The 66329-nt window shown below is 52.3% G+C and overlaps 6 protein-coding genes across 13 annotated transcripts; 4 read left to right on the forward strand and 2 right to left on the reverse strand.

Moving 5' to 3' along the window:
* Positions 1–1678: 1678 nt before the first annotated feature.
* Positions 1679–8038, reverse strand: FLAD1 (flavin adenine dinucleotide synthetase 1). Of its 3 annotated transcripts, none has more exons than XM_012658695.1 (8): positions 7932–8038; positions 7218–7442; positions 4651–5395; positions 3840–3987; positions 3268–3366; positions 2998–3187; positions 2005–2078; positions 1679–1887 (listed from the first exon to the last, which is right to left on the reverse strand). In XM_012658695.1, the coding sequence occupies exons 2-8, from the start codon at positions 7296–7298 to the stop codon at positions 1752–1754; spliced, it is 1473 nt and encodes a 490-aa protein (XP_012514149.1). In that variant the 5' UTR covers positions 7299–7442; positions 7932–8038; the 3' UTR covers positions 1679–1751. The 3 variants fall into 3 exon arrangements, with proteins under 3 accessions (XP_012514149.1, XP_012514150.1, XP_012514152.1); XM_012658696.1 differs by lacking the exon at positions 7932–8038 and adding an exon at positions 7660–7900; XM_012658698.1 differs by lacking the exon at positions 7932–8038 and having other exon boundaries at positions 4651–5264; positions 7218–7299.
* On the forward strand, positions 7279–24744 carry SHC1 (SHC (Src homology 2 domain containing) transforming protein 1). Of its 6 annotated transcripts, none has more exons than XM_012658691.1 (13): positions 13617–13844; positions 17542–17709; positions 18272–18342; positions 18881–18944; positions 19076–19195; positions 19462–19515; positions 19702–19753; positions 19949–20075; positions 21282–21480; positions 21565–21634; positions 21715–21843; positions 21993–22231; positions 23110–24744. In XM_012658691.1, the coding sequence occupies exons 2-13, from the start codon at positions 17545–17547 to the stop codon at positions 23236–23238; spliced, it is 1419 nt and encodes a 472-aa protein (XP_012514145.1). In that variant the 5' UTR covers positions 13617–13844; positions 17542–17544; the 3' UTR covers positions 23239–24744. The 6 variants fall into 6 exon arrangements, with proteins under 6 accessions (XP_012514147.1, XP_012514148.1, XP_012514145.1 ...); XM_012658692.1 differs by having other exon boundaries at positions 21718–21843; XM_012658693.1 differs by lacking the exons at positions 13617–13844; positions 17542–17709 and adding an exon at positions 7279–7363 and having other exon boundaries at positions 23110–24235.
* On the reverse strand, positions 10025–13450 carry CKS1B (CDC28 protein kinase regulatory subunit 1B). Its single transcript, XM_012658699.1, has 3 exons — positions 13289–13450; positions 11148–11275; positions 10025–10536 (listed from the first exon to the last, which is right to left on the reverse strand). The coding sequence occupies exons 1-3, from the start codon at positions 13345–13347 to the stop codon at positions 10484–10486; spliced, it is 240 nt and encodes a 79-aa protein (XP_012514153.1). The 5' UTR covers positions 13348–13450; the 3' UTR covers positions 10025–10483.
* Positions 24745–25191: 447 nt separating the features above from the next.
* PYGO2 (pygopus family PHD finger 2) lies at positions 25192–29411 on the forward strand. The gene is made up of 3 exons (XM_012658700.1): positions 25192–25498; positions 25902–25951; positions 26594–29411. Exons 1-3 carry the CDS (start codon positions 25396–25398, stop codon positions 27659–27661), a joined length of 1221 nt encoding a protein of 406 aa, XP_012514154.1. The 5' UTR covers positions 25192–25395; the 3' UTR covers positions 27662–29411.
* An 873-nt stretch (positions 29412–30284) lies between these two features.
* Positions 30285–41725, forward strand: PBXIP1 (pre-B-cell leukemia homeobox interacting protein 1). Its single transcript, XM_012658701.1, has 11 exons — positions 30285–30370; positions 33323–33409; positions 35194–35320; positions 35568–35632; positions 35709–35874; positions 37505–37738; positions 37844–37867; positions 38131–38213; positions 38314–38445; positions 39056–40275; positions 40768–41725. Exons 2-11 carry the CDS (start codon positions 33359–33361, stop codon positions 40835–40837), a joined length of 2172 nt encoding a protein of 723 aa, XP_012514155.1. The 5' UTR covers positions 30285–30370; positions 33323–33358; the 3' UTR covers positions 40838–41725.
* Positions 41726–51677: 9952 nt separating this feature from the next.
* Positions 51678–59504, forward strand: PMVK (phosphomevalonate kinase). Its single transcript, XM_012658924.1, has 5 exons — positions 51678–52054; positions 53791–53854; positions 56190–56342; positions 57729–57858; positions 58978–59504. Exons 1-5 carry the CDS (start codon positions 51960–51962, stop codon positions 59112–59114), a joined length of 579 nt encoding a protein of 192 aa, XP_012514378.1. The 5' UTR covers positions 51678–51959; the 3' UTR covers positions 59115–59504.
* Positions 59505–66329: the final 6825 nt, after the last annotated feature.

The following is a 66329-nucleotide window of genomic DNA, read 5'->3' on the forward strand; positions in this document are numbered from 1 at the left end:
AGGAATCAGTTCTGCTCAGTCGGGATGGTTAGGTCCTGATAGGCCTGTGCTGTGATAAGCCTGAGGGACAAGGTGCCTTTCTCTTTTAACTTTGTATGTGAGCTGAGAGCTCTTGTAGCTCATGGTGCTCTACTTCCTCCATGAGCTGGGGACCAGTATCAGCTTCGTGCTTTCCCCAAGATCCTCAGAGGCAGGGAGCTGCCTAGACCTGATCTTCTATTTGGGAAAGGGCTGGGTCATTTGGGTTCCATCCTAACACCCCGGGCCTCACATTGGAAGACCTCACCCAAGCTGGACCTCTCCCTACCCACAGGTTAGGAGGAACCTGGACTTTTTGCCCTCCACCCTCCCCACCCAGTCACCAGTGTCAGAAAACCCAGTTTTCAATCCCAATTCTATCCAGGACAAGCTCCTTCCCTCCTTGGTCTGCACCCTGGTTCCAAGACCCTTCCAGTGCTTTTTCTAATTCCCTTATAAACATTGAGAAATTTTGGCCTCAAGGCCTATTTATTGCATGTAAATTCAGCGATTCTCAAACAGATATCTTAGGGAGTGTACCATTTCTGGTACTAAGAGAGTATGGTAAGATCAACCATCTGGACTGGTGGGCTCACTGTGCCAGGCTTGGAGGAAGACCAGGTCCTGCTGCCATCTTATTGGGGTCCTGGCCAGCAGGCCAAGCTCCTGCCCACCAGAGGTCCGCCTGAGGTGGGGGCTGGGAACAGAGGCTCAGAGATGAGGCAGATCTGACAGATGGCACAACTCAAAGCAGGATCCACACTTCACTCTTCACTCTTGTGGCCCATCCTTGGTCAAGTACAGCTGGCCCCAGGAGTCTTGATGGGGGTTGACTGGGTGCTAAAGAAGAGAATGGGAAGTTGAGAGCCAAGTTCTGCTGCAGAAGCTGCATCCATGCCTCCTATCTGTTTGCCCTACCCTGCCCACCTGAGTGATGCCAGCCATGGTGCCAGTGGGTAGAGGAGGCAGTTCCTGTTGCCATTAATCCAGCAGTTCCTTGATACACCAGCAGCAGAGGAGGATGTAGGCGACTTCCTTCAGGGTCTGCTGCAAGCCCTCCCACCCTGTGCCCATCTTAAAGACAGGCAGCCGGAGCCCAGTGTCTCGCAGGGCCCCTCCAAGGGAGAAGGGTAGGGCTTGGGCTAGGGGCTGTGTCCGGGGCTGCATGTGGGCAGCAGTTCTGAGGGAGGGTGTGGGAGCTGCCTTTGGTGCCTTTTATCAACACTGTCCCCACCCCCCTCAGGCCTCATGACTACAAAGACAAAGGCCCCAGGGTCTAGCAAAGGGAAGGTTCTAGGCCTGGGAACGGGCTGAGTCAGCCCCTATAGACAGGGATGAGGGCTCGGGTTAGTAGGGGGAGGGCTTGGCCACTCCATCTTTCATCCTCCACAGCCAGGCCAACTCAGCTTCCCCTCCTCCAGCTGGGGGGCCGGGGGAAGGGGGGGGTGCCCTGCCTGGCTGCCCCTTTCCCAGTGGTTGGCACAACTCCCGCTTCTGCCCTCTAGTGGGCTCCTGCTGAGGCTGACACTGAGAATCATCAATGAGCGCTCCTTTCTAGCCTGTTCTGCCCTACCCAGGCCTCTCCAAGTGAGCACAGCTAGCTCAGAGCTGGCAGCGTATGGCCCACTTCTGAGCCGGAAGACAGAGCCAGAGCAAAAGGCACAGTGAGAGGCACAGTTTATTGACAGTTACACCTTAGGACAGTCTCCTTCCCTCCCTACTGGGGTGGGAGGTCACGTGCGGGAGTTCCGCTCCTCATCTTCATTCTCCAGTAGGTAGGCTGGCTGGTAGGTGAGCCGTCCTCCTGGGCTCAGGCGCTTCAGGGCTGGGTTCCGCACTGTGTTCTCCTGACTCCCCAGTGATGTGTACCTAGAGTAGGGACAATGGTGGGCAAGTGTGTGGTGGGATGGGCTCTCGTGGTGGCTCTCCCTATCCCAGCACCCTCTTGTCCTCCCCATACCCGTTCTCTTCCTCTAACACGCTTACCCTCGGTCATACAGGATACAGTATGGGACAAAGAGCTGACGCAGAAAGTCCCAGATGTCTCTGTAGGTCCAGTCCTAGGAGGTCAGAGTCATAGAATAGTCACGAATGCTCCCCTCTCCCACACCTACCCCCTGCCATCCTGGGAAGGGGCCTATCCAAGGCTCTTCTGCTCCCTTAACCTCTGAGGGAGGGCTTGCTATTGGACTCTCTGGTGTATCGTGCTCCCTGTAGGCTAAGCAATGAGGAAGAGAAGGCCTTCATCCTCTCCCCTCTCCATTCCCCACCTCCACTGGAGTGAAAGCTCAAGGAGGACAGGGAGGGCCCCGTGTCTGTCTAAGCCAGTGCTGTCCAGTGAACTTTCTGTGATGATGGAAATGTTCTACGTCTGTGCTAATATGGTGGTCACATGAAATGTTGCTAGCACCACTGAAGAACTGAAATTTTTTTTAAATGCCTAGATAATGGGAGATGAATTTTTAATTGTATTTAATTTTTAAAATCGAGCCAAGTATGGTGGCATGCACCTGTAGTCCCAGCTACTCAGGAGGCTGAGGTGGGAAGGTTGTTTGAGCCCAGGAGTTTGAGACCAGCCTGGGTAACATAGTGAAACCCCATCTCAATATTTAAAAAAAAAACAACAAAAAACCGAGATAATTCACATGCCATATATAAAACTCATCCTTTTAAAGTACATAATTCAGTGGTTTTTAGTAATTTGTATTTCATTTAATTAGTTAAAGTATAAATACATGGTTTGTGGCTATCATATTGGACAGCATACAGTAGAAAGCACAATGCCTGCCACTGAATTAGGGCTCAATAAATATTGGTCAAAAGGATGAATCAACAAATAGCACTGCCTCCCTTGGATGACGGGGCCCCTCATCCAAGCACAGGCTCTAACATTCCCCCTACCCCCACCCCTGGGGGAGCCAGGGTGCAATGATTGACAGGCACGTGGGACTGAAGGCAAGAAATCCTCTTCCCCATTACCAGCAGCGGGTTGATGCGCATGAATGAAGGCCAGCCTGGGTCGGTGGGACTGAAAGGGCAGAGGCTACAGGAGTAGGGGTCTGTCCGGCGGGTGCCCATCAGCACAGCCTCCAGCTGGGGGTGCTGTGCCTGCAGCTCACCCAGAGCCTGCTTCATGTTGCCCTCCGCCTCCAACACTTGCAGATTATATCTTAGGAAGGAACAGAAGTGGGGGTCAGGCATGGGCCCTGCCAAGCCCCTTTTGGAGCCCAAACCTCCAGGCCCCAGTACCTCTTGATGGTGTCCTGTAGAAACTGCTCCAGCTCAGGGAAAGGGGAGATGCTGCGGATATACAGGATCTGGAGGGGTTTTGGAACATCAGGGAATTTCCTGGGGAGGGGGGGGAAGAATCCACAGGCTTGCCAGCATGGACAAGGAACTGGCTCTCCAGAAAGCTCACTATTCTCTTCGGCCCCAGGGACAGATACTCCCCTTTTCCCCTTTCCTTGCCCTTTCCATCCATCAGACCCACTCCTCTAGGAAGCCCGCTCTGAACTCTCACCTCCCAAATCTAAGCACTCATCTCTGTTTCAGGTATGTAAATCTCACCTCCCCAACAGGACTGTGACCTCCCTGTGGTCAGGGATGGTGGCCTGCACATCCATGCTCAGGGCCAGGCACGTGTCAGATGCTCAATAAATATGCTGGGGGAATGGAACTGAGAGGTCACCATGGCTCCCTTCGTTAAACTCCACCCACATACTCCCTTTCTCCCTCCTCTGGGGTGGGGAACTGGAGAATGGGCCAGCTCAGGTACCTCTGGGGTCTTGCCTCACTCCCTTCATCGCTCCGTGCAGGCTCACCTCTGCACAGCTGCGTGGAAAAGGTGCAGGAGGGCGGTGCAGTCCTTGCCCCCGTTGAAGCCCACACAAAGCTGGGTGAGGCTGTATCGAGCCAGGGCAGTCTCAATGGTCTGTAGGGCACTTGCCACCTTTTTCCCCAGAGAAGACCCTGCCATGCAGGCAGGGAAGAGGGCATCAGATAGATACATGTGGTCATCAAAGGGGAGTAGGGGCCATGTTGCCCTTGCTTAAAACCCTTCCATATATTCCCAGTGTTCCCAAGATAAAGTCCAAACTCCTTCATGCTGCCTGCTAGGCTCTGCAGGGCCTGCCACACCTCACCGACTTTGGCCTCGGTGTCTTTCCTCTGGAGCAGGGGATGTGGGGAGATGTGGGGGGTGGGGGGTCCTGGTCCTCTTTCATACTGTTTGCTCTTGCCCACCTCCTGGTCTGAACAAATCCTCCTTATCACTCAGCTTATACATCACTTGGCCAGAGAAGCCTTCTCTCACCCCAGATCAAGGCTGGGCTCCCTGCTATGGGGGCTCACTCTCTTCATCACTCCATGTAGGAGCACCTGTTTAATGTCTGCCTCTCTTGTTAAACCACTGGTCCATAAAAGCAGGACATATGTTCTCCTATTAAGCCATATTCTCAACACCTAGCACAGTGATGGTAAAGTAGGTACTCAATCAGTATTTATTGGAATAATGAACCAATCAATAATAGCTATCTTCTACCCACTTCTGGACCTGTGGGATGCCCCCGCAGCCCCTGCAGGACTGAGACCAATGGCCTGGTGCATGCTGCCCCTCTCCCAGTGGGCACCTACCTGATTCAGCAAGTTTGTATACAGCCTCACTGGCCTGCTCCACGGCGTCGGGCATGTAGGGGACCAGTGATCCCTGGGGCAGATGGGCAGTCAGGTAGGCCAGGCATTCCTCCAGAGGCCCTTCTTCCTCCGAGTCTAGAGTCAGCTTCACCTGATAGTAGTTGCTGCCCCAGTCAGGGTAGGAACCCAGGCTAAGCCTACGCCCAAAGTAGGTCTGGGCCTCAGCCAGGATGGGGGCGATAGAGGCCTCATCGGCAGCCACATACAGCTCCCTGGAGTGGAACTGAACAGCTGTGTTTTGGAACAGTCCCTTCAGCCCCTCCAGCACTCTCTGCAGCAGCTCCGGAATGCCCGGGAAGAGGTAGACGTTTCGGACAGAGACCAGTGGGAATCTGAAGGGGCGGCCAGTGCGAGGATCTGTGCCATAATGCAGGCGGGCAGAGGAGGGCACCAGCGACAGCTTCTCCAAGCCCTCCCCTCCTAGGGCTTTCGTGGCTGCTTCCAGCTCAGGGTGTGGCTTCAGCTCATCCCCAAAGGCCTTTGCCACTGCCTCAAAGGTCACATCATCGTGCGTGGGGCCGATGCCCCCTGCTGTGAGGACATGGGTGAAGCGGCTGGAGAAAGAGGTGACCTCAGCTGCAATGGTGGCTACCTCATCAGGTACGACAGAAACTCGGCAAACCTGGACCCCTAGGGAGCGCAGTGTCCGGCACAAAAAGTAGGTGTTGGTGTCCTGAGTGTGTCCCTGGGGGTTGGGGGTAGGGGGTAGGATGAGACTGTCAATGCTGCGGGAATGAAGGGCAGAGGGGGAGCAAATGACAGTCACATCTGCCTGATGATGGGGTGCTCTGCTCTTTGGAGGACACGACCTTGGGCTGCCAAGGAGCCTGCACTGGGCGCAGGAGTGGGAAACTTCATTTGAATGGAGTCAGGGATATGGTGACCCACCTTGGGCCTCCTTCTCTGCACTTTGACCCTCACCTCACTTACATTTATGGATTCAATTATCAATTCTATGTTGACAACTTGTCCACTTCCTTATTAACTCTGGTGGTTTCAGTCCCTTGACTCCAAGTGCTTGTTGGGCAGTCTTACTGTATCCCTGGCTGTTGTCACTTTGGTCAATGGCATCCTCAGGCACTATTCACAGCCAGTCAGGCCCTTCATCCTGTCAACTCTACTTCTGAAATGTCACCCCATCTGCTCTCTTCTCTCTGTCCCACTGCCACCAAGCAGGTCCTTGGCACTTTTCACCTGGGCAATGGCGACAGCCTCCTGGCCAGAATCCCAGCCTCCAGCCACAGTGTTCTGCTCTGTCTCCTGAGTAGCCTTCCTAATGTGTCACAATGATTGCATCACTTTTGGGCTCAGAAGCCATTTGTTGTTCCCAGCTGTATACAGAATAAAGTTCAAATTGCTTTGTAGGGTATTTGAGGCTGTCTGTGGTGTATACCCAATCTTCTTTTCCAACCCCATTTCCTTCTACTTCTCTACAGAAGGTTTAGTGGTTAAGAGTCCATGTTCTGGAGTAAGGGAGAATCAGGCTGGAATCTCATCTCTACCATTTCCTAGGTATGTGACCTTGGGCAGGTTTCTCAACCTCTCTGACCCTCAGTTTCATAATTAATTAAGACTTTTAATAAAAGTACTAACCCATGGAGTTGTTGTGAGGATTAGTAAAATTACATATGTGATGTAATAAGCACACTGCCAGGCCTTAATAAGCACTCAAAAAATAGGAGTCTGGCCAGGCTTGGTGGCTCACTCACACCTGTAATCCTAGCACTCTGGGAGGCTGAGGCGAGAGGATCACTTGAGCTCAGGAGTTCAAGACCAGCCTGAGCAAGAGCAAGAGCAAGCCCCTGTCTCTACTAAAAATAGAAAAATTAGCTGGGCATCGTGGCAGGCGCCTGTAGTCCCAGCTACTTGGAGGCTGAGACACAAGGATTGTTGGAGCCCAGGAGTTTGAGGTTGCAGTGAGCTATGATGATGCCACTCTACCTGAGGCAACAGAGCGAGACTCCATCTCAAAAAAAAAAAAAAAAAAAATATATATATATATATGTGTGTATATATATATATATATATATATATATATATATATATAGAAGTCAATATTACTATTACAAACCCGATGCCTTCAATGTCCTCTAGTAAGACTTTCTTGACAATTCGGAAGGGATTTCTCCCTTCTAGCACATTCCTTCTAGCTAACTTGTTCACTCTGCTGAGGGCCTTGAATCATTTCCAAATAGGCTGGACATAACACTTAAAAATACAATATATGCACCTGTACCTCCTCTACTTGCTGGGCTTCGTGTCATTGTTCAGTAGCCCCTCTGCCTCTACTATACTGCTTGGCAAATTGTAGGGACTTTGCTACCAGTTTTTCGACAGAATAATTGAAAGAAAGAGGGCCACTTTCCCTCCAATATGTTGGACTCACTCCAAGACCCTCCTGCGGCAATGGGGCTCCCACCCTGTTTCACCTCCCTCCACAGGATGCGGAGTAGGCCCTGAAGGACAGGATAACGCCTCGCCCTCCCCGTCTTCTGTCCCAGACACACCTTGAGGATCTCATCTCCAACAATGATGATGCCAGCCGTCACGCTGCGCCCCGGGGGAAGTTCAGAGGCCCTAGATGCCATGCTCCTGCCTTCTCTGCCCTTCCGCAAGGCCCTCCAGTAGCCACCCAGACCCCCAATTAGGGGACGTAAGCACCGGGGTCCCGCCAGGTCTACAGGGCACTGGGGGCCATAGCCTGGGAACAGGGGATCCGGGGTCGAGGGAACCTGGAGGAGCCAGAAAGGACAACAGGGGAAAGCAGGAGTGCACGTTCCTCCTTAGAGGAAGACCCTTAGTCTTCTCTAACCAGATCCTTGACGAGCGACTCCTTTATTCCGGCCTTTTGAATAAACGTATTCTTAAACCCCAATCCATGCCCCCTTAAATGTCTTCTAAGTTTGGCCCTAGCCTCCTTAAAAATGTCCTGCTCTCCCGAGAACATACCACTTTAAATGTCTTCTGTCTGCCGAGCCGGTGTCTTCAAGAATCTGCTCTATCTTGGGCATCTGCACCTTTAAATGTCTCTTTTGTGCGGGGCATCTGCCCCTTTAAATGTCTACCTTATACAGGGCCTTGACTCCTTTAAATGCGTTCTCTCTTTCCACCCACGACCAGAACCCCGTCTCCTTATCCTGCAGGTTTCTGCACCCTTTCTAGCCCAGAAACCCCTCTCTTCCCGACAAGCTTCAGATTATTGAGCACTTCCAGGTTCTCACCTGCCTGTTTTGTCCCTTCACCGGGTCTGTCCCTGGTTCCTTTCCTCATGTCCTGGGGCAGCTTCCGTACCGAAAGTCCCGCCTTACTCACACCTACCTCATATTGATTGGTCATTTTGGCTGTCGCTTAGACTCCCCAAGGATCTTACTGGCGTAATTGACTATCGCTCTCAGGCTTTAGCCACAGGGCGGGAGCAGTGCTGGGTTGTTACAGGCAACAACCACGTGGTCGCCCCTCACCCGGAAATGTGGGGGCCGGGCCTTAGCTCAGGGCGCGGGCAGGGATTAGGGGCTTTAGGGTGCGAAAGGAGCTGTGATTGGAGATGCTGTAAGGACTTGGGGTGCTCCCTTCTAGTGCTTGGAGGTAAAGGGAGGCTTGACCCTAACCTCCGTTCTGTATTCAAACACTTGTATGCATATGCTGTTTTCATTAACCATGACTAATTGTAGACTAAGGACTGGTACTGGAGTCAGAAAGGATTTTATTTTCTAGTAGAAGGAAGTTGGAAGAACACCAAGAATGATTATCAACATTGCCTGTTGACAAAATCCAAAAGCCTCTCTTGCCCCACCTTGCTCCAGATGGTGGTTTGGTCAAACATCACTTCTACCAATTATTGGTCTTGTTAGGTACAAATGAGGCAGTAAGTAGGGAGTGCCTTGTGTGTCCACTTTGGGTTCTCACATCATCCTGGCTTACTCCCATTTCAGTTGCCTTTGGTCTAAAAGTGCTTTGTAAACTTTAATTTTTATACTTATCATCTAGGGATCATCTGTAATATGCAGATTCTGATTCAGTAGCTTTGGCTGGCCTGAGATCTGCATTTAACCAGCTCCCATGTGATGCTGCTGGCGCTGGTCTGTGGTATTAAGGGTCTAAAATTCATGGTTTAAGGACTACTGAACCTGGCCTAATTTTACTTTAAAAAACCCTGATAGATAACACGCCCATTTTACAGATGGGGAACAGGCTCAGAAAGGTGAAAGGGTGCCACAAAACCACAAAACACTGCAGTGCATAGTAGAGTCAGGCTTCTAGTAGAGTCATTCTAGTAGAGTCATTCTTTAAGTGATAAGCCCTGTTTCTACCAATTAAAAATATCAGCTCTTGCCGGGCATGGTGGCTCACACCTGTAATTCCAGCACTTTGGGAGTCTTAGGTGGTAGGATCACTTGATGTCAGGAGTTCAACCAGACTAGGTAACATAGGGAGAAGACTCCATTTCGACAAGATAAATAAATTACCCAGGCATGGTGGCACGTGCCTGTAGTCCCAGCTGCTCGAGAGGCTGAGGCAGGAGAATCGCTTGAGCCTGGGAGTTCAGGGCTGCAGTGAGATATGATGGCACCACTGCACTCCAGCCGAGGACGACAGAGCAAAACCCTGTCTCAAACAAAAGGCAAAAACCCCACTTTTGTAATGATAAAAATCTCCCCTACTTAGTATTACTATTTTTTTAAAAGTAGAGGTTAAGCTATTATTTGGTGAAATGTTTTCTAAAACAGCTACAGTTTATACCTGTTTTTTCAAAATTTAGTGCTGTAACTACCTGCATAAATAAGAATGCTTAAAATCGCTACAGCCAGTCCACAGCCCAAACCAATTAAGCCATAATCTTTAGGACTGACTCAGGCAGGCATCGGTACTTGTAAAGCTCCCCAGGTGATTCCAGTGTTCAACAAAAGTTGAGAAACACTGATAACAGCCCCCAACCAATGGGCACACTGAATACGTCACAGGTATGCCCAAGCCATAGGAATTGGGGCACACAAGCAGGCCCTGGCTGATAGCCTCCTCCCTTTACCCTTCAAATATTGGGACTATAGGAAACAGTTCATTGTTTTGATGAGATGAAGCTGTCCCTGTATAACCTCTATCTCAGGCTAGTAGTTAGAGTGAAATATATTTCAGTAGATGTTTGACATTAGTCTGCTTAAAGTAGATTAAGAATCAGTTATCTAAGTGTTCAAATAAACCTCATCAGCAAAGAGCTGAGCTTCAGTATCAAACTGAAGGGCATGTAATTAGAACCATGGTATTTAATGTGATGTAGGGGGGGAATGAAGGGGAGAAAACCCTTACAATTACAGAATTAGATTATAAAAACTTCCTCTTTAATCAAGGCTTTTAACATGGAACAGATTTCTTGAATAAAATGGAAAGTTTCCAATCTATTGAAACAAATCCATAAGACAGCACACATATAACACCCAGCAGGAAAAAACAAAACAGCATGTTTATACAATCCCTGTAACAGCCATGGTCTTATTCTCAGATGGTCCCTCCATCTGCAAAGTGTATTCTGGATACAGAGCACACTGTGGCTTCTGGGGTGACACTCGGCTGAGGCTGTGGCCCTCATCTGGCTGGGCTGTGGTGGTTGGCTCTACTCAGGAAGTAAAGCAGTTACCAGCACATTCAAGCAGTGTATTGAACATCCTTTAAATATCAAAGTGAGAAACAAGAAGGCAACATAATAATGTTATCAGAAAGATGTTAGAAAGTAAGGACAGCTGTGTAAAGCCTGAGGCTGAAAAGTGGCTCGCCAGCTTCATTTCTTTGGCTTCTTGGGTAGTGGGCGCCGGAACAGCAAGATGTGAGGTTCTGAAAGAGGGAGTGAAATCTAAGAGACAAGCTCACACCATTCTATGCACAACCTACGGTGTATTCCACCACCACCTCCCAGCTATCACCCACTCAGATCTTTATAACTAAATAAAGATTTAAGCATATGGCCTTAGAAGCAGACCCAGAAGTCTGGACTGTCTGCCAAATACAGAATTGTTAATATCAGTTCTTTTGCCATGTTTGTACAGCCCTGGGGTGTCCTTTATTAGTTTTGCCTGGCAGCTGGGTGTCTGGTGTCTTATCGGGAAATGTACTTTCTTTTGCTTATTTGGAACACATCCAAGAATTTGTTTTCTGATGGAGAATGAAGCAGGGGCCATAACCAGGGTATATGTGGCCTTAGAAAGAGTACCCTCTGATTGAAGTAAAGATTAAAGGAGGTTTTTCAGTGACAGGTTGCCTCTGAACTTCTCAGATACTTTAGTCTTACTCTTATTTTTGGCCACTCCAGTTTTTTTAGATGACTAGTGGGGGAAAGCACCAGTAAACCACTCCCCATCCCTCTGTTTCTTTGGGTTATGCAATCTTATTTCTTCATTCCCTTAGTGAAGCAGTTCTGTATGGTTGCTTTTAGCCATTGCACTGACCTGGTTCATGGATCATATAATGGACCCATCCTTGACTCTGCTGAACGCCAAGATTCCTCCATTCAGATTCAGACATCAAATGGGTTTTAGGGACCAGCTTGGCTATGTCCTTGGGCAACATGACATGCCTGTAACAGAAACACAGGGAGGTGGGGCATTTTTATCAGTACTTTATGTAAGGCCAAGAAAGGAAAGAGAAACTGGTTTCTGATGTCAGAGAGTTTATATAATCTTATTGTTGGGTAGCAGCATCTAGAAATATAGGCTAAGTTCTATAAATTCTCACAAGGGTATATTAAAAAGTGCAAATAAATAATTCCAATGAATAAGCACCTAAATTCCAGGCACTGTTGATGTATCTTCTCTGCCTTCACAGACCTTAGTCTTCTAGTTGATCACTCACGGTATAATGGGAACCCCACAGAGCACATAATGTTAATAATTAGAGGTAGGTTTGGAACAGGATTGGTAAGAAAGGGAGAGAAGTTATTTTGTGGAGCGGAAAACCCTATTATGAAGTGCTGTGTGGAAGAGTCACCACAGAGGATAAAATGAAAACATCCTTTAAAGTCTAATCTGGAGGCAGTGGTGCATGCCTGTGTGGCCTGTAGTGCCAGCTACTCCAGAGGCTGAGGCTACAGGAGGATGGTTTGAGTCCAGAGTTTGAAGCTGCAGTACACTACGATTGTGCCTGTGAATAGCCACTGAACTCTAATCTAGGCAACATAGTGAGACCTTGTCTTGGAAAAGAAATTAAAAAAATCTGGCTTCAACATATAGACAAACCCTCTTAAACCAAAATACCATTACTAAGCTAAGAGTTACACCTTCCAGGGGATGAAACTAATGATTTCTCTGCAGCCTTGCAAATATGTTATAAGCATATACAGTAGTTTTAGTTAGTTTAGTTCACATGTAGAGGAAAACAGCTGAGGAAATGTTAATTGGGTCCAAGAAGGGTCTGGGATTGTTTTAGCATAAAGATGGTTATGTATTTGTCAACACACAACAAGTTTTCCAAAGTGCCCAAATCCCTAAACTAGGCTGGGTGAAGAGACACAAGAAAAGCAGGTTTCCATTTTATGTTCTCCAATGGAGGAGATAAGACACAAATCAAAAAGTTATCGTAAGTATTACAATTAATACAGATTAGTGTAATGCCAACATTTGCAGAATTCTTTGGCTTCATTTTTTAATCTAGAATTATTATGGACTTAGAATTTATCATATCCAAATCCTTGCATCTAGTGCAAGGATTCCTTCTTCACCATCCTCGGCAGAGGGTTATCCAATATCTTCTAAGCGATTTCAGTCAAGAGGTGCTTTCTCCTTCCTACTTCTCAGAGTCTCATCTTGGGCAGTCTCCTCTAGGAAGCTTTCTCAACCTTCTGTCTTCCTTGGCAAGTGCTATGTGCTCCCATCACACTCTGTAGGTGGCTCTAGCAAAGCATGCATCAACTTTCTGACGACTGTCAGTATCTTCCACAGATTTTTAAGTTTGAACAGCAGAGACCATATCTTATCCTTACACTTTAGCAGAACACCTGAAACCTGTTGAGCACTAATTGTTTCTGTAAATAGATATTTAAAGGGCATTATGCCCGTATTGTCTTTTCTCAATGCTCCTAGACAGTTTTATCCCATTCCAGTTCCAAGAATCTCCCCTTCCTAAAACAAGCCAGACAACCACGCCTTTTCTTTTCCACGAATTAATAAGCAACACTCAAGCTCTCTCAGAACTATCCTCCCATTGAGGACGCGAGGAAAATTCCAGCTCTGCTTTTGCCACCTTCTTCCAGTATGCCATATAGGATTACTGTGATACCAGCAGTCTCCAGAAGTCAAGTTCAACTTGCTCAATAAAGTTTAAGAGAATGATCCAGAAACCCCAAAGGTGAGGGGTGGTTAGCGGTGCAGCCCCACAACTGAGGACAAACGCAAAACTCGTAACCACCTGGTTTTACGAACACCTCCCTTCGCGCATGCGCTTTATGTCCTCAAAAAAAAAAATCCCCCCGCCCCCCCCCATTAATCTCCTGCGCATGCGCCAATTTTGTTCCCTCAGTCCTCCATTACTAACTCATGCTGTCCTCAATTGTCAAGACTCACGACTTCGCTATGGCCCCTGTGCCGGCACTAACCGGTACTCGAACTCCTCGTCGTCGTATTTGTCCGAATAGTAAATTTGCTTGTGCGACATGATCGCTCCGCCGGTGGGCCTTCAGCCCCGCGCCGCCAGCCTCCAAACAACTCCTGCAGCACGCTCTCCCACCCTCTTTGGCCTCGCTTTCAAACACGCCGCCCACACTTTCTATTGGTCCCCTTGGCTGGAGGCGGGACAGCTCCACCTTCAAGCCTCCGATTGGCTTACATTTACTTCTCCTCGAGTCCTTATTGGAGGGCAGCTCTTACGTTTCTCAAGAACGAGCTTGTGTCAAAAATAGGCCTCTTATTGGCTATCACGGCTCCTGTGCGCGTTCTCGCGCTACCATTGGCTGGCTCGGGAAAGTGGGACGGGTGAAGGAGGGACCGTGAGGTAGAGGGTCAGGGGTTAGTGAGGCCGGAAGTGAGTGTAATAAAGTTTCTCCAGGGAGGTCGGGCCCGGGGAGAAAGTTGGAGCAGTGACCTAGACATTAAGTGGCGTGATCTGGAACCAAATCGGCCCGCGGTGCGGTGCGGAGACTCCATGAGGACCTGGTGAGTCTTGACTTTTCTTCTCCTTAGGTGACCCACTCCTCCACCCCGGAACCCCTCTCCCGGGACCCCACTTCCGGCCTTCATTTATAAGTCCCGCCCCCTGAAAAAACCCCCTCCCCGGAAGTCCCACCTCCCAACTTCAGGGGGCTCCCGAACCCCGACTTGTTTTTTATTTATTGTCACCGACCCCACCCTGCCGCCCAGTCTTTCTGGAAGTCCCACCCCCAGACATGTTTCCAAGCCCTACTACAAGAAACCATTCGTTGGTCCTTCCAGTTCTCCGAAAGTCCGCCTCCTCGCAAGGTTTTCCGCTAACTCCTCTCTGTCAAAAAGCCTATCTCCCAAAAGGGCAAATCCCTGCTGCTCAAAGAACGAGTCGAATGCGTTGAAGCCCCGCCCCTAGGGGCTCCACCCCTCTAGAAGCCCCGCCCCTTCCGTAATCCACGTCTTATTGTCCAGAAAGCTCGCTTCCTAGAAATCTGATGCACGAGTCCTAGGGGACCACGCCCCCTCAGGAAATTTATCCCTGTGGGACTCAGGTCATCAGCTGAAAAGCCGTGTCTTCAGTCCCAGAAACTCCACCTGCTTACATTTTTCTGTCCTTTCTTTTGGCCCTTGGGATCGGTTTTCCGAGCTCTCTCGTGCTCTCCCAGATGGGAAGTCAAAGTTCCCATCTCTCGCTGTGAGGAGTGAGATTAGAGGCAGCCGTTTTCCTCTCCCTCTCCCTCCTCCGAGGGTGGACCTACTTGAAGGGCGCAGGACTTAGGGTTTGGCACGAGAGCAGGAGAGAGATTTGCTCATAGATTCCCAACCCCACTCCCTGAGTTTCCCTTCCCAGGACCAAACCCACCCCAGAAACAGCTGTAGTTCTTACCTATACGTGGCTGAATTGGGCCATGGATTTGTTGGTGTATGTGACACGAGCGAAAGTTTTCTGCCACCAGAAAACAGTGGCTTGGAGTGGGGGTAGGGATTAGTTTTTTTTTTTTTTTTTAAAGGGACTGCTCAGCCCCCACTTCTGGCTCTTCCCCTCCCCCAAAGCAGAGTTCTTGTCTGGGCAATCCTCCTGGCCGGGTTTGCCCAGCCTCCCCTGCTGGAAACATTCCTGAGGTTTTTGCCATTTCCTGCTACTTCCCGCCCCTTGCCTCCTCCCAACTGGGCTGAGAAGCCACACACATCTTTTCCCCCCACACTCAATCACCTGGAGTTACAGTAGGCAATCTCCTTTCTCCTTATGCAAATTTAAAGAGTCATACTTCCCCTTTCTTTTCTTCCAAATGTCCATATCTGTTGGTCTTTCCCTGCTTCTAGATACTGCAGGCTTCCATAGAATGTCATCTTTAAAGATGAGGACATCCTGGTGTGGGTTTGTGTGTTTTGCGAGTTGTGAGGCTATGGCAGAATCTTTTCCTCATTCTTGCTATGCCTGAGAGCCTTAGGAAATGGAATGATAGAATTTGTTCTCAAGAGTGGTGGATGGGCCAGGGGCATGGTGGCTTATGCCTGTAATCCTAGCACTTTGGGAGGCTGAGGCAGGAGGATTGCTTGAGCTCAGGAGTTGGAGATGAGCCTGAGCAAGAATGAGACCCTGTCTCTACTAAAAATAGGAAAAATTAGCCGGGTGTGGTGACATGTGCCTGTAGTCCTAGCTACTCAGGAGGCTGAGGCAGGAGGATTGCTTGAGCCCAGGAGTTTGAGGTTGCTGTGAGCTAGGCTGACACCATGGCACTCTAGCCCAGGCGTCAGAGAGAGACCCTGTCTCAAAAAAAAAAAAAAAAAAAAAAAAGAGTGGTGGATGGAGTGACAAAGCTCTCCTGGGATGAGGACTAAGAGGAGGTGAAAGAGTTAAGCACAGTATCTACCACATTTTAAGTGCTAGTATTGTTAATCACTATAATCATATAGATTCTTTTAATCCTCTGAAGTAAATCTAAACATAATTCCAGGGTAAGCCTGGGATAATACGTATCTTTTACTTGTTTTTTCATCATTTTCCATCTTCCTCTATGGCCTCCTCCAGCAGACCTGTGGCAGGAAGCTGTGGGTAGAAAGAATGGGCCTGGGATTGTTCCTTGTGTCCACCCTCAGCCTATCTTCTCTGGGCACCCCTTTCTCCTGTACTTATTGACATAGATTTGTCTTCTGACCTCTCTACCCTTTCCTGGCCCGTAGCTCCCATTTCTCTTGGAGAATTGTTTCACTCTCCCACCTCCTCTAGCCAGATTCTGTCCGCACCCCTCGCCCCCACCCAGTGTGAAGTGTGCTCCATGCTGGGGCTTAGAGTACTGCAAGAGGAGGGGCATGAGTATACCTGGCAGGTCCAGGGAGTTGATCTTCGAGTTAGTGCCTTGAGCCCTCATTCTCACCCTCGACAGCTTACTTTGCTAAGTAGGCCTGCACGGAACAGTGCTTGGCTCCTTGGTTTCACAGGTGCCATACGTAGAGAATGAGACTTGACCAACATGTCCTCTTGCTCTGCTGTTGCCTGGCAGCTCTTGCTTGGATGCCCCACCCAGGCTGGACTTTATTCTTTCTTCACCAGCTTTGCCCTTCCTCTTGGCCCTGTTCTGCATCCACTGGGACCACTTCCTTCTCTTTCCCATTTCTCTAGCTCCAGTCCACAGCTGTTGTAGTAGAGGATGCTAATGGCCCAGGATCCCTGGGGCCACCACCCACTGTATGTAGCAGTAGTGGGGGGTGGCCTGGGCTGGAGGAATTTGAGTGTTCCACCAGAACAGGAAGGGAAATGCTGAACTCTGGCATCCCCTCCCTTTTCCACCCCCAGCTGCCTCTGTTTCCTCCCTCATTCCCCCTGCCCTCCCCTGGCTTCCTGCTCCCTTTGGCCAGCCTGTGTCCGGTTTGGATTGATCCAGACCTCTTCTTATCTCCCTCCTTTCCTTCCTACTCCTTCATCCTTCCTTCCCACCCCCACTTTACTCCTGCCCAGATTACTAGCTGTGTAGGGCAGGAGAGAGGGGCATGGGTAGCCCTACCCATGGCTAGAGTCCTAGGTTGGGGCGGCAGTGAGGGCTCAGCCCCTCTGAGCCTGTGAGTCAGCACTGTCCTTGGGATTGGTCTTTCCCCTTAGCTCCCCGCCCCTGGGGAGGAGCCAGGCAGCTTTGGGTCCAGCCTGTTCTCTTCTCAGCCAGAGAAGAGGCTCCACGCTGGGCGGGGATGGGGCCTCAAACTGTCTGGGTCTGAGCTGGGGGAGCGGAAGCCACCTTGTCCCTCTCCCTCCCTGGGACTCCTGTGATTCCTGGGCCACAGAGGTCCGACCAGGCTAAGGGCCTGGGAATGCCCCCTGCCTGGCCCCCTTGCCTGAACTGGCAGGGGGGCCGGGCTGGGTAGCAGCTCCCCTCTCACCCCAGCCATGGATCTCCTGCCCCCCAAGCCCAAGTACAACCCACTTCGGAATGAGTCTCTGTCATCGCTGGAGGAGGGGGCTTCAGGGTCTACCCCCCCGGAGGAGCTGCCTTCCCCATCAGCCTCGTCCCTGGGGCCCATTCTGCCTCCTCTGCCTGGGGATGATAGTCCCACTACCCTGTGCTCCTTCTTTCCCCGGATGAGCAACCTGAAGCTGGCCAACCCGGCTGGGGGGCGCCTGGGGCCTAAGGGGGAGCCAGGAAGGGCAGCCGAAGATGGGGAGGGGATCGTAGGGGCAGCCGTGCCGGACTCAGGCTCCCTGCCCCTCCTCCAGGACATGAACAAGCTGAGTGGAGGCGGCGGGCGCAGGACTCGGGTGGAAGGGGGCCAGCTGGGGGGCGAGGAGTGGACCCGCCACGGGAGCTTTGTCAATAAGCCCACGCGGGGCTGGCTGCATCCCAACGACAAAGTCATGGGACCTGGGGTTTCCTACTTGGTTCGGGTGAGTGAACATCCTCCCTTCCACTCCCTCCCAGACCCCCTCCAGTTCTTCTGCTCACTCCAGCTTTGCTGGAATCTCTTTTTTCCTGCTGTTCCCCACCAACCCCCTGTTTCAGTGTCCTATTTCTTAAACCTTTCTCACCCCTTTTTTGATTCTGTAGCCCCTCCAGCTTTGCCTGGGCCCCCATCCTTCTTTCGACTCCCCCACCCCCACCCTGCCATGTTCAGCACAATGCTCAGCACGGCAGAAGCTCTTAGTAAGTGTTGAAATGAGTGACTTCTTGATTTTCTCCTCCAGTCTCCTCCCCCTTTCTGGAGATGTCACTCCGTCCCATCCAATGCCTGTCTATCCCCACCAAATTCTCTTCCCAATGCCTGAGGTCTGCTTTTCTTTCTCTCCTCATCCCCTGTTGTCTTTCACATTGGTTGTGGGAGGTAGCCTCAGGAAGTGGGCAGAACTTCATCTTTATTTCCCTTAGGGACCACATAGGGCAAAGTCTAGGGCCCTTTGTGAAGGGATGGGGGGAAGTGGCTGACCTGTTACCTCCCCTTCCTCCCCTCAGTATATGGGCTGTGTGGAGGTCCTGCAGTCAATGCGCGCTCTTGACTTCAACACCCGGACTCAGGTCACCAGGTTAGTGGGGAGGGGGGCGGATTGTAGGAGTCCTGGGATTAGTGAGGCCACAGGAAAGGGAAGAGGAGAGTGGGTCACCTGGTGGTAGTGCTAGTGGTGGCTTATCCTTGGGTGGTCAAGGGGCTTGAGAGAAAGTTAGGAGAGTAAGACTAAGTCTGAATGAAAAGAGACAACTCTGGCTTAGATCGTCCTTACCCATCCAGCCTTGGGAGTTGGGAGGAAGGTGGCAGATGCAATTGGCAGCTGGAGTTGGAGTAGAACATGGGGGTAGATGGAAGGTTGCTGTTGCCTTTCGGAAGGGAATGGGACATTTGGTAGCTGGGAGGGGGTGGGGCTATGCCCATTGAGGCCCTAACCCAATCAGCCAGGAAGCGGCCTCTCAGTGTCATCAAATATTAAAGGCCCTTAATTCAATCCACCACGACAAAGAGCCTGGAGTGCCCCGGGAGTCTGGCCTGGCCTTCCCCTCCCCCAGCCCTGTGGCAGCCCCAGCTGAGTGGGAGGCAGGCTCTGGGTCTGAGTATCCCTCTTTCCCCAGGGAGGCCATCAGTCTGGTGTGTGAGGCTGTGCCGGGTGCTAAGGGGGCGACAAGGAGGAGAAAGGTACCTGGGGTCAATGGGGCTAGGGATGCTGCTGGGAGATGTGGAAGGGCAGAGGGGAAGGCTGAAGGGCAGGAGTGTGGTTTCCTGGTGTTGAGAGCCCTCAGCTTCTGATGCCCTGGGCCCTTCCCTAGCCCTGTAGCCGCCCGCTCAGCTCTATCCTGGGGAGGAGTAACCTGAAATTTGCTGGAATGCCAATCACTCTCACTGTCTCCACCAGCAGCCTCAACCTCATGGCCGCAGACTGCAAACAGGTTGGTGGGGCTGGGCAGGGGGACCAGAAACAATGATGGGAGGGCTACGCAGAGATCTACTTGTGAGGCCAAAAGCTAGGAGAGAGGGCTTGGGATTAGCAGGACAGTAGGGAAGAAAGAAATGAGGAAGACATCGGGTAAGAAGCCAAGAGAATAAGACTGGGACTCCAGGGTTCTGGGCCAGGGTGAGGGGTACCCATGTGAGCCCTGAGGCTGCCTGACACGTGACATTCCCTTTCTTCTCCATCCCCTGCCCTGATTCTCAGATCATTGCCAACCACCACATGCAATCTATCTCATTTGCGTCCGGCGGGGATCCGGTGAGTTGGGGAACAGAGCAAAAGTGGTGGGAGGAGAGCAAGGGACTAGGGATTGGGAAGACATTGGCTAGAGAAGTGGGGGTGCTAGGTTGTGGGAATATCTGAAAAGGACTGGGTTTTAGGGATCAGGAGTTAAGATCTGTAAAATTTAGCTAACTGGCTTCTTCTGACTTTGTCCATCCCAAGGACACAGCCGAGTATGTCGCCTATGTTGCCAAAGACCCCGTGAATCAGAGAGGTGAGGCATGGTGGGGAGCACTGGGCTGGTCTGGCTGTCGGTGGGACAGGTGAGCAGGACCTGGGGTTGAATTTTCCTGCTCTTACTGAGTAGAGCTAAGTAAGGGCTCCTGCCAGGGCAGATGAGGGCCCCATCCGTGCCTCCTCTCAGCAACCCCACCTCAGAGCTCACTGATAGCCTCTGCTGTGCCCCCAGCCTGCCACATCTTGGAGTGTCCTGAAGGGCTTGCCCAGGACGTCATTAGCACCATTGGCCAGGCCTTCGAGTTGCGCTTCAAACAATACCTCAGGAACCCACCCAAACTGGTCACCCCCCATGACAGGTGAGAAGGTGGGGGGTGTGGGCAGCTCTTGGGCCCCAGACTGGGATTGGGAAAGTGGGGCTGGTTTTCCCACGCTTGAGCTTAGAGAGGTTCAGGGAAGGAAATAACCTGTGTGCCCCTGCTTCCCACTTCCTGCTATTCTTACATTTCCTGTGGCCCATCAGAAAGTCTTTTGAGGCCCTGCCTGCTGTAGGGCCAGCTCTTCCTCTTGTTTGCCTATGGTGGAGCTCTATTCCAGGCCTTCAAGTTGCATCTTTTTCTCTGGCTAGATGGGATTTTCTGTTCTCAGCCTCCTCATTTTTGGCCTGTCCTTCTTTCTTGTGCATTTCTCCATTTGTCTTTCTGTGTTTTCCTACCTCTAGAAGTCAACTAAGAATTTGGATTAGGGCTGGGTGTGGTGGCTCATGCCTGTAATCCTAGCTATTTGGGAGGCCGAGGCAGGAGGACAGCTTGAGCCCAGGAGTTCCAGACCAGCCTGGGCAACATAGTGACACCTCTGTCTCTAAAAAAAAAAAAAAAAAGAAAAGAAAAGAAAAAAAAATTAGCTAGGCATGGTGGCGTGTGCCTGTAGTTCCAGCTACTTGGGAAGCTGAGGCGCGTGGATCGCTTGAGCTCGGGAGTTCAAGACTGCAATAAGCTATGATTCCACCATTGCACTGCACTCCAGCCTCAGTGGCAGTGTGAGACCTATCTCTTTAAAAAAAAAGAAAAAAAAAGGAATTTGGATTAGGGAGGATATCTCTTTTCCCTGAGATCACTACCTTTCCCACTTCAGGCCTTTAGGGATAAGCAGTGGGACCAGTAGGGATTATTTAGGAGAGGTTAAAATATTCTGGGGCAGCCCCTCCCTGCTATGTAGTGCTTCCCTTCCCTCTTGGGAGACAGCACAGTGATCAAGGACATGATCTTTAATGTCAAACCTGAATTTAAATCTCAGCTCTACCACCTTTTAGTTGTGAGACCTTGTGCCAATCTTTTCACCTCTGACCCTCATTTTCCTTATCTATAAATTGAGGAAGGAAACAATACCTACCTTATAGGGTTGCCAGGAGAATGAAATGATTATGTATGTAAAAAAACACCCAGCTTCAGGCCTAGCCCTTAGTAAATGCCCAATATGTGGCCACTGTCCTTTTCCTTTCCGCCCATCTTCCCACCCACCACACATTTACACGCATACTTCTCACTCCCTCCTGTTCCTCTCAGGATGGCTGGCTTTGATGGCTCAGCTTGGGATGAGGAGGAGGAAGAGCCACCTGATCATCAGTACTATAATGACTTCCCAGGGAAGGAACCCCCTCTTGGGGGGGTGGTAGACATGAGGCTTCGGGAAGGAGCCACTCCAGGGGCTGCTCGGCCCACTCCTCCCAGTACCCAGACACCCAGCCACTTGGGCGCCACTCTGGTAAGCTTGGATGGAGGTGGGCTGAGCCTAGGGTGGAAGTGGCTGGTTAGGGCCTCTGGTCTTACCTTATTTTTATCCCTGCAGCCCGTAGGGCAGCCTGTTGGGGGAGACCCAGAAATCCGCAAACAGTTGCCGCCTCCACCACCCTGCCCAGGTATGAAGGGAGCTGAGATGGGCAGAGCCAGGAGTGCTGGAGGCAGGGCGGGGGTCACTGTAGAGCCTCCCTTTCCTCAGCAGGCAGAGAGCTCTTTGATGATCCCTCCTACGTCAACGTCCAGAACCTAGACAAGGCCCGGCAAACAGGGGCTGGGCCCCCCAATCCTGCCATCAATGGCAGTGCACCTCGGGATCTCTTTGACATGAGTGAGTGCTCCCTTCTCCTTTCTGCATCCCCACCTTCCTCCTTGGTTCCTCCTCTTCTCCTGCCCATCTCCTCTTCCCTTCCTGAAGTTCTGGGTACTGGGTGTGTATTGTGCCAGCTGCCTCTCCTAACCCTCTCTCTACACCCTTAGAGCCCTTTGAAGATGCTCTTCGGGTGCCTCCACCTTCCCAGTCAGTGTCCATGGCTGAGCAGCTCCGAGGGGAGCCCTGGTTCCATGGGAAGCTGAGCCGGCGGGAGGCTGAGGCTCTGCTGCAGCTGAATGGGGACTTCCTGGTGCGGGAGAGCACAACCACACCTGGCCAGTATGTGCTCACTGGCTTGCAGAGTGGGCAGCCCAAGCACCTGCTACTGGTGGACCCTGAGGGTGTGGTGAGTGCGGTGGAGGGATGGGTGGAGGGTGGCAGAAAGGAAGGTACCGTACCCTGTAGTGCAGCTCTGTTTCTTCCCACATTGCTTTCTAGACTTTCTGTGCTGGGCAGCTCACAATGGGCCTTTCCTGCTCTTCAGGGTGCTGGGTGTCCTCCTCCCGCAGATTAGGGGTCCTTCCCTTCTTGTATCCCTGAGCCTGAGCTGTGTTGCTTACAGTCCTGACCATTCCTCAGATCCCCAGGCCTTACACCCATCAGAGCTAGAAGGTGCTCATCTCACCTGTGCCCCTCTTTTGGCAAATGAGGAAACCACCCTAGAGAGGTTGTGATGCCAGTATTAGAGACTAGACACCCCAAGTTTCCTCTCCCAAGAGGAGCCAGGGGCCTCCCCAGCTTCCTAGACTCAGGGCTCAGACCACTGTCCTTTCTCTTATCTGCACTGTCCCACTGCTCCTCAAAACTTTGGTCTCTTTTCTACAGCAATCTCTGCCTCCTTTCCTCATCTCTTTTTGTACTATGTATATTCCTCTGAGACATGCCAACTTCTTTCAGGTCAGGAAAGGTGTAGATATCCCTCAGCTTCACTGTTTCTGGGCTAATGTCTCTTTTGCCTTTTCCCAGTTTACTGACCTGCCCATTCCCACAACTGTCTCTAGCTTCTCTTTATAGAGAAACCTCAAGGAGCAGGCCTGACAGTCCCACCCTCCTCCCCCTGCCATTTTTCTCCTTCCTTAATCCTCCTGACTCTTCCACCTTCCTCAACCTTGGGGACTCAGGTCTGATTTTTTTTTTTCTTCTTTACTCGTCTTTCAATGGCTACAAACCAGGTCTTATTTGACTCTTCACTGGAATTGACCCTCTTCCTTCCTACCTTTCCAGGTTCGGACAAAGGATCACCGCTTTGAGAGTGTCAGTCACCTCATCAGCTACCACATGGACAATCACTTGCCCATCATCTCTGCGGGCAGCGAACTGTGTCTACAGCAACCTGTGGAGCGAAAACTGTGATCCGTCCCAACGCTGTCTTCCAGAAGATGCCCTCCAGCCCCTTCCACCCTGTTCCCTAACTCTCAGGACCTCATTTGGGAGTGTTCTGTGGGCTTGGCCTTGTATAGGTGCTGGGAATAGTGTGGACACTGGGTTTGATACCTAGCTGTGTGAGAGGGTTTGAGTCAGGAGCCTGGGGTAGAATCTTGCTTCTCCCCAAACATCACCAAAGTATTAATGTACAGAGTGGCCCTTTACCTGGGCCTTTCCTGTGCCAACCTGATGCCCCCTTCCCTAAGAAGGTGAGTGCTTGTAATGGAAAATGTCCTGTGGTGACAGGCCCAGTGGAGCAAGCACCCTTCTGGGGAAGAGGGAACGAACCACACCTCTGGTTTACCCCTGAGCTTCAGGGTGCCCCAAACTCCTTTGAACAACCCTCACCCCAGTGTTTAAACTTTGTGCCTTTGACCATCTCCTAGGTCTGAAGATACTTTATGCAAAGAGTTCTCAGGCCCCTGAGTTCACTGACAGGGGTGTTGACACCTTCTTGGCTTCTGGGACCCTGCCTTCTCCTTGCTCAGCCCACCCTCCAGTTTGGGTTGGGAGAACAGAGGCAGGAGTGGCAGCTGTCCCCTCTCCCTGGGGATATGCAACCCTTAGAGATTGCCCCAGAGCCCCCCCTCCCGGCCAGGGGGGAGATGGACCCCTCCCTTGCTCAGTGCCTCCTGGCCGGGGCCCCTCACCCCAAGGGGTCTGTACATACATTTCATAAGCCCCATCCCTCCTACGTTGCATGCTTGTTATACTCTACAGCCAAAATGCAGCCCTGCCTCCCCCTGCCTCCCCTTCTGGGGTAGTGGGGGAGGGGGTGACTGAATTTGGGCCTCCTTTACAGTTAACTCTCCCAGGTGGATTCTGTGGGGCGGGAACAGGGGCATTGAGACTCTAAAGCAGTAGACAATCCCCAAATACCATCTGTAGATTTGGAACTGCATCCAATTTTTATTTTATATGCATATATTTTAGGGCTGTAGAATTACTTTCCTAATTTTGTTTTCCATGGTTTATTCTTGAGCACAAAGTAACAATAATCGATTGCATTTATACACCACCTCTTTGACTTTTCCAAGCCCTTTTACAACTATCGGCATTTTCCTCACCCTGGCCTGTGAGGTAACTTGGATCAGGAGCATTATCTTTTATACAAGGGAGACGTGAGGCAGAAATTGATTTCGAGCTAGAACCAGAAAAACTTAGGCCTCTTTCGGCGAGGCTGGGAGGCAGAAGTTCGGCTGAATGCGTGGGGAAACTTAAAACCTGCAGTTACCGATTACCTTCTACTGGCCAGGCCGGGCACTGGGCGCGGTGCGGCCGCGAAGAGAAGCCGGCAGCACTTTCTCTAGGCCTTGCGGATAGGGGGAGTTGACTTTTCTTCCAGGCCTTCTTTTGTTGTTGTTGTTTGGATGTTTTCACGGGTCTCACTTATACCAAAGGGAAAAATAATCATTAAAGTCTGTATTTCTTCTACCTCGGCCTCTTAGCCCTTCTCGAGAGCCTATTGTGTTCGCCGTGGGCGTTCAGCGGGAGGGGTGGCGGAGGTCGTGTCAGCCCGCGGGAGGGCGCGGCAGAGCGGGGCCCGCCGAACCCCGGGCCCGGTGGGGATGTCGCGTGCACAGAAGGGGCTGGCTGCGGACGCCTGGGAACCCCGACTCCGGTCCCCAGGCTGCCCGGGCACGCGCGCGCACCTCCGCGGCGGCCCCACCGCCCGGGATGGTACGGTCCCGCGGCAGGGGCCGGTGGTCGCCGCTGCCCCTGGGTGAGCAGGAATGGACCGCTCCTCTAACGGGAAACGACCCTCTCCACTAGGGTCCTGCCGTGGTATGCCTCGCCCCCTCCCGGTGCTTTCAGGCGTGGAGTCTGGCCACTCTTGCTCCCCCACCCCGCAGCGCTCAGTGGAGGTGGCCGAGCCGAGTTCCGGTTCCGGTTGCTGCTGCCGCTGGCGGGCGGTGAGTCTGGAGCGAGCGCGCAGTTCGGGCCCCGGCTGGGCGCCTGTCCTTGGCCGCACTTTGGGGTTGCTGCAGCTCGGGGGCCTGTGCTGCCCCTGATTCCCTTTCCGGGCGATGGTGCAGCCCGAGGGCGCCTCCATCCTCCGCCGCCGCTGACCCTGGTCCCCACTCCATGGCCGCCTCGGCGCCGCCCCCACCGGACAAGCTGGAGGGAGGTGGCGGCCCCGCACCGCCCCCTGCGCCGCCCAGCACCGGGAGGAAGCAGGGAAAGGCCGGTGAGAGCGCTGCGAGGGGCGGGGGCTGAAGAGGCCCAGGACTAGGGAACCTCGGGGGTGGGGGTGGGGGTTGGTGGGGAGCGGGTGGTTCGTAGCCTGAAGGGAGGTCCACGTGGAAAGGGTGGGTGGGTGTAGCTTTCCAGGGGTTGGGGGTTTTGGAGCCACATGGAATTCAGGAGTCACTTGGAGCCTGAAGGTTTCAAAAGATGGGATATCGTTTTAAAACGTAGCTGAGAGTATGATCATATTGACAATTCATTTTTCATACTACATCCCTTGTTATTAATAGCATTAAATAAATGTATATTGAAGTTAGAGGAGTTTTCAGAGCATGGTTGTGAGAAAGGAGGTTGGGGAAACCTCAGGGAAACTTGTCTGCGTCTTCCTTTTGCTGCTGTTCCAGGTCTGCAAATGAAGAGTCCAGAAAAGAAGCGAAGAAAGTCAAATACTCAGGTGAATGGTGGTTGGTGGTGGGGGTAGTTCCTGGCAGCCGCTTGGTGGAGCATTGTCTACTCTGCCACTTCAGTATCTGTTTGTATCTTGCATCAGGTGTGGGTAGAAGAGAAAACTGTCTCTCTGTTTCTGGTCCTTTCCCTCAACCTTATAGTAAATTTAGGGGGAATTACCTCCCCCAAGAGATGATTTAACCAAAGGTCTTATCAGTCAGGGTTACAATTTTCCTCTCCCTGATTTTTCCTGTCCCGGTTCTCTCATGATGCTAACATAACACCTGACATTCACTCAGCCTTTTCTAAGTGCCAGAGATTGTGCTAAACAGTTTTGGGAAATAGGCATTATTCCTATTTTACAGACAAGACATCTGAGGCTTAAAAAAAGTTAAGTACCTGCTCCAGGGTCTTGAGGTTATTAAGGGGCAGAGCTGGGATTCCAGTCTAGTTCTGTCTGTTTTTCAAAACTGTACTATGCTGGTTCCAAGTCTCCTATTTCTCTGTTACATTCTAAGTTCCGTCTTGATTTTAGATCCGAACTGGCCATTTATCAGCCTCCAAAGTGTGCATGGTGTTTGTGGTGCTCTCTTGGTTCAGCTCTTTGTCCCCCTCCATGACCTTCTTTTCCTCATCTGTTCCCCTCTAGGGCCCTGCATACTCACATCTGACGGAGTTTGCACCACCCCCAACACCCATGGTGGATCACCTGGTTGCATCCAACCCTTTTGAGGATGACTTCGGAGCCCCTAAGGTGGGGGGCACAGCCCCTCCATTCCTTGGCAGTCCTGTGCCCTTTGGAGGCTTTCGCGTACAGGGGGGCATGGCAGGCCAGGTACCCCCAGGCTATGGCGCTGGGGGTGGAGGAGGTCCCCAGCCACTTCGTCGACAGCCCCCACCATTCCCTCCCAACCCTATGGGCCCTGCTTTCAACATGCCCCCCCAGGGCCCTGGCTACCCACCCCCAGGCAACATGAACTTTCCCAGCCAACCCTTCAATCAGCCTCTGGGTCAAAATTTTAGTCCTCCTGGTGGGCAGATGATGCCAGGACCAGTGGGGGGATTTGGCCCCATGATCTCACCCACCATGGGACAGCCTCCCAGAGGGGATCTGGGCCCCCCTTCCCTTCCCCAACGATTTGCCCAGCCAGGGGCTCCTTTCGGCCCCTCTCCTCTCCAGAGACCTGGTCAGGGGCTCCCCAGCCTGCCCCCTAACACAAGTCCCTTCCCTGGTCCGGACCCCAGCTTTCCTGGCCCTGGCGGTGAGGATGGGGGGAAGCCTTTGAACCCACCTGCTCCCACTGCTTTTCCCCCGGAGCCCCACTCAGGCTCCCCAGCTGCTGCTGTTAATGGGAACCAGCCCAGTTTCCCCCCGAACAGCAGTGGTCGGGGTGGGGGCACTCCGGATGCCAACAGCCTGGCAGCACCTGGCAAGGCAGGTGGGGGCTCAGGGCCCCAGCCTCCTCCAGGCTTGGTGTACCCATGTGGTGCCTGTCGGAGTGAGGTGAACGACGACCAGGATGCCATTCTCTGTGAGGCCTCCTGCCAGAAGTGGTTCCACCGTGAATGCACGGGCATGACTGAGAGTGCCTATGGGCTGCTGACCACTGAGGCCTCTGCTGTCTGGGCCTGCGATCTCTGCCTGAAGACCAAGGAGATCCAGTCTGTCTACATTCGAGAGGGCATGGGGCAGCTAGTGGCTGCTAACGACGGTTGACATTGGCAAGGTGGCCCAGGGAAGTGCACACATCCCTCCTTGCTCTTCTAGGGTGATTGTTTCCATGTCTGGCTCTTGGTCCTTGTTTCTACTGGCTTCCCATCCCCACGGGGCAGAAACACAATGGCTTCTGGGGGCAGAAAAGGAATTGAGGTGAGCAGGCAGAAGAGCCTGGATCGCTCACCTTTTGGGAAACTTACGTGGTGAGATCTACAGAGATCCAGGAAACCAAAGCCCTGCTGAGCAGAGCCATTTTTTGTGGCTGTTTCTGGAGGCCTAGGAGTATGGCTGCAAGAGAAAGGGGGCTGGAGGAAGATTCTGAAGGCAGGGGTGTCCCCTCTGTAGATGACGGATGCCCCTAACACCTGTGCCTAATACCCCTAACCTAGCCCCACAGCTCCAGCCTTAGTTTTTGGAGTCAAGTGTTAAAGGTTTCTGGCCAGAGGAGTTGAGGTCTCTTCCCATCCCTGCAATAGCCCTTTTTATGGGTTCTGGGAGACAGCTTTAGGGAATAAATGGGGATTTTCCCCTCTTTCTACTCTCCTTTGCCTCCTTCAAGACCTACCTAACTCCTCCCCCCTCAGAGAACCAAATAGCTTGAAGAAGCAGGAGAGTTCCTGGCTATTAATGGCAGTTTCTTGGTGATTTGGGGCTTTGAGACAGTGGGTAAGAGACGCTGTCAAGGACATACCTTCCTCATACCAAAGTCACTGGTCCTTTCTCAGCCTCTCTTGTGCTTTTCTCCTAATGACCATATTTTTGCCAAAAATTGGGATCGTGGTCTGATAGACCAGAATATTTGAAGTTTGGGCTGTTCTGGAAGTCTGGACTTTGCTGGTACACCTCCCCCCACCCCTCATCCATCTGTTGCACATTATACTCAGTGCTGTTTTTCAACTTTCAGTGCCCTTGTTCGTCTGCCTTCCTGGCTTGATTGAAGGAAAGCTTGAAAAGGCACAGAGCCCTTATACCTCATTTCCTCTCCTGATAAAAGGATCCAAATGAGGCCCTGTCACAGTCTTGTGGGTAGGGGGATGCGGGGGCATCCTCATCGCCATGGTACTGAAACATAAAAGAGCCTGGAGTTTTTTTGCTTCTCTCTTTCCTTGCTATTCTTTTATGTCACCTCGGGCCTGGTGATCTAGCAGTTCTCATTCCTCTCAGCCAAAGCCCTGCACTGGGCTTGATTTGTATTTTTTAAATTTTTTAAGCACTGCCTACCAGAGATGGGCCTGGGGCCTGAAAAGGAGCCCCTGGCAGCTGCTGGCTTGGCAGCTCATGTACACATTCCTCGGTGGGGTGGGGAAGCCAGGCATGAGCTGTGGCCCTCTTCAGAGAAGTCAGTGGTCCCTCAGCGTGAGGAATGGTGGCAAAGACCTACCCTCTGTGGCCCCCTAGCCCCTCTTCTCTCAGTTCCCTGTCTTGCGGAGAGAATATACTGCCCTGGTAGAGCCAGCAGCCTTTGAGGCTGTAAGAAAATCTGGGCGTCTCTCTTCCAGTGTTGCCCACACTAAAACAGCATAGATGTCAACCCCCTACTGCTCAACTTTGTGTTGTGTTTGTGGTTCTGTTTGCCCCTTTTATCTGTTGCTATTTTTTGTGTTGTCTCCCTCCTACGCATTCTGTAAAATGGCTCCTGGGGGAGTGTCTTTGCTCAGTCAATTCCCTCTTGCTCCACAACTTTTTGGAAGAAAGTGGTGGAAGAGATGGCTTTTTGTACGGTTGGATTAATAAAATGACTGAAAAACCCAGACAAGGACTCCTTGCTGTCGTGGGAAAAGGTTGGAATGAGCCACTATAACTGCTGGGAGGGATGCTTGGCGTGAGGGTATATGTACTCCCCAGGGTCCCTGGAAGTGGAAATGGCAGAAAGATTCGGCCTCTGAGCTGACTGACCCTGGTTTAGGCTGCTGAGCCAAGGGAGGCCTGTGTTCCCCCACCCCTCCTCCCCTGTGTCCCTGCTGTGAGAAACTGAGTTTCCATTCTGAGCACATTCCTGGGCCCGGCTTGGAGCCAGGCAGGAGATTTGGCTCCAAGGCCCCTGGGAGACAAGTGCTTGAACTCTTCCGAGTTCAGCACCCACCCCTGCCCTCCATCTCCCAGTTGTTTGGGTTAGGGGCCAAGTGTAGCTCCAAGGGTGAGGGAAGGGGCTGCTTTGTCCTAGCAAATTTCATTTGGATGTTTTTTAGACCCCCCCCTCCTTTTTTCTTCCTTAAAGTAGCAAGGGCATCCTTAAACAGTGCGCTGGAGCAGGGTGAGGGGAGTGGCCGGAGGGCTATTTGGAAACCCTCAATTTGCCACCCCAACCTTTCCCCTCCCCCATTCCACAGCTGTCTCTGTCTGTCCTGGGGCCGACCTGGCCCCGCGCCCTTGTCATCTCGGAAGGCACCACCCTTTGCCCCTCTCTCAGTTTTGGGTCTTCCCTCTAGAAACTTTAGATACTGGGAAAGGAGGGGAAGTCACTCAAAATTCAGTTTGCTGGGACCCCCAGTCTTGCACCGGGAGGTAAGCCCAGGTTTGGGGGCTGTGTACACCTCCCTTCACCTCCCCTGGCTCTCAGTTCCAGCTCTTATTGGCCAAAAGTTTCCGCCCCCTTGGGAAAGTTGACTTTCCATTGGCCGGCTCTGGTCACGTGACTCTTTTCTTGGGCTGGAAACCAGGGGAGGCAGCAACAAGTGAAGCTGAAGACCGAAGCAAGAGCCGGGTCAGGTAATGCCCTAGCTGGGAAGGGGTCCACGGATTCCCTGTGAGTAGGGGAGATAAGGAAAGGGAGGACAGAACTCTAGAAGGAATGAGCTGCTTTTCATTTCTGGACTAGGGGAAGGGGGAGCCGAGTGCTGATGTTTCCAAAACAGGAACTTGCTCTGGGTCTCCCAGGCAAGTTCTTATGGCCCCACGTTCTTTGCTTTGGAGGTTTGGGGGAACAACTGTTAGAGGTGTTGAGATCAACTAGAGGCGAGACTTCCTAGCTTTGTACTGAGTAGGAGAGCTCCCCCTTTAGCTGTTTTTTAGAAATAGCAGAAGTGTCTGACATACCCTTACAGGATGTTTTTGTTGAATCCTGGCTGAATGAAAAGTAAGGGGATAGTGGGAAGGGGGTGGAAGTGGGTTTTCTTCCTAGAGGTCGACGAGAAGAAAAAGATTTGAGAACACAGCAGAGAAGGGTGGGGATTAGAGAACAGAAGGAACTTCCTAATAAGGCAGGGAGATTCTGGCTTGGGAGAACAGGGATATCTTTTGGAATTTTGGGTAAACTCACGCAAGAGGGAAGTATCAGGGTTTGGGACCCTGACTGCTGGGGTTCCAGACTTTCTCCTGTTTGGGTCTCAGAAGTGTTTGTCTTGTTGACCCAAATACCGTTGCTTGTTTCCATGGAGACAGTGGGTCTGACATCACCCTGGTTGCCATGGTGCCTGGTTCTGGAGGACCTGAGCAGGCTGTACACAGAGAGGGATAAACAGGGACTTCAGCCCAAGCTGCTGCCACTTCCTTCCTGCCACCACCTGTTAACAGTCACATGTAGCAACTGGGTATGGGGGAGATGATGACCGAACAGCGGGGGAGGGGCCCAAGAGCAGAAGGCTGAACAGCAGTGGCTCTGTGAATGCCTATAGAAGTATGCCAGGGTGTCCTGTTGGACTTGGTATGGGGAAGCCATTGCAGCCATTCTCCTGTCTCCATGGGAGATGAGTGCATGTATCTGGGAAGCATGGGCAAGGAGGCACGGGTAAGGTATCCTTCACCTATCCTGGGCTTGGATTTTGACTGGCAAGAATCATAGGAGGTTTTTAGGGCACCACTCAGGACTTAAAACCGGCTCAAACAGAAGGGGGCAGTATGGTTGGTTTCAAAGGTGGAGCTGCCATACTTCCCCAGCCTTAATCTCTTTTCCTAAGTTTCCTTATAGAGTCCCCTTATACTTACTGCCATTCCAGTCCTCAGGAGTCAGTCATTTATCCTCTTCTGAAGGATCACAATCGAGGACTCTGAGGGGTCAGCTCATCTATTACTCCCAATTACAGCTGTCTCAGCCTGAGGGCACAGTCTTGGCCTTGGATGAAGGGGTGAGCCCCTCTCTTCTTACCCTGCTTTGTGTCAGGCTTTGGAAGCTGGAATGATTTCTTGACCCTTCCCAAGCAGATTAGCAGGGGGCAGGGCCATAGCCCTGATTTTTGACTATTCTTCGCAAACTGTGAAGTGATTTATAAACTGTAAAGTGATAGTTGCCATAAATCCCCTTTCTCAGTCACTTTCAAGTTACCTAAGATCAAACTCTGGATATTACTAAGAAGGGAAACAGAATTTAGATGGAATGACAAGGAGATTTACTAAAGGTACATCCAGGTGGACTAAGCTATGCCAGTGGTTCTCTGCTGTGGCTGGGCACGAAAATCATCTGAGAGGTTTTATTTTTATGTTATTTTTTTAAAAAAAGTTTATTTTATTGAGACACTGGATCTATTGTCCAGGCTGGAGGACTGTGGCGCTGTCATGGCTTACTACAGCCTTGGACTCTTGGGTTCAGGGATCCTCCGGCCTCAGCCTTTCAAGTAGCTAGAAATACAGGTGTGTACCACCATGCCTAGCTAATTTTTCTATTTTTTTGTAGAGATGGGGTCTCAGTATGTTGTCCAGGCTGATCTTGAACTCCTGGCCTCAAGCGATCCTCCCATCTCCGCCTCCTAAAGTGCTGATATTACAGCCATGAGCCACTGCATCCAGCCGTGAGAGGTTTAAAAGACCCATGCCTGGACCCAACCCCCACCCACTTGAATCAGAATCTTAGTTGATTTCAGTGTACAGTCAGTGCTGAGAACCACTGAACCAGACCATGCAAAGGACTTATGGTGGGTGGTGGTGGGAGACTTAGGGCTGAAGGAGGCCATCAGGTCTTCCCTTCTAGGCCCTGGGGGAGGAGGTAGTGATTGTGGAGGTGCCTGGTATTATGATGGTTGTTTTCCTTGCTCTTCTTTTTTTTTTTTTTTTTTTTTGTGACAGAGTCTCACTCTGTTGCCCAGGCTAGAGTGCTGTGGCATCAGCCTAGCTCACAGCAACCTCAAACTCCTGGGCTCAAGCGATTCTCTTGCCTCAGCCTTCCGAGTAGCTGGGACTACAGGCACGCGCCACCACGCCCGGACTAATTTTTTCTCTTTTTGTTAGAGACGGGGGTCTCGCTCTTGCTCAGGCTGGTCTCGAACTCCTGACCTCTAGCGATCCTCCCGCCTTGGCCTCCAGAGTGCTAGGATTACAGGTGCGAGCTACCACACCTGGCTTTCCTTGCTCTTGTTATTAGTAAATCTTATTGGCAAGTTAAGTCAGTCAACCTTTCTGGACTTCATCTTCCCTGACTCAAATGTCAGGGGCTTGGACTGGATATTCACCAGGGCCTTTACAGCCCTATACTTCTTTGACCTTTCAAGGTCAGTTGAGTTTCCCAAGGCCCTGCTGGTCCCTGGAAGAGGCGGGCTTCTCTGTGGCTGTTGGCAGATCCTGATTTGCAAGGCAAATACTGCCCAGAAGAGTTGAGGTGTCAGGGAGCAAAGGACTGGAACCAGGCTGGGTTCTGAAGGCACTTGAACGTTGGAACCCAGCCAAGGCTGCTTTCTGTATCCTGTCTCTCCTGAAGGGAGCTCCAGTCCTTAAGAGAGCTTTTCTCTGCAGGTGGCAGCCACAGCAGCCTCAGAGACCTCAGCAGCTATGGCCTCCTGCCCAGATCCGGACAATAGCTGGGTGCTTGCTGGCTCAGAGGTAGGAAGAATGGGCCTGGCAGCCATGTGGATGGGGGAGTCCTGCAGGGCTGGGCTGCTTTCTGGGTCTGTCCAGTTCCTGGGTCCTGACAATCCACCTGTATCACTGCCTGCTGGCTGTTAGAGGAACTCCCATAGCAGGGAGAAGGAGATCAGGCCCCAGGGGTCAGGGGTTGATGCTGGGCTGTGCCATGCCATGAAGGAATGGTACCAGTGGGTACACCGAGAGAGGTAGGGAGGGAATTCTGGTGGGGAGACCAGTGTGAACAAAGGTCTTGAGGTGACAACAAGAAAGCCGTGTCAGGAGAGACTGTGAGGAGCCCGTGGATGAGCTGGAGACATGGATCGGACCCCTGGGAACCCCTGGGAGCGGCCTGAGGGCCTGGCTGAGGCATTCAGGCCTCACCCTGATGGGAAATCAGTGAAGGGCTGTGAGTTGGAGGGTGTAAGGACAGTCATTGCCTTGCGCCGAGGGTGAAGCGGTGGGAACAGGGAGGGAGTGTTTTGAGGGCCCCTGCAGCTGTCTATGTAGCAGTTGGTGGGACGGGAACCCAGTGGGCTCCTGTGCTCCTGAAGCCACCAAGAAGGGAGAAGGGAGAAGGGGGCTGGCGGGATGGGGGACTGAGTGGCTGGAAGGGGATGGCAACAGTTTGTCGAAGGGATCTCTGAGAGAAAGCTGCAAGCCCCAGTGACTTGGTACATTAGAACCACCAGGAGAGGGGATGGCGAGGAACTTGGTTTAGGTGTGTGGACTTGGAGGATCCTTTGCGGAGCCCGGGTGGAAGTGAGGAGTTGACCTCAGGGAAGACACTGGAGGGGGTCACCTGGACGGGGGCTCGCTGGCAGAGGGGGAGGCAGGTTGGAGCGGGACGGGCACCATGTTCTCGATCAGAGCCCTGGCCTCCTGTCGGGTTGCCTCTGCTGACAGCTGGGGGATGTGGGCAGACCATTTCACCTTTCTGTCCTCCCCTGTAAAACGGGGTTATTGCCTTGTAGGGGTGTTCATGAGAAAAAAATGATTTGAAAATGGCAAATAAATGTACTAATGTCAAGAATTATTCTTGAAGAGATAGTGGGAGCCATGGATGGGGTAGCGGGCAGTGGGCCTGCCAAGGGGGAGTATGCAGAGACAGGAGAGGCCGAGGCTGTGTGGCCAGGGCTGGATGGCCAGGCTGAGGGCACCATGGGGGACAGGCTGTCTGTGACAGGGCTCCATTAGGCTTCTGTGAGCAGCTACTTGGGGGGGGGGGTGTGCAGGGGAGTGTCAGGGGCCAATGGGAAAGGCCAGAAGAGCTGGAAGATGTAAGTGGTTGGCCAGTTGTGAGAGCAAGCACGGGGATACCCTGGGGAGCATGACTGTGACCGCTCAGCACCCAGGCAACTTCGTTCTCTTGCCTTCCTCCCACCCCTCCAACCAACAATTGGGTTGTTCATTTGTGGGGGTAAAGTACTGATGATCTTGGACAAAGGGAGACCTAGGCCCTGGCTTGCCTCCTGGTGGGCGTGGCCACCAGGTTTGGCACCAGTGGTGCTTCTTGGTTTGACAGAAACCTGGCCTGACAGTTCCTCGTAGCAGTGAATGAGGTTGGGGAGTGGCTGAACACTTTATGACGAACTGAGACCCTTTATGGATCAGCTCGCTACCGAGTATATCATATTTTTTGAGAGAGGTGTTGGGGTCCTTGAGCAGCGTGGCCGGTCCCAGGGACCCCAGCAGAGCACGTGCTCCTGGTCTCGTCCTGCTGCCCTTCTGGAGCAGCCGTCTGCTTGCGCTCCTCCTGCCAGAGCCTGCCTGTGGAGACCCTGGGCCCAGAGGCCAGGATGGACCCAGAGTCTGAGAGAGCCCCCCAGGCCCCTCGGAGGCCCTCCAAGGCAGATGGTGAAGAATTAGCCGGGACCTCGGATGGAGAAGGTAACGGGGTCCTGCTGAGGGTGGACGTCGCTATCCTCCATGTTCTGGGTTTCCCAGTTTCCTCAGGGAAAGGGAAGCTGCTTAGTCTTATTTGTGCTATAATCTCAGTTTATGAACTCCTTCCCTCATTCCATCCTGGCTTTTTCCTGCTCCTTCCAACCTGGTAGGGGCCTGTGGGAGCCAGAGGGCTGCATAGGAAGTTCGGTTGACGGCAGTGGTTTTTCCTGGGCCTTTTCTCTCACCACAGGGACCCTCTTCCAGACTGGAAGCCCCCAGTCTGGTACCATTCTGCCAGAGGAGACTGAGGCCAAGGTGAGGACCTTCCCTGGGAGAAGGGAGGGAAGTGGGGGAGTACTTGGAGCTGCTCCTGACACTGCGTCTGTGTCAGGGTACCCTGGAAGGCGATGGCTGTGCTATGGAGTCCCCTGGCCCAGGAGACACGGCGGTACAGGGAGACTTGCAGGAGACTCCTGCGGTGACAGGCCTGGGACCAGACACACAAGACCTGGAGGACCAGAGCCCTCCGCAGAGCCTGCCCTCAACCCCCAAAGCAGGTGAGAGTCCTCCTTGTCTCATTCCGTCACTTTCCTTCTAGAAGATATGGGAGCGGGATCAGCCATCACCGCTGAGCGTATGCTCTGGCCCAGGCCCTGGGACCTAGCAGCTCGATGTCCTCCTTCCTCACTACCCCTGAGGACACTGAGGCTCAGAGAGGTGAAGTGACTTGACTAAGGTCACAAAGCAGCAGGGCCCACATCTGGTTGACTCTTTCCTGTCTGCCATGGGGCCTCCTCTTTTCTCGCTTCTAAAATTCAACCCTCATTTCTGGAGGCCATTCCTTGTGCTGGCCCTGGGCCTGGGAAGAGGGAAGGTAGGTGGTTCATGGCCTACGTAAGAGGCAGACCAGACTGAGCCAGGACACACTGAGAGGTACAGAAGTGTAGTTAAGGTACTCCCAAAGAAAGGTGGGTGTTTAGTCAGGAGACAAGTTGAGGGAAGGGAGAGACAGGGAAAGTTAGAGGTGACATTCAAGTGGAGCCTTAAGCATAGAGTAGGCTTTTGGTAGGCAGGGCTGGAGGAAGAGAACATTCCAGGCCAAGGCTGCAGCACCAGCAAAAGGGTGGAGGCCACCGATCCCATGCTAAGGAGGCTCTGTCTGAGGCTTGTGGCAGAGGAGTGTAGGAGTCTGTCTCCGTCAAAGCGACAGGGTGGAGGGAGAGGCCAGGGCCTGGGGGCCATTAGGAGGCAGTTGCGTGGTCAGACAAAAGTGACGCAGACCTGCACCAGGGCAGGTTCCGTGGGGGCTGTGCAGAGGAGCGGGCTGTGGAGGTGTTTAAGAGCAGGACTGTCAGAGTGTCTGGGTGTGAGGTGCAGAGGGCGGGCTTGCCTAGCTAGATGGCAGCCGTGGTGCCTGTCCCTGAATTGGGGGAGGACAAGAAAAGAACCGATTTGAGGGCAATGTGTTGAATGTTTGGTCCCCGAGGGACACCCAGAGGGGAGTAGCCGGCAGGCAGTCAGACATCCAGGCCCGGAGCTCTGGGGAGGCCAGGTCAGGAGTTACAGATTAGGGATTCATCTGCTATAGAGGAGCCACTGGTGTGGGTGAGATAGCTGTGACACTGTGACAGTGTCCCCAGCCTACAGAACATGAGCTTTCTGCTGGACAATCTAGCCAAGGAGAACCAGGACATCTGGCTGCTGCAGGCCTAGCAGGAGGGGGTAGGTTAGGGATTCATCTGCTGTTGGGGGAGGGTCACTGGCATGGGTGACATAGTTGTGACTGGACAGTGGGAAAAGTGGAGAACCCATTGTGGTGCCAGGGAGACCACTGCCTTTAGGACTAGGGAAGAGCCAGCGGGGGGACTGAGGGGGAGTAACCAGAGAGTTTAGAGGGACCCAGGAGGGTGGTAATGCTGCAGATGTTTGAGGGGGCACACGTTGGAGGAAGGACGATGCTTTTAGGATGAAAGTGGCTCTTATTGTTTGTAGATTGAAGGGACTGGTCTCCTGCCTCCAGACTGGGCAGGGGCCGTCAGCGACGCCCAGGCAGAAGTGGGCAGGGTCTCCACGTGCCCCTCAGCACGGTCAGGGCTGGGACCTCCCTGTGCCTTCCTCCACTTGCCCTCTCTCCCTATGTCCCGTCTCTTTAGTCGTCCCCTGCCTTGTCCCCGTCCCTTCCCCTAGCTTGGATCAGGGAGGAGGGCCGCTGCTCCAGCAGTGAGGATGACACCGACATAGACGTGGAGGGTCTGCGGAGACGGCGGGGCCGGGAGCCCAGCCCGCCTCCACCTGCGGCACCCCCGGATGTGGAGAACCAGACTGGGGGCACAGGTGCAGGTGGGGAGCTGGGCATCTCCCTCAACATGTGCCTCCTCGGGGCCCTGGTTCTGCTGGGCCTGGGGCTCCTCCTCTTCTCAGGTGAGTGGTAGCTCCCCTGCTGAGGCCCTGCCCTCCTGCCATGTTCTCGCCTTACCTCACCCCCCGCCCCTGAGGGCCTCACCAGACTCCTGTCTCCATCCTCAGGTGGCCTCTCAGAGTCTGAGACCGGTGAGTGGGGAGGGGCCCTGGCTTGCGCTTGTCTGTCATGTGTGTGGGTTCCCTGGGTCAGGAGTAGGGGTGCTGGGGGTTGCACATCTATTTCTCAGTTATTGGCCATGTCAGCTGTTGATGGTGACCATTTACCTTGAGGGACCTCTCAGCCACAGGGTGGGTCCAGGGCAGGAGGGGCGACTGTGTGTGTGGGTGGGTAGGTGGCGGAGGGTGGGCTCTCTGTGCCTTGGGGCCAGTTTCAGGTCATCACTTTCCCACAGGGCCCATGGAGGAAGTGGAGCTGCAAGTCTTCCCAGATACTGGGTCAGATACTGAGTTGTCGGATGCTGTGGGGGATGAGCAGGTATGCGTGACTGTCACCATAGGTGCATGGGGCCTGGTCAGGGAGAAGCTGGCTGCCCAGGCGTGGGGCAGCATGGAGTAACTGGTTCTTTTGCCTTCAGGATGGGCTAAGGGAACAGCTGCAGGCCTCAGTGCCTCCTGACAGCGCCCCCAGCCTACAGAACATGGGCCTTCTGCTGGACAAGCTGGCCAAGGAGAACCAGGACATCCGGCTGCTGCAGGCCCAGCTGCAGGTGGGCACATGCCGGAGGGAGTGGGCTGGGTTAGCATACTCTAGGCCAGGTGTCTGTCCTAACATCCTCCCCAAAAAGGAGTTTATCCTATTCACGCACACACCTCAATGCTCTCCCTGTCCCATTATAGTTGGGGCGTCCTCCCAGTTCTTTATTCACATCCCTTGTGCCAAGGTTTAGCCCAGGGCTGGCATACCTACTTCACAAGGCATGTCACCTCTGATCGGTGTGGTCTGCCCGGAGCACTGTGTGGAGAAGGCTTTGAAGAACATGCCAAGTGCTGTGATCAATTAGTAATGTCTGTTCCAGGTATGGGAGATGGAAATAGGGCTATGAGAGCCACGTATTGGCTATCCTTGGGTGAATCTAAGAAGTGTGTGCTTATGTAAGGACATAGATGATGAGGTCCAGGATGGAATTTGGGCATCCCTGGCGCTGGTTTAGAATGAGGATGGGTGGAGGATGAGAACCAAGTCCTCGGGGTATTCCAGGCCATAAAAAGTGCTCAGGCCACCTGCCCATTCTAATGGAATAGAATTGGGGCAGAAGGCATCAGGCCCATCCTGAAATGGACTCTTTGTGGTTTCCTCCTTCTTTAACCATATTCCAGGCTCAAAAAGAAGAGCTTCAGAGCCTGATGCACCAGCCCAAAGGGCTAGAGGAGGAGAATGCCCGGCTTCGGGGGGCGCTGCAGCAGGGTGAAGCCTTCCAGCAGGCCCTGGAGTCAGAGCTACAGCAGCTGAGGGCCCGGCTCCAGGGGCTGGAGGCCAACTGCATCCGGGGCACAGATGGGGTGTGCCTCCACTGGGGCAGAGGCCTGCAGGGTGGCAAGGAAGGCCCCAGGGGTCAGGAGCCAGACCATGGCTTCCTAGAGCAGAAGGAGCGGCTGGAGGCTGAGGCTCAGGCGTTAAGGCAAGAGTTGGAGAGGCAGCGGCGGCTGCTGGGGTCTGTACAGCAGGACCTGGAGAGGGGCTTGCGGGATGCCGGCCGGCGGGACCCAGCTCATGCTGGCCTGGCTGAGCTGGGCCACAGATTGGCCCAGAAGCTGCAGGGCCTGGAGAACTGGGGCCAGGACCCTGGGGTCTCTGCCAATGCCTCGGAGGCCTGGCATCAGAAGTCTCATTTCCAGAATTCCAAGGAGTGGAGGGGAAAGGAACAGTGGCGGGATGGGCAGAGGGGCCGGCAGGCTGAGCACTTGAAACGTAGGAAGGAGGAATCTGGCCAGGCAAGGAAGAAGAGCTGGGGGGGTGAGGAGGACAGGGAGCTGGCAGGGAGGTGGGAGGAGCCCAGGCCAAGTGTGGAGGAGTGGGGGAGCAAGAAGGATGGCAGGCGACAGGGCCCCAAGGAACCCCCAAGGAAACGTGGGAGCCCCCACTCCTCCGGAGAAAGGCAGAAGCATCCTCGGTGGGGGGAAGGGGCTAAAGGCCATCGTGACCCCCTGCCACCCTGGGCAGAGCTGTTGAGGCACAAGTACCGGGCACCGCAGGGCTGCTCAGGCGTGGACGAGTGTGCCCGGCAGGAGGGCCTGACCTTCTTCGGCACAGAGCTAGTCCCCGTGCGGCAACAGGAGCTGGCCTCTCTCCTGAGAACGTACTTGGCACGGCTACCTTGGGCTGGCCAGCTGACCAAGGAGCTGCCCCTCTCGCCTGCTTACTTTGGTGAGGACGGCATCTTCCGTCACGACCGCCTCCGCTTCCGGGATTTTGTGGATGCCTTGGAGGACAGCCTGGAGGAGGCGGCTGTGAGAGAGACAGGTGATGATGATGAGGTGGATGACTTTGAGGACTTCATCTTCAGCCACTTCTTTGGAGACAAAGCACTGAAGAAGAGGTGGGCAGCTGTGGGGGAGTTGGGTCTGGTGGGACAGCGGAGAGGCAACCGGGAGGATGAGAAGGAGCAGGGCCCTGAGTTTGGGGGTCTTTAGTGTGAGGGCTTATCTCTACTTCCGGTCCTCGGCTGGCTTCCCTTAGAGAAGGCACCCAGGGATGCTTCGTGTCTTCCTCTGAGTGCACGAAACGCCTGTGCTCACCCCAAAGTGGTCCCAAGGAGTCTACTTTTGGGCTGGGGGGCATTTTTTCTCCAGAGTTGTCCTGCTCTGCTATGCCTTTGTGGCCCGGGGTGTCAGGGAGATCCCACCTTTCTGCCTCCCCAGCTGGAGCCGTCATCTTGGGAGACCAGGTTTTCCCCCATGCGCTTGGTGTTAGCTGCCTGAGTTGGCTTTGTTAGTAGGAACAGGGTCCCCTCTCCTTGGAGAGCCCCTTTTATCACATGGTATTGTCCCCTAAAGGCCTCTTCCTGCCCCCCACCCATGTCTCCCCACAGGTCAGGGAAGAAGGAGAAGCACTTGCGGAGGCCCAGGGAGGAGCACGGCCACCACCACCACCGGGGCTGAGGCCCTGCCCCTCGGGAGAACGCCCCTGGCCTGCCCCTGGAGGCCAGGCTCAGACCCTTAAATTGGTATCTGTCCTGGCTTGTTTGGTATCTTTGGATATCCTTCACAGAACAGAGTGAAATCGCCCAGCCCTGCACTGATGCCACTTTCGCTAGGAAAAGGCCTTAGCCGGCCCTGCCTTGCTGTCTGTACAAGTGTGTGCAAATGCTCAGGGCTGTGGGACGTGGCCCTTGGGGGTCTGATTGTGTTTTGTCAATGTGGAGCGGGAGATGGGAGAGGACCCTGATTTCTAGCGGGGAGTGGGTATGGCATTCCGATTCTGAAGCCAAAGAGCTTTTGTCCTCGTGTGTGTGTGTGTGTGTGTGTGTGTGTGTGTACACCCCCAGAGCAGGCCCCCTCCAGCTCCCAGCTCCACAAGCTGACCAGTGCCCCTGGGATTTGACTAGCGTTGCTGGCTGGAGCCCAGCACAGGGACTTTCCCTGGGGTTTTGTTAGGTTTGGAAACAGCTGTCCCCGGGGGGTGAAATCCCCCTTTTACCTGAGCTTCTCACGTGGCCCCACCTCCCTGTGTGACCTGTAGACTCAGATCCCAGTAAAGTGCTATTGCAGCTGTGACATGGGGTGTCTCTGTCACAGGTACTGGTACTTGCTCCCTTCCCCTTGCCTCACCTTCCCAGCAAACCCTAGGCCCTCGGGGCTGGAACCTCCCCATTTTGCTCACAGCTGCCTTGGCTGCACCCTGGGAGATGTAGAAAAACGAGTGTGGGTTTTGGCGTCTGAGCCTTGGGCTCAAATCCAGGCTCAGTGATCTTGGGCAAATTAATCTCTGGGAACCTTGGGCTTCCGATCCTCACAAAAGGGGATTGAAGGGCTGGGGAAGAGATTAAATAAAGCAATGTAAGAAAAACGACTCTCCTGTTTTTGGCCGTCAGAAGTTATTGCCTTCTTTAGGGCAGGGAGTGGTGGAGGGAAGAGCACCCACACCCCAGCTGGGCTTCTGGGCTTGGGGGGGGTGAGGGAGCCACTAGGTGGCACCCTGGCTCCACATTTGCTCCAGACCTCACCTCCCCCACTACACACTGCCCCCAAATCTCAGACCCCACCCCAATTGCTCCACTCCCTAGCTCTCCCAGGAAGATCCAGACTCTCTGGCTGGACTTCTTTAGGAGGTCCTTCCTGAGATCTAACCTCAGTCCCTTTGGCAGCACACCAGGCTTCTTGACTACCCTGGAAACACGCCAGTGAGTGCAGGGGGCAGAACAATGTGGTGTGACTGCTCAAGCCAGGTCAGAGGAGTGTTGTCAGTTAAAGAGGGGAGGGACTATAGGCTCTAGAAGCGGGGTGTAATTGGTTTCTGCATTATTTAGCAAGTGCTTATGTAACACTGGTGTTTAAGGGCTTAAGTGTATTAGCTCATTTAATTCAGGTGTGGGATGTGGTGGGGACAGAGTGGGCTAGGGATGGTATAAGGACCACTCATCATTAAACATTTATAAAGTCTATTATGTACCAGAAACAATTAGGTACCGTTGAATACAGAGGTGTCTTAAGAAGCCTACAGTCCAGTGGAGCCTGCTTTCTGCAGCAGGAGGGACCACAGTTAGACCTAAGGAAGAACTTCCTCTCGGGCAGAAGGTTAGTGCTATGAGCCGGGGATCTTTAGGAAGGAGTCTTATTTCCGGAGTGGGGGTTGGGAGGAGCAAGTACAGGTTGGCCCAGGGCCAGGGCTTGGATTTGGTATTCATGTGCTGTGGACTACTGTTCCTCATGAGGAAGGCTGCTTTTACCCTAGTCACAGTGCTCACCTGCAGGTGCGCAGAGTTATTGCGGCCTGAACAGCTGACTGGTAAACTTGGGCTGCTGAGAGAGAGAGAGAGAGAGAGATTCAGGCTAGAAGACAGGTAGGCAGGGGGCTGGCCCTAGGTGAGGGGTGCAAAGGAGAGGGGACGCAGACTGGCCTACCTGGGTTCCCAGAGGGTGTGGACTCACTGTGGCCTCTTGGGGCCTCTCAGTTTCATTTCTAGGGCCCATTTCCTTCGTTTGCATAAAAAACGCTCAGGGAGGCTGGGAGGTTCCCTCAGTCCCCCTCCTCTTCCTTCCCCACTCAGGAAGTAGACATGCTGAGCTGGAGGTTTCTGAAACTGCTGAATAGGGGGGAAAGAGAGCCATTAACCCAAGGGGCATGTTGCGGGGGGTGGGGCGGGATGCTGGTGACATTGGCCATGCTGATCATCCTCTCTGTGAAGTGCCCTTGGGAGGTGACCCTCACACTAAGATCATGAGGTCCCCTCTCTAACACACCTATGCACTCATGGCAATGCTGATGAAGAGGGAGGACCCCAGGTCCCAGATCGCAGGATGCTGCATGGGGCCAGTTTTTGGAGATGAGGAGTGAAGGGAGGCTGGTGCCAGGGGACAACACTCCCTCCTTCCCACAGGGCTTGGGGACAGTTCCTGGCCCAGGCAGGGTGGGGCGAGCTTGAGGGTAGACCCACTGGACTCTGCCACATGTCCCCGTCTGGCCTCCCAGGGTCCGGGCTGGGCTCTTCCATTTTAAGCACTTGACATTTTTAGCACTTGGCTTTCCGCCTAGCCCTGTGGGCGCTCCCCCAGCTCTCCCGGGAAGGGCCTGCTGCCCTAAGAGCTCAGCTTTGGGGTCCTTGGGGGAATTGTTGGAATTGGGGGTGGCCTTCTTGAGCCTTCTACTTTCAAATGGAAAAATTCTATTTTCTTTGTCCAGGCCCCAAAACTCGCTTCCCAGTGGTCCCTAATCTGCCATTCCTCCCTCCCACCCTTGCTTCTTGTCCTTCAGCCCTCACCCCCTTGCCAGGCTCCTCAGTGCCCTCTCCCCAGTGCCCTCAGTCCAGCCTTCTACCAGCAACGCCCCCTCTCGCCCTGTGCCTGCTTGGGGATCTCCTTCTACTTGGGGATCTGCCTTCTACTCACACTCTTCCTGGGGTGACAGGTGGGGTAGAGGGTGGGTCTCTTTCAGGCTCGGCCACCCCCATTAGCTCCTAGAGGGTCAGAGGCACGTGCTCTTTTGAGAGCTGCTCCCAGCCTCCGCTGCCGGCCATGAGGACAGACACTGGACTGGCTGGCTGTTGCCATGGGAACCTCCCAGGGCTACCCTGATGCAGGAATGTCTCCTCATCTGGCCTTGTTCTGGGCCACAGATGTTCCTGGCCCCTTCACATGCTCACAGCAGGGGTCTGGTAGGGACACTGCAGGGTGGGGGTGGGGGGCTATGGCCCTAAACCCAGACAACAACGGGTCCCTCCCCTCCCTGCTTCACCACTCAGCTGCCTGAGCCAAAGCCCCTTGTCAATCACTTCAGACCCGGGCCACCCTCCTGTCTGAGGTCCCTGTCCCTCCCCTCACAGGCCTCCCTTAAGGCTGTCACCCATCTCTTTGGTAGTCTTTGGCTCTCAGAATGGGTGCCTGCCCACTCCGATGGGGTGGGTAGGACAAAAGCAGGCCCCTTGCCCGCTCACCTGTTCTTCTTTGTCCTGGGCCAGGTGAGGGCCCAGCCCGAGTTTTTTCTAACCAGAGCTTTGGCCGGAGCAAGATTTGAGGTCAGAAAGCCCACAGTGTAAGCCCCCCACTGCCCCGCTGTGGGCCTGGGTTTGGAGGCCCCTCCTTGCTTAGGGCTCAGCTTTCATATCGTGACAATGGAGACCACAGATGCCCCCTCAGAGGTTGTGGTGAGGATGACATGAGTCATTGTAAGATAAACGAAAAGGCTTTTCCAGCTATAGAGAACTGATAAAATAGTTATTTTTATTTTACTTAACCTCTAAGGGGGAAACTGGGAGCCTCTGGGAGCTACTGATATCAGAGGAAGAGAAGGTGTTGGTTCTCAAACCAAGTAGCCAGAACGGGCGGGGAAAAGATGCCAACTAGCGCTCAAGTCCCACACTGTGCTCGGTGCCGTGGGGCCCCATCCTTGCCCCTGAGGCTAACTGGATTAGTTAAACACAACACAATTTTAATGGTGCTCTCTTAATGGTGCCAGGAGCAGTTTACCAACTGGGTGAAGAGGAAGGAGGGTGTGTTCTTTGAGTTGGATCTTGAAGGGCGACAGGACTTCAGCGGTGGGGGAGGGGATTTCAGGCTGAGCAAAGGTGAAGCCTGAAGGGAGGGTGGAGCACTGTGGCCACCTGGTTCCCGAGGGAGGGATCTCCCCCAGTGCTCGCCGCGGGTCTGAGGGGAGCTTTACCGTAGGGAATGGGGAGCGGTGCGGCTGAAGGCATTGGAGGGGCCCGGGCCACCCGGGCCACCCGTATGAAGACACGCATGGGTGCGGTGTAGCTGGCAGCCTGCGGATGGAGTGGAGAGATGTGAAGGTGGAGATAGCTAGAAGGAATTAGGCAACAACCATCCATTAGAACAGACTGGGTTGGATGGGAGGAGGCCGGGGAGAGTGACGTGGAGGACACTTTCCAGACAGGGAGGTGACTGCGCCCCAAGGCGAAGCTGGGAGAGAGGAGAAAGGCCAAAGCTGGCTTTGCAGAGGGTGGGTGGTGGAGGGGCAGGGGTTAGATTTTGTGCAATATGGGCCCAGGGGTAGGGCCAGCAGCCAACAGGTCACTGTCTGCTCCACCAAGTTGCATGTCCGTGCCTCCCCGGTTCTTGCCCGCTCCCCCACCCACCTTCACTTCCTCTCCAGGGCGGGGCCCCTTTGCAAGTTCTTACCAGCAGGGGACACTCCCACAGGGGAGTGACTCATCCACTGAGGGCATCACTGAGAGCCCGATCAAAGTCACAGGGACAGGACGGGTCCTCTGGCTGGGGCAAGAGGAAAGTGCTAGATGGCCCCATTTGGAAGGTCGGTTGCCTGTGGGTCAAACATGCTGGCCATCAATGCTTGCTCATCTGGAATGTGGCCATTGGTCCTCCCTGAAGCCACTTTATAGGGAGGGACTAGTGCAGAAAGAGTGCAAAGAAACAGGCCACCCCTCCATCTCCAGAGGGCCATTGATTTTGCAAAGCACTTCTCTACCTTTTACCTCACTGAGTAGACTTTGAAGAAGGCAAGACCATTAATATCTCTATTTAACAGATAAAGAAACTGAGATAGAGAGATTAGGCGACTTGCCTAAGGTCTCATTATTGCTAGATAGTGACAGGGAAGAAGACTGGCCCTAGGCAGCTCCTAGGACACCAGTGGGCATTTGAAATGCCAGTTACTGCGGCCCCCTCCCGTCCTGCTCCACCCCCAGCTAACTCCGGTTGGTAGCATCATCTGAGCGCCCACTGTGTTCTCTTTAGCCGCCTCCTCCTGCCTGGGCCTCCTGCCTCTGTTCCCGCCCACCCCCTTCGGCTACCTGGGCCCTGGTCGTGGAGGCATTTGATCTGGTCCCCAGCTGCCTCCTCATCGACCCCAGCTTATGGGTAGGAGAAGGCCAGTCTGGAAGGGCCCTTCAGGAGCATCCGTCCCACCTCTTGTTGTTCAGAGGTGGAAACTGAGGCCCAGAGAGGGAACTGACTTGTCCAAGCTCACAAAGCTTGCTAGGGACAGAGTAGAGACGACAGCCCAGGGCTGCTGACCCCTGGCTAAGAGTCCCCCTGTTGCTCCTTCCTTCCTTCCCTTGCCTTCCCCTCCCTGGCTCTTTGAACTTGGAATCTAGGCTCTGAGCTGAGGTTGCTTCCTATAAGGTTCTTCCTCCTGCGGTCCCTGAGTGGTGACTTCACTTGTGACTCCCTCTGCAGAGATGCCTGGCGGTGGCCACACGGGGGCAGCAGCAGGAGGGCCAGGAGCCTGGACCTGCAGAGGACAGGGACCCAGAGAGGGACGGAGGGAGGGGGGCCTTGAGGAGGAGCCTCAGCAATCTGAGGCACTGAGTATGGGGTCGTGAGGCCTTAACCTTGAGGACACTCACAAAGGCCCTTCCAGCCTCAAGGGTGAAGTCATGGCCGCCCAACTCTCCCTGAAAGAGCCCCCCATTCATCTGCTCACTCATTTATGCCTCTGTTACTTATGGGCCACTTAACCCGTGTCTGGGTCTGGGCTGGTGCCACTGAAGGCATCTGAGGGGCATGGGCCACATGTATGAAGATACACACGGGTGCGGTGTAGCTGGCAGCCGGAAGGATGGAGTGGAGAGATGTGACAGTGGGGGTAGTTAGAAGGAATTAGGTAACAAACAACCAGGAGGGAGGTGGCATGGGCCTGACGTGCAGATGCAGCCATGTGAAGTGTTACGTGCGGTGTTGTGGGGAGAAACACAAGGAGAGAGTTCCCACTGCCCATGGAGGCCAGGCCTGCGTGTTCGGGAGGCTGCCCTGGTCTGGACAGCATCTGGCTTTGGAGCCAGACAGACCTGGCTCCACCCCTTAGAGCTCCTAAATTATCTTTTTTTTTTTTTTTCTTTTTGAGACAGAGTCTCACTCTTTTGCCCGGGCTAGAGTGAGTGCCGTGGCGTCAGCCTAGCTCACAGCAACCTCACACTCCTGGGCTCAGCGATCCTCCTGCCTCAGCCTCCCGAGTAGCTGGGACTACAGGCATGCGCCACCATGCCCGCCTACTTTTTTCTACATATTTTTAGTTGTCTGATTAATTTCTTTCTATTTTTAGTAGAGACGGGGTCTCGCTCTTGCTCAGGCTGGTCTCGAACTCCTGAGCTCAAACGATCCGCCCGCCTCGGCCTCCCAGAGTGCTAGGATTACAGGCATGAGCCAACGGCGCTTGGCCCTCATTTATCTTTTTTAAGTGAGAAAAGGTCTGGCACATAGTAAATGCTCAATAAATGTGAACTGTTAGCTATCTGGGGTAAGGGACATACAAGACAATTGATAATTATAGTATAGAAGAAGAGACTATGATGTGGGTAAATACAGGGTATATCAGGAGCATAGATAATGGATATTTGTAGCCAGGTGGGGTGGCTCACACCTGTAATCCTAGCACTCTGGAAGGCCAAGGAGAGAGGATCGCTTGAGCTCAGGAGTTCGAGACCAGCCTGAGTAAGAGCGAGATCCTATCTCTACTGAAAAACGGAAAAATTAGCCAGGTATCATGGTGGGCGCCTCTAGTCCCAGCTACTTGAGAGGCTGAGGCAGGAGAATCACTTGAGCCCAGTTGTTTGAGGTTGCTGTGAGCTATCATGACGTCACTGCACCCTACACAGGGCGACAGAATGAGACTCTGTCTCAAAAAAAAAGAAAAAGGAAAAGAAAATGGATATTTAATTCAGACTGCGGGGAGGGGGAGTCAGGGAAGCCTTCCTGGAGGAGGCAAGACAAGCTAGATGTTGAAATACCAGTAGGAGTTTGTTGCACACAATTTTAGGCAAAGGGAATTACGTGAGGATGCATGGTTAGCCATTTACATCTTATATCAGAGCATCCTGCAAGTATTAATTTATATCAACCTTCTCTCTCCGATTTTGGGATAAAGTATCTCATGCTCCATTTTTAAGCTGTCTTGTACTTGCCTGTACATTCTACGTACGTGAGAATAAATGCTCTTTGAGAGCAAGTTCTGTTTTGTTCACTGTAGTGTCCCTAGCGATACCTGACACATTTTATATATGTAAATACATGTTGAATGAATGAGTGAATAAATAAATGAGTTGACTTCTCTCTAATCGGGTCCCCAAAGACTCTGTCTCCCCTTCTCTTTCCCTGCCGTATTTCTTTCTTACAACTCCCACCCCATTCCATCCCTCACGTGCCAGGCTCTGTCGCCCTGGAGCAACGGTCAGCAAGCACGTGAGTACTGATTCACAAACCACATTCATAGTCACGGGCGCTGGCAGAGGAGAACGCCTGGGTCAGCGGGGCAATGACCGGGCTCAGAAACATAGAGTTGAAGGAAGGGCAATTGGTAGCTTTCCTCAGCCAGGACAGATGGCATCTGTTCCACTATGGGACAGGCCTGCTTTGGGGGGCTGACCTGGGCGGGGTTTGGAGGGTACTGACAAAGCCTGGCTATCCCTCCTCTAGCTCTGCAGAGTTGGATGAGCTGGTCCCCTGCAGGTTCCAGCTGTCCCTGGTGTGTTAATACAGTGAGCAGGCTTCCTTCAAATAGGCCTAGATTTGACTTCCAAGCTGTCCTCTCAGCCAGTGAGGTGACCTCTTTAAATGGTCGGCCCCTTTAGTGAACAATGACTCTCAGGGTAATTGTGGTCCTGAGTTCTGGGGGGCACCTCTCTGTTATCCCATGCCAGCACCGGCTTCTTCCAGCATCATCTTCCTGAACCCCCATGAGGCAGTGGCATCTGACATCCTTGGCTTCCAAGTTGAGTCCCCAAGGACTCTGGCCACTCTCTTTCCCAGTTGTCTCTGCTCCTATCAGACAGGCCTGCTCCTCCCCTCCTTCCTGCCTCACCCTCACCAGCATCCAGCCTTCAAACAGTGCCTCACGTCGTGCAGCACTCTACGGCTTCCAGACTTTCTGCACATTAACTTGTTTGACGTGGAAGGAAGGCAGAGCAGATGTTGTAAGTGTAAAGAGTTTCATGGGCTGGTGGTGGACTTGGGAGGGAAGCACTGCTTTGGGGAGTGTTTGAGCAAGTGACCTTGAGGGGCTGAGTGGGTGAGTGTGTGAATTTGCAGGCTTCATGGCTTCTGTGATGACAAGGCCCAGAGTGTGTCCACAGGAGCCAGCATCGGAGGAGGAAGAGAGGAAAAAGGATTTGAATAGTGGAGGTCAACGGCTTGACCAGCAGGGTGTTGAATGGGCTGGCCACGAGGGTAGTGAGGTCACTGAGAATAATAACAGGAACTAGGTGGAAAAGGAGACCGGGAGCCAGTGGCCAAGTCTTAGAAAATGAGAACGAACCACCAGGATTGGTGATTGTCAATACTTAGGAGGGGAAAGGGTAGCCCAGGCCAGTGGCATGAACCTTAGAAGAACCAGAGTTTTCCAAGAGGCAGGGGGAGTAATGGTCTGGAAACAGAAATGAGGAGGGAGGGAGGCCACAGACTCAAAGTCCATACTGAGGTATGTTTTTTTTTTTTTTTTTTTCAGACAGAGTGTCACTCTGTTGCCTGTGCTAGAGTGCCATGGCATTAGCCTAGCTCACAGCAACCTCAGACTCCTAGGCTCAAGCGATCCTCCTGCCTCAGCCTCCCAAGTAGCTGGGACTACAGGTGCAAGCCACCACGCCTGGCTAATTTTTACTATTTTTAGTAGAGACGGGGTCTCATTCTTGCTCAGGCTGGTCTCGAACTCCTGAGCTCAAGTGGTCCTCCCTCCTTGGCCTCCCAGAGTGCTAGGATTCCAGGAGTATGAGGGCTGGGAGAGAATGAAAAACTTCCACTGTAGAGGACAGTAGGGACAGTGAGGTTCAGTTGAGGCAGGAAACAGGAGGGCAACTCTGAGAAGAGGCTAGGATGTGGGGGACATTTTCTGATCACTGACTAGGAATCCAGGGAGCTGGATTTCAGAGTGGGGGAGGGAGGGATGGGGGTGGATTGGGTCAGGGGAGCAAAGAGACTCTGAAAGTTCTGACCCCTTTGTGGTGACTCGAGTAAGCTGGAGATTTGTGCTTTCAGTGGAGTCCTAAATATTAATAAATATTTATTGGACTGGTCCGAGTGCAGTGGTGTTTACAACCAATTGATCACAACCCATTACGGATTCCTTTGTTCCTTCTCCACTCCCAGTTGACGTAGGCTTACAAATGTTTATTGAAGATGAGCTGGGAAATCTGGTCCTGTGTTGAATTACGAACCGTAAAATCTCCACGTGCTAAGAATAAATAACAACCCCCTACATTTGGATGATTCTTTAGAACTTAGAAAGTATTTTTATTACACTTTGTCATATATTATCCTCACTTCCTTCTTATTGTGACCCTGCGAGGTGGCATTATGAATGGTGAACTCAGAGTAACTTGCTAAAGCTCGCATTCTTGCTAAGCGTCAAAGCTGGAATTGAAACTCTTTCCACTCTATGGTGAGTTGCTTTTTTAAAAAGACACCCTCCTAAAGTCTGGTTTTTTTTTTTTGCACCCGACCATTCTTCTGTGCCTGATTTCATTGTTCAGGAAGTTAATGGTTTCTCCCAAAGTAAGTCTCCCCACTACACTTTTTCTCTTTACATGACTTTATAGCCTGTAGAATGGGGGCAGTAATGGGTTGCAGGCTCTGTTTGGACAAGCTCAGAAAAATGCAGGACAGCAAGTCACAGCTAAAAACAACTTCTCTTACTCAACTGGGACTGGGTGTCAGCTGTTGTGGGCAGAGGCAGAACTGGGAATTCAGGGAAGGGACAGATCACCACCATTTGTTCTGCCTCTAGAACTCCCGGCTGGGAGCTGTACTAGGCAATCGCATCAGGGTGGCTTCAAAGCCCCCTTCTAACCTATAGTATTGATGTCACCCAGCCATTCCAAGCTCTCTAACTTCCGAAAACCTTTGGGGAGGGGACTGCGGCTAGAAAAGGGATGAAAGGTTTCTCGCTGCGTTTGTTCAAAGGGTCAAACAGTAGTGGCTTCTCCAGCTGTAAAACCTGTTTAACAATAAAAGAGCGTGTGGTGTGTTCGACTAAGCTCCTCCCCCAGTATGACGCCACCAGACACGCCCGTTTGTGTCATCGCCTCGTTCCATCTCCAGAAAGACCCATTTTCATTGTGGGGAAAATACAGATTTGCTTTAGCACACGCATTATAATGCACAAATAAAAAGGCAGTTTTGGAAACGTATTCAACATCATCACGTACACATTATTTTTCCGTACTGTTGTAGGGTTGTGTGGACGGGACGGTGAGGTTCACCTCAGGAAGTTTTAAGGCGTCATCCCTCTTAGACGCAGGAAGTGGTTGCGTCCAATTCTTCCCCGGGAGTCAGTCGAGAAGGCGGGGCCGTGACGCCACGGTCTGGGCGGGGTTGGGCCGTCCTAAGTGCGTCCTGGTAGGGGAGCTGCTTTCGGGGAGGCCGCCGGGAATAAATGTCCTTTCTGTTCATAGTTCTCTCCCTTTCGCTGTCCGTATTTCTTGAGACGCGAGTTAAAATGTGCACACGCGGGCTGTCAGTCCTCTCTGCGGCGATGCGGCAGAGGGGGCGACATCGCTTGTTGCCGCTCCACGTAGTGGCCGCGTCCACTTCGCGCGGGGTGGTGCGATTTTAAGGGTTGGGATAGTGTCAGCTTTAGGGATCGAAAAGCTTGGCCGGCCGCATGGCCCCGCTGGGAGGCGCCCCGCGGCTGGTGCTGCTGTTCAGCGGGAAGAGGAAATCCGGGAAGGACTTCGTGACCGAGGCGCTGCAGAGCAGGTGTCCGTGGGGCGGGGCAGGAGGAAGGGGAGCTCTCCGCGGGACGGGACGCAGGGGTGCTTTCGAGTGTGATGGAGAGCGCTTTGGAGTAGGGGTTCCCCGACTGCAGGGCAGGACGAGCACTGAGCCGGGGAAGCTGGAAGATTGTCAGCATCATCTAAAACAGCAATCTACACACACCCACTTGGAAGAACCAGGCGGCCACCCCTCTAAAGACCCTAAGCTGTAGGTCTCTCTCTTCAAGAAGCATTAATAACAGTTCCTACCCACGCACTTTGCATACACCATTCCTAACTCTCACAACGGATTCCAAAGACAGGCTCCTTGCCCTGCCCACCCCCTAATAGTTGGGGTTTGTCTTTATTTTGTGCCAGGCACTGTGTGTACATGTCATTTAATCCTCATGACCTCTTTGGTAGGTACTCTGTGGTATCAGTATGTGCATTTCACAGATGAAGAAACTGAAAAGACCTCTGAAAAGTTAAACAAACAAACAAAAATCTTGCCAGGGACACAAAGTAAGTGGCAAATCCGGGATTCAAATTCAGCTTTGGCGTCAAGGACTGGTTTATCTTTGCTTTACCTCACTGGCCCCCACGTAGCCGTGACAGTGCTACACAGCGAGATAGTCCGTGTGGGAGCATTTCTGCTGGGACACGGGCTGGGGGAGCAGAGGAGGGGCAGGAAGTGGAGTGGCCTCCAGAAGGCCAGTGTGGTGGGGGTACTAGGAAGCTGATTTTGAGTACCATAGGGGTTCTAAAAGATTGTGGAGGAGCCCAGGGCAGAGGTCGCCTCCTGAGTCTTTCACCACCAAGTATCTCACTACTTTTTCCTAAACTGCCACCTCTCCTTACCCCCAAACACAGAAGTCAAATAGTTGGTCACAGGCCCTAGAATTAGACTGTTGGGATTCCAATCCTGGTTCACCATTTATTAGTGTGTTTCTTATCCACTCTGTGCCTCAGTTTTGTCATCTGTAAAATGGGGATGATGATAATAAGGTGGTTGTAAGGATTAAATGCATGTGAAGGGCTTAGAACAATTCTTGGCACCTGGTAAAGGCGTGGGAACTAAGTGTTGGCTATTTTTGTTGTACCAGTACTGGCTCCATTACTTTCAGTGTTGCTTTGGGCACATCAGCCCTCCCTGCTCGACTTGAGTTTCCTCATCTGAAACATGAAAACAAGAACTCTTATCTCACTATGTCATTAAATGTGTCTGGGAGCATCTCAAGGCCAGGGCAGGAATCATGTGTCTTATTCACATTTGTATCACCTGGATCCAAATATAGTACCCAATAAATGGTTGGTTAAATAGATTGAACAACTGAATGAATGAATTGTTTATAGTATGTCATGGTGACCAAGTCAGTGGAGACTGAGATACCCTTGGCTGTGACAGAATTAGTTGAGGGTACCAGCAGCAACCTAATCTAGCCAGAATATTGCCAGGCTCGGATGTTCCTACTGTAATTACCATTTTATAGGTTTTACCTGTTAGTTTCAAGGCTCTTTTATAGTCATATGAGTTTCATAATAACCTTGCGTGGGAGACAGAACAGTGTTATCCCTGTTTTCCGATGAGGAAATAGCGTCAGGGTCGTTGAGACCTCCCAAGGTTACATAATACCACTAGCAGAAATGGGACTTCAACCCAGGCATCTGGACGCCTCTTCCGGTAGCTGGAAACTCCTGGAAGCTCTAGCTTAATTGGATTCTGATCTCCCTGTCCCACAGACTTGGAGCTGATGTCTGTGCTGTCCTCCGGCTCTCCGGTCCACTCAAGGAGCAGTATGCTCAGGTAGGCGGTGGCTCTGTGGCACCCGGTGCGTTGGGAGGAGTCAGCTCCTGGGCTTTGGAGCTGTGGCTGCTGCTTCGGTCACTGGCATGGTCCTCATGACCTCTGCAAGCAGGGTGGTGGCCAGCTCTTGGTTCTCTCTGAGTGGACCCTTTGTGTGTGTATGTGTGGGGGGAGCATTTTCAGCCTAAGCTTCTTTCCTAATAGCCTCATTTATTTCAGGCCACTTCCCCGGAGCATGTTCGAGAAGGTGTATCGGGAAAGGCTGATGCCTTGTGATTAGCAGGGATGTCCCCTTATTCAAAACATAAAATACCTCACATCACCCCCCACTCCACCCTCTGCTGGCCTCACACCACCCTAGAATTATCCCCTTAGAAATTTAGTCACGTGAGTTGTCAAGGTAATTTATTAAGTGAAACAAACCCAACATGTAGAACAATGCTACATTTGTCTAAAACTGAAGAGGAAATCCAGAAGGACTTTGTGACCAAGAATTATAAATATATTTGCGGATATCTTCAGCCATTCAGCAGATATTTCTGGGGTGCCTGCCTTGCGTTAAGCAATGTCACAGGTGCTTGGCTGTGTGTCTGCGCTGCCCTGGAAGGTTACGTGAGCGATGGTGCCACTGCTTGCCTTCAGGGAGGGGACAGGGGTGAGAGAGAGATTTTTCACTATAAATGAATGTGTATCTTTTGAATTTTGAACCATGAGATTTAAAAAAAAAAAAGGATTGTTAAGGTAGGAGTTGAAAAAATGAGCACATAGGAACTCTCAGAATCTCAGACTTCAGAAAGGGAACCTGGAAGGCAAGGTCAGCTTCCCACAGAGTGACAGCCCCCTGCTTGCCCACATTTCTGCCCTTGGCCTCTAGGTGCACCCAAGAGGCCTCTGGAGCCACATAAAATGAATTTGTCCCCCCTTCTGTATGGCAGCCCTGCCTCCGTGGGAAGCACTGGGTCTTCTCTCACCAGCCAACAGACCCATTCACAGGGTGGCAGCCTGAGGGATCGTGGAGACAATGAGGTTCAGTGGTTTTCAACTTTTTTTAGCGAGATCCTTTCCCACGTGGCATTGGATGCAGGAGTTCCTTGTATCCAGGAGACAGACCGGGAGAGACTCTGATCGTGGGGGGAGGAGGGAAGAGGGCAAGAAGGAGGCACTCCACCTTCCCCAGTGGGGCCTGCACGCTTCTGAAGGCCTCCAAGAAGCAGTTTCCAAACCAGTGATCTACTTCCAAAGTTCCCGACTTAGGCCCTACTCCAAACCTACTGAGCCAGACGGGGCTGGGGAAGGGAGAAGGGGCAGGAGTTAGTACTAAATATTTTTAAAACCTCCGAGGCACTGTGATGGGCCAGACTGCCCTTGCTGTTTGGAAGTCCAGCACCACTGCATCCCCCACTCCCATTAAAAAACAAAACCGAAATGAAATGTTAATGCATTGATTTCTTACGTCACGATGGGAAATGTAACTGACAAGCAGATCCCAGTGCTCTTGGAGGGAAACCACTTCACAAGCGGGAGGTGGCTGCTGACCTCACCTCGGAACAGAGAGGGCAGGTGGGCAATTAAAGTGGGAGCCCGAAGGGAGGATGTCTTGCTGCAGTGAGCTAGTGGGGGAGCCAGAACTTGGACTGGGTTATATTTTTCAGACCTGTTCCCGCCTGAGGCTCTCTGGATGGACCCCTCTGCTTGTCAGTGTCCCTGGAGAAGGGGAGGCCAGGTCTGGAAGCAGCTCTCCAGAGTGGTCAGAGCAGCTCCTCCTGCCTGAGGGGTCCTCTGGATGTGGGAGGCTTGGGGGTGCCCAGAGCCAAATGGAGTGATGCTGTTTCAGCAAAGATGCCAGGAATTTGGGCATGGGAAACGTGTGAAGGGGAGACGAGGGAGATGTATACTCTTCTTGGGATTTGGGGTGCGGGCAAATAATGCCAGAAGGGATAGTGGGAGGACAAGGAATGCAGTTTTTTTTTTTTTTTCTTCAGATTTCCCACTTTAGTTGAAGGCTAAGCCTGTGCCCAGGGGATGCAAACTAATTTCAGGATTAGTTTAAGCCAGAAATAATTGGGAAGGTAAAATTGCAAAAGAGAAAACCAGATCACACATTTCAAAGACAAATTGAAACAATTTCTGGATTATCCCAAGACCTTTCTTCCATCTGCCAGTGCTGGGACTTTCCTAGTTGCTAGGCCCCTTTCCCTGGCAGACCTGTGTCCTGGCCAAAATCTTGATCTGCTCTGGGCGAGGCAGGTGAGGGCAGGGATGGCTGTTCCACTGTTTTAGGAGAAAGCACTGAGGTTGAGAGGCCGGTGACACACACGTGATGTGCTTTGGGCAGGAACACGGCTTGAACTTCCAGAAACTCCTGGACGCCAGCACCTACAAGGAGGCCTATCGGAGGGACATGATCCGCTGGGGGGAGGAGAAACGCCAGGCCGACCCAGGCTTCTTCTGCAGGAAGATTGTGGAGGGCGTCTCCCAGCCCATCTGGGTAAGGGGGCGCCATGGCAGCATGAAGAACACCTGTTTCTCCGCTCTCCACTGTGTTCATCTCTGTCTCCCCTGCCACCGCCCTGCCTGGTCCAAGCCCCCACCATCTCTCGCCTGGGCAATGGCAGTAGCCTCCGCCCTGGTCTCCAGCTTTGGCTCTTGCCTTCTGTGATCCATTCATTACACAGCAGCTGGAGTGACCTTAACATAAACTAAGTCATGTCACTCTTCTGTTTAGAACACTTTGGTGGCTTCCCATTTTTCTCATGAACAAAATCACCATCCTTAATGTGAACTTCTGGGCTTTGTATGATCCAGCTCCTGCTACCCTTTTAGCCTCCTTTCTCCTTGAGCTGCAACTACACTGGCCTTCTCGCTGGTCCCTCAAATAATCAAGGTCCTTCCAGAATCAGGGCCTTTGCACTGGACTGCCCTTTCTTTCCCTAGTTAGCTCCAGCTCAGTTTACATGACACCTCCACAGGGAAGCCTTCCCTGATAACCGATATCTTTTTTTTTTTTTTTTGAGACAGAGTCTCACTGTGTTGCCCCGGCTAGAGTGCCATGGCGTCATCCTAGCTCACAGCAACCTCAAACTCCTGGGCTCAAGCGATCCTCCTGCCTCAGCCTCTGGAGTAGCTGGGACTACAGGCATGTGCCACCATGCCCGGCTAATTTTTTCTATATATTTTTAGTTGTCCAATTAATTTCTTTCTAATTTTAGTAGAGACGGGGTCTTGCTCTTGCTCAGGCTGGTTTCGAACTCCTGAGCTCAAACAATCCGCCCGCCTCGGCCTCCCAGAGTGCTAGGATTACAGGCGTGAGCCACCGCGCCCGGCCCCTACCAGGGATTTTGTTCTGAGCAGCTGGACAAATAGAATTGCCATTTTCTGAGACAGGGAAGTAGGGGGAGGAACAGGATTGGAGAGAAAATCCGGAGTTGCGTTTTAGCCGCTTCGAAGTTGAGATGTTGTTGATACACACTGTGATCACTCGGTTGTTTGGGAAGCTGCTTGTTCAGCGCCTGTGTCTCCACTGGACTGTAAGCTCCGAGAGGGCAGGCACGAGGTCTGTTTTGTTCACTGCTCTAGCCTCAGCACCTAGCACGGTGCTCTGGCACGCAGTGGGTGCTTGCTACCGTACTTGCTTAGTAATGGGTGAGTGAACACGTTGGCAGCACCGTGTGGCACGTGATCAGCACTCAGCAGCATGTGCGGTGAGTGGACGGATCCGGGAACGAGGAGGCCAGCTGCTCCCGTGTATGCCGCTGACTTGCTCGTGGTCATGGCGGGTGGAGCCCCACCGCTGCTCTGGGTTCTTTAGTCCCCGCTTTCCCTCACCTCCAGCACCCTGTCCTGTTGGTCACCTGTCTGTGTCCCTCCCCTGCAGCTGGTGAGTGACACACGGAGGGTGTCCGATATCCAGTGGTTTTGGGAGGCCTATGGGGCCGTGACGCAGACAGTCCGCGTGGTAGCTCTGGAGCAGAGCCGGCGGCAGCGGGGCTGGGTGTTCACACCAGGTGAGCTACTCATGACTTCTGTCCCCAGGGCTTGGCATACAGGCCAGCCACCCCACGTGCAGGGCACGGGCTACCCCCCTGTGCTCCAGGTCTCCTGCTCTCCCCTGCAGTTCTGGGGGAAGTGAGTGAGGGATTATAAAGCAGAATCTGAGGCCTCTAGGTTAGGGAGTGGTGTGGTAGAGGGTGTCCTTGGGGGTCGAAGTTCTCCTGTGATCTCGGCCTGGTTCCCTTACCTGGGCTGTCTTCTCAAGGCCAGTGAGCTTCTCTGGGTCTGGCTGGGACTCATCCCCATGGCCATTCACCTTTGCTCCCCAGGCTGGTGGGGGAAGTGACAGTGGTCAGAGGGCAAGCCTGACAAATCTCACTCCTGTTTGGTTACCGCAGTAGCAGGGGTGGCAGAGGAAGCTCTACTAGGAGCTTGCATGGTGCAAGTCCAGGATCTGCTCTGTGGGCAATTCAGAGGCACAGCTCAGGCCTCCTCCTTGCGCCAGGTCACTGTGACCTGGAGAAGTTCAGATGCAACGGGTATGACCACTATGAATGGCTGCTCGTCTCTGGGGCACTCAGCCAGACCAGGCCTGTGCCGAGCACTCTATACACGTCATCTCTCCTTATCATCACCGCGGATCTGCCAGGTGGATGCTGCTATTAACACACTCGTGGTCAGATGAGGTGCTGGCCTGGGAAGGTTAAGTCTCTTTCCCAGGGTCACAGAGTGAGAGCAGGAGCTGGCCCCTCCACCCTGTGCTTGGCACACACTACCTCCCGAGAGGATTGAGTCAGGCAAAATGGACACAGCCGGCTTGATATAAAATGAAAATGCAGTGCCCTTTGGGTTGTCTGTGGTTTTGAATGACCCAATCCACCCTCTCTGTAGGCAGTGGTGAATGAAGGGTTAAGTCAACAGGGGCCATCTGGGGGCTCAGGTGGCTGTGGGCTGCTGAACCTGCCATCACAGTGTTGCAGGGGTGGGGAGGTGCCTTCGGGGTGGGTAGAGCGTGCCTCAGGGGTAGCGGAGGGGAGGCTGGGGAGAGCTCGCTCCACGTACGGCCAGCGGACCTCTGTGCCTGGTGTCCGTCTGGAGGGCTGGGGCCTGACTTTGCTGTGCCTCCTCCACAGGGGTGGACGATGCTGAGTCAGAATGTGGCCTGGACAACTTTGGGGGCTTTGACTGGGTCATCGAGAACCACGGAGATGCGCGGCACCTGGAAGAGCAGCTGCAGAGCCTCATAGAATTTATCCGCTCCAGACTGTAGTCGTTGGGTTCTGGGATGAACCAGAGGCTGCAGGAGTGGGGATGGGGCTGACTCTGCAGGAGGTGGGGCCCCTCAGCCTGGCTGAGGTGGGGGAGCAGACAGAGGGCCTGGGTCTAGATTTCTGGGGGTTTGGTAGATGTCCGGCAGGTCAGGAGACCTCTGGGGACCTTGCTTTCTCTGTGGGCAGCATAGCCCTACCTCTTCAGAAGGAGACTTAAAGGGCACAGGAGGGTGAATCGGCTGTGCCTGAAGCAGAAACGTCACCATCTCCGTGGGTGCCAGGCTCCTCAGCCTGTGTGGCCTCGCCTCCCTGTCCGGATGCACTCGGCCTCTTGTTCTGGACAAGAACGCGGGCTCCCCAGTGTGGATGCTAATAAACCTCCTTGGAGTATACGCTCAGAGCTGGCTCTCTCTCATTTTCCTGATGCCTACTTGGTCTGTGTGGGGTTCAGAAGGGGCGGGGTGTCGCGGTGGCTCTGGGCCCCGGCTCTGCCTCCCACCTGGGCTGAAAGGTATGCCACAAGAGGCCTGCTTGTGTCAGAGTGGGACTGCGGTTGGGGGTCTCATCCTCTGGGATGGCCCCAAGAAAGGCTTGGTGATGCACAGTAAGTACCACCAGCAAATGCCCCTTTTATTTATATAGCCTTTTATAATTTCCAGATTTCTTCTAGATTCTTCACAGAAATAGCAAGGAGAATATTTTCATCTGCATTTTTTTTTTTGAGACAGAGTCTCGCTCTGTCGCCCTGGGTAGAATACAGTAACATCATCGTAGCTCACAGCAACCTCAAACTCCTGGGCTCAAGCAATCCTCCTGCCTCGGCCTCCCAGAGTGTTAGGATTACAGGCGTGATCCACCATGCCTGGCCTTTCATCTGCATTTAGCAGGTGCCAAGAACTCAGAGAATTGAAACAATTTATCCAGGTTTAGAGGATTAGTAAGGGTCGGTAGTCGAGCACAGGCCACTGGACTCCTGCCCAGGGCCCCTTCTGCCACATTCCGATGGGGTATGGTACGAAGTCCCATGGCTCCTTGCCATCCTCAGGCCAAGCCTGAGCACTCCAGCTCTGTGGCCCTGGCTTCTTTCTCCTCCCACAAATTCTGTCAGTTCTCACAGATAAAGGGGCAACCAAAGAAATTACAGTTTCAATGTAACCCAAACTGAACTTTGCACATTCCTGCCCAAATCTCCTCTGCTGCCACCACCCTTGCTGGGTGCCAGGCACTGGGGACATAAGGATGAATAGGTCCCAGTCCTGTTCCTTAAAGAGCTGTCAGTCTAGATGAGAGGCAGAGGTGTACCCCAAGGTGCCTGGGAACCTGAAGTCAGTCAGGGAAGGAAGCTGGGATTTCATGACACTCCAGGCCTGTTGTGCCCAGGCAAGTACTGACCCCCAGTCCCAGGGACATGGCCCTGCTGCTTGGAAATCCTCCTCTGGAGCCTGGAGCAGATGCTTGTGAGCCTGGAGCAGAAGCTGCCAAACTGTTTTCCCAAGCGATTGTACCACACTCCCACCAGTCGTGAACGAGAGTCACAGTTGCTCTGCATCCTTACCGGTACTTCATATGATCAGTCTTTTTAATTTTAGCCATTCTAGTAGTTATGTAGTGGTATCTCATTGGCATTTTATTTGCATTTTTCTAATTATTAATTTGGTACAAATTCCATATTCGTAGTTGACAAAATCTGCCAGCAAACTAGGAGTAGGACCAAACGTCCTCAGCCTGATGAAGAATATCTACAAAAACCCTACAGCTAATAGCACATTTAATGGTGAATACTTAACTGCTTTCCTCCTCACATTGGGAACAAGGAAATAATGTCTGCTCTCATCACTTATTCAACATTCTACTGGAGGTTCTAGCCAGCGCAATAAGACAAGAAAATGAAATAAAAGGCATCCAGATTGGGAAAGAAGAAATAACTGTCTTGATTCATAGATGACATGATTATCTATGTAGAAAATTTGATGGGATCTCAAAAAAGTTAGTAGAACTGATAAGTGAGCTCAACAAAGTTGCAAGATACAAGATCAATATACAAAATCAGTTATATTTCTATTTCTTAGTAATGAACAATCAAAAATTGAAATAAATAATGCCAATTATAATAGCATCAAAAATGTGAAATAGGGGTAAATCTGACAAAAGACACATAAGACTTGTACACTGAAAGCTACAAGATGTTGCGGAAAGAAATTAAAGAACTGAATAAACAGAAAAATTATACCATAGTCATAGATTAGAAGACTCAATGTTGTTAAGATATTATTTATTTTTAAGACTCAGGTAAAATTACATACAGTGAAATGTACTGATTTTAAGTGCACAGTTCAATGCGTTTTTACAAATGTGCATACCTGTGTAACACAAACCCTTATCATAGATCTACAATCTGCAATCATTTCTATTAGTGTAGAAAGTTTCCTTTTAACCCTTCCTACTCAATCCCTGCCCTCCTAGAAACAACTGCTGTTTTGATTTCTTTCACCATAGATTACTTTTGCCTATTCTAGAATTTCACACAAATGGATAACATCCAATTTTAAACCAAATTTACAACAATCATTTATTTTTTAGACCTCACTGGTTTACTGATCATTTTCAATCCTTTTATGGTACCTCAACTTCCCCATTTTTGAATTTTGGATTTTGATTCCTTTCCAGACAGTTAATGTGTCTTCGTATATTTTTTCTTTTTTTCCTCCACACCCCTCCCTCTGTGTATTTTTCTCAACAGGGTATGTGGGTGATATATTCTCTGAACCCATGTGTATGAGAGAATGACATTCTGTTGACTCTACACGTGGACAAAGACTTGGTTGGCATAGGATTCGTGACCTGGTTCCACTGTCTGTTAGTGTTTAATGTTGCAAGTCTGAGGTCACCTTGACTTTTGTTCCTTTGAAGGTAACCTCTTTTTTCTGCCTGGACGCTTTTGGATTTTTTCTTTTGGCCTTCATTTTTGAAATATAAATTTTGGCATTCTCCAAGGCAGACACGTGGATGTGTCTTAAGAGAAAAAAGTTGGCACCTTATTGTTCCCTGTAAAGCATTATTGGGTAATGAGATGGAAATTTAAGTGGTCTTGTTCATCCAAGTGCCTGCTGCAACCTGAAGTAGTCACCTTGGGCATTTGGGCTCAGACACTTCAGGGATGTTCCCGTTATCAAATGTCTTTGAAAACTCCTATTTGCTTTGAGGACCTGGCCTCAATGATGGCAAATTCCCACTTCCTGAGAGTGGATTTGGGTTTTGGAAACAATTGAAGAGAATTTGGTGCTAAATTCTGGTGACGGGAACAAGGTGAAGGATGTGTCATTTGGCTAGGAAAAATAGTCCTATAATATAACAATGCTATAACTTCCCCAAAGTTAATTTTTAAAAGTTGCCTTAGCATCCATTCATGCCTCTGTATCTTTGCATATGCTGTTTACTGTGCCTAAAGTGCCCTTCCCAGTTGCTTGGGCTTGGACCCGCACAACTTAGGCAGAGTGAGAAGCACCCCATCTCTGTTCCCAGCACGCTCCACAGTGTGTACTTTCTCACTCCCCCACCCTGGTGCCTGGTGCTTAGTAGGTCTCAATAAATGTTTGTGAAAATGAAAAAAATACGTAAGTGTAAGAAAACAGTATAACCTCCCAAGCTTGCTGTCGTGAAATAGTCAACGTTCATTTGGACATACAAAGTTACGGTGAGTGCGTTTGAAGCAGCAACAGACTCCTGGTTGCATTACTCTTATTTATGGTAAATGTTTAGCAGTCAGCTCTCTGGGGGAAAAAAACCCTGATTTGTAGCATTTGACCATTTCTATAGTGTAAATACTCCCACTATGGCTGATTTCAAGCTACCAATGGGATATTAACTGACTGGCAAAATTCCGGAACATTTGCAAATTGGCTCTTGCGAGCAGGTAGAACCTGTCAAGCTGGCTCCAATACACCACTGTAAAAGTTCTATATCTCTTTTGTTTTTCCATCATCACCCAATTCATTTGGGTGGCTCTTTTGTTGTTTATACAGCACATGTCTATGCACTGTATATTTTATTGCTTGCACCAATCTGATTATTATTATTATTATTTTTTTAAGACTAATCAAGTGCAGTAGTGAGAAGGGGGGAAAGTAGCAGAACAAGGAGTTCAATCTGTAACTGACTGCGAACAATCAATTGAGAGAACTCACCACCTTCAGTCCAGCCTGATTATGGATTTTATCTTCACTTTACAGGTAGTAGAACGAGACCAGAGACTAAGGGACTTGTCCAAGGTGGCTAAGCTTTCCTGTCTATTCCTGGGCTCAGTCTCTGCCTGGAGCTTTCTGCCCGAAACCCAACACTGTAAGGGGCTAGGGTAATGTCTGCTTTGCCCAGTTTTCTGTTCCCTCGTGTCAAGGGAAGGACCCAGGGACTCTACTTGCTACCAGCTCACAGGCCCAGCACGTCCCTGCTCACAGCCGAGCTGTGAAGAATGCTGGCATTTGTCTTGTTCACAGGGAGTTCAGCAACTTCCATTGAATGGGGATCAGCTGCTGTCGCTTTCATGGCCTGATTCAGGGTCTGGATGGTGCCTGTCTGGCAGCACAGGGAGGTGATGAGTCCCCCTTTACAGTTTAGGGTTTAAACCCTTTTCTTCTGGGTGAGTCCTGGGAGCACACAGCCAAGGCAAGTTTCTTGAGAGCCCAAGTGGACGGCAGTGATGGTCACCCGGGAGGTGAGCGGTGGATCTGCTGTCTGATTCCTGGAGCTCCCTTATTTTGTCTTTAACAGCTTCTGGTTTCAGGGCTTGTGGGAGGTCTGTGTTAGGGACCGTGTGAGACTTTCTGAGGGATCATCACCTAGATGTGTGATGTCACAGAAAGTGAGTACTGTAATGGACCTCAGTGATCTAGCCCCAAACCCCGCGCTTAAGACAAGGAAACTGAGGCCCAGCGAGGGCAAATGGTTTGTTCAAGGTCAAACGGCAATTGGCGGCAATGCCAGGATTTGGCCGCAGGGCTCCTGATCCCCACTCAGTGCTCTCCCCCACCCTGTGTCTCTGAGAGAACATGACCCCACGCCCTTTATCAGAGGACGGCAGAGAGGGCTCAGCCTGAGACCTTGGGAGCTTCGCCCAGTTCCCTGCTCCCTGGGTTTTTCCAGCTTTCCCTGAGGCGGCCAGGCCACCTGCTGATGCCACCTGGCGTGTCCTGCTTAGGTGAATCAAGCTGTACTAAGATGAGGAGGCCACAGAGTCACTTCCCAGAAGGGAATAGTCCTGTGTGCTGGGGGACAAGGGAGTGGGAGAGACGGGCACAGACTTGGACCGGCTATTCCTGGGGGCTGCGGCTGAGGTTCCCCAGGTGGAGGGCCCTGCCCTTCACCACAGCTACTTTCCGTCTGGGCATTGACAGTGTCTGCTAAGTGGGACATTCCCAGCAATGTCCCTCCATCTTGACACCTCTGGTGAATTTCCAGGCACATCAGGCTTGAGCCAATAGTAGCTTTGGCACCTCGGGTCTCCTGCTGCAGTGGCTGGCTGTCCTCAGGACAGCTGGCTTGGATTGGGCATTGTTCTAGCAGACCTGGGATGTTCCAGGAACCATGCTGTAAATCTTGTTGAGTATTGGCCAAGCAACCAGGATGGGCAGGGAGCCAAGGCCTTGGATCCATTTGGCAAAGTCATTCTTAGCACCTGTCCTCTCAGACAGAGCGCTGAAGAGGAAGGGGCTCGAATCTTGCCGGGGGAGGGTCAGTGGGGAAGCACTGGGGCAAGGGGGACATTACCATGGGTGGCGATCTTCATAGTTTGCCCTGTGTTTTCCTGCATATTATTTCATTTGATTCTTCCAATAGCCCTATGCAATAGCCCTTTTTGAAGCTGAAGAAATGGGGACGCAGAAAGGTGAAATGACTTTGCCCATCACACTTTGCAGTGGGATTTGAATCCCACCTGTCACTATCTACCTGTGGGATCTTGAGCAAGTTCCATCACCTTTCTGAGCCTTGATTCCTACCTGTAAAACAGGGATAATGCTGCTCACTGGAGAGGCTTATTCAGACAGCACAGTGCTCACTGCTAGCAGAAGCTCAGCGGCTATGACTTTTCTTCCCCCCTTGCCCTAAATCACACAGCCAGAATCGGTGGAGTTGGGCCTGGAATTGAACTTCTATTCCATTTTTAGTGTCCCCTCCCATTTACCCTTTGGTATACATGAGATAAAGGTGGCAGTGTTGGAAAAGGAATTCTTATTAAGAAATAAAGGAGAAACACAGAAATAGACACGAATGTGTGAACAAGAGGCAAAATGCTGATGCCACGTCTGTGTACTGTCAAGCTCAGGCTGGCTTGCCTGGGGCTCATCTGCCTTTACTCCTGCTCCTTTGTCCTCTCTCAGCATGTCTGGCTGGCTCAGGCTCGCATATGCCTCATAGACAGGTCCTCCAGCGTGCAGGGGCCCTCCCAGAAACTTCTCCCACCGGCTCTGGCAGTGGGCCTTAAAAATGGGATCATTGGGATGAAGGAGGGGGTGGGCAACCAGAATCAGCCCTGAAGCAGGCTCAGCTGTGCCCTTTGGTGGCCCCAGGCCTCAGAGCGGCTTCTCAGTACACCTCAGGACTCGAACCTCATCCCACTATGGCCATAGGTAGTTTTTTGCTTGATAACAGTGGTGGATCTAGGAGGTCAACACTTGGGATGTATAGGCCATGCAAGTGTGAGTCAGGTGCAGTTTAAGCCTTGGTCATACCTGGTTTCCTTCTGTCAATCATTCTACTTCTTCGTCTTCTTTTCTTTTCTTTTTTTGAGATAGGGTCTCGCTATGTTGCCCAGGCTAGAGTGCAGTGGATGGGGTCTTGAAATGTTGCTTAGGCTGGTCTCCAACTCCTGGCCTCAAGTGATCCTCCTGCCTTGGCCTCCCAATGTGCTAGGATTACAGGTGTGAGCCACCATGCCTGGCCTGTCAAATCATTCTTCACAGGGCCCCACCTTTGTGTCATCTGGTGGGATTGAACTTGACTAGCTCAAAAATGATATAGTCAATTATGTTCAGCTCCCATCAAACCAAGCCGAGTACGAGCCTGATCATTCATTCATTCATTCATTCAACCAACAAGTATCTATCACTCTCTCCACATGGATCAGGAGGTACAATGTTGAACGAAACCCAGCTCGCCTTTGGGGAGCTCACAGATCAGTTGGGGAGACAGATAAGAAAATAAGACCACCACCTTGTGGT

Source organism: Propithecus coquereli, unplaced genomic scaffold, assembly GCF_000956105.1.
Source record: "Propithecus coquereli isolate 6110/MARCELLA unplaced genomic scaffold, Pcoq_1.0 Scaffold59, whole genome shotgun sequence".
Taxonomy (NCBI): Eukaryota; Metazoa; Chordata; class Mammalia; order Primates; family Indriidae; genus Propithecus; species Propithecus coquereli.

Excerpts from the sequence above, each read along its gene's own strand:
- CKS1B (XM_012658699.1), bottom strand. The coding sequence starts at position 13,347 with ATGTCGCACAAGCAAATTTACTATTCGGACAAATACGACGACGAGGAG. Across the intron at positions 11,276-13,288 it reads GACGAGGAGTTCGAGTACCG|GCATGTCATGTTGCCCAAGG; the intron begins GTTAGTGCCGGC and ends TTTCTGTTACAG. Across the intron at positions 10,537-11,147 it reads TTATATGATCCATGAACCAG|AACCTCACATCTTGCTGTTC; the intron begins GTCAGTGCAATG and ends TCCCTCTTTCAG.
- PBXIP1 (XM_012658701.1), top strand. The coding sequence starts at position 33,359 with ATGGCCTCCTGCCCAGATCCGGACAATAGCTGGGTGCTTGCTGGCTCA. Across the intron at positions 37,739-37,843 it reads GGGGCTCCTCCTCTTCTCAG|GTGGCCTCTCAGAGTCTGAG; the intron begins GTGAGTGGTAGC and ends CTCCATCCTCAG. Across the intron at positions 37,868-38,130 it reads CCTCTCAGAGTCTGAGACCG|GGCCCATGGAGGAAGTGGAG; the intron begins GTGAGTGGGGAG and ends ACTTTCCCACAG.
- SHC1 (XM_012658689.1), top strand. The coding sequence starts at position 17,215 with ATGGATCTCCTGCCCCCCAAGCCCAAGTACAACCCACTTCGGAATGAG. Across the intron at positions 17,710-18,271 it reads GGGTTTCCTACTTGGTTCGG|TATATGGGCTGTGTGGAGGT; the intron begins GTGAGTGAACAT and ends TCCTCCCCTCAG. Across the intron at positions 21,481-21,564 it reads GCCACTTGGGCGCCACTCTG|CCCGTAGGGCAGCCTGTTGG; the intron begins GTAAGCTTGGAT and ends TTATCCCTGCAG.
- PYGO2 (XM_012658700.1), top strand. The coding sequence starts at position 25,396 with ATGGCCGCCTCGGCGCCGCCCCCACCGGACAAGCTGGAGGGAGGTGGC. Across the intron at positions 25,499-25,901 it reads GAGGAAGCAGGGAAAGGCCG|GTCTGCAAATGAAGAGTCCA; the intron begins GTGAGAGCGCTG and ends CTGCTGTTCCAG. Across the intron at positions 25,952-26,593 it reads GAAGAAAGTCAAATACTCAG|GGCCCTGCATACTCACATCT; the intron begins GTGAATGGTGGT and ends GTTCCCCTCTAG.
- FLAD1 (XM_012658695.1), bottom strand. The coding sequence starts at position 7,298 with ATGGCATCTAGGGCCTCTGAACTTCCCCCGGGGCGCAGCGTGACGGCT. Across the intron at positions 5,396-7,217 it reads TTGGAGATGAGATCCTCAAG|GGACACACTCAGGACACCAA; the intron begins GTGTGTCTGGGA and ends CCCAACCCCCAG. Across the intron at positions 3,188-3,267 it reads CTACAGGACACCATCAAGAG|ATATAATCTGCAAGTGTTGG; the intron begins GTACTGGGGCCT and ends TTCCTTCCTAAG.
- PMVK (XM_012658924.1), top strand. The coding sequence starts at position 51,960 with ATGGCCCCGCTGGGAGGCGCCCCGCGGCTGGTGCTGCTGTTCAGCGGG. Across the intron at positions 53,855-56,189 it reads TCAAGGAGCAGTATGCTCAG|GAACACGGCTTGAACTTCCA; the intron begins GTAGGCGGTGGC and ends TGCTTTGGGCAG. Across the intron at positions 56,343-57,728 it reads GCGTCTCCCAGCCCATCTGG|CTGGTGAGTGACACACGGAG; the intron begins GTAAGGGGGCGC and ends CCTCCCCTGCAG.